This window comes from Lepus europaeus, chromosome 9, assembly GCF_033115175.1.
Source record: "Lepus europaeus isolate LE1 chromosome 9, mLepTim1.pri, whole genome shotgun sequence".
In the NCBI taxonomy this organism is placed as follows: Eukaryota; Metazoa; Chordata; class Mammalia; order Lagomorpha; family Leporidae; genus Lepus; species Lepus europaeus.
This window is the reverse complement of record NC_084835.1, coordinates 71,330,712-71,398,964: the sequence shown is the minus strand read 5'-3', so window position 1 is coordinate 71,398,964 and position 68,253 is coordinate 71,330,712. Positions and strand designations below refer to the sequence as shown.

General features: G+C 57.5%; 5 protein-coding genes across 5 annotated transcripts; 2 read left to right on the top strand and 3 right to left on the bottom strand.

Moving 5' to 3' along the window:
* Positions 1-6,952: 6,952 nt before the first annotated feature.
* On the bottom strand, positions 6,953-15,474 carry LOC133766301 (ral-GDS-related protein-like). Its single transcript, XM_062199990.1, has 14 exons — positions 15,460-15,474; positions 15,206-15,268; positions 14,106-14,159; positions 13,711-13,904; positions 12,308-12,501; positions 11,902-12,170; positions 11,044-11,259; positions 10,609-10,712; positions 10,094-10,163; positions 8,761-8,835; positions 8,277-8,351; positions 7,714-7,746; positions 7,238-7,359; positions 6,953-7,016 (listed from the first exon to the last, which is right to left on the bottom strand). The coding sequence occupies exons 1-14, from the start codon at positions 15,472-15,474 to the stop codon at positions 6,953-6,955; spliced, it is 1,548 nt and encodes a 515-aa protein (XP_062055974.1).
* Positions 15,475-15,824: 350 nt separating this feature from the next.
* LOC133766299 (olfactory receptor 2L3-like) lies at positions 15,825-20,884 on the top strand. The gene is given in 4 exon segments (XM_062199989.1): positions 15,825-15,869; positions 15,915-15,930; positions 19,952-20,712; positions 20,714-20,884. Coding segments are annotated over 4 exon segments (993 nt in total).
* Positions 20,885-33,142: 12,258 nt separating this feature from the next.
* Positions 33,143-41,434, bottom strand: LOC133766298 (ral-GDS-related protein-like). Its single transcript, XM_062199988.1, has 14 exons — positions 41,427-41,434; positions 41,190-41,218; positions 40,297-40,376; positions 39,902-40,095; positions 38,500-38,693; positions 38,093-38,361; positions 37,235-37,450; positions 36,799-36,902; positions 36,284-36,353; positions 34,951-35,025; positions 34,467-34,541; positions 33,904-33,936; positions 33,428-33,549; positions 33,143-33,206 (listed from the first exon to the last, which is right to left on the bottom strand). Exons 1-14 carry the CDS (start codon positions 41,432-41,434, stop codon positions 33,143-33,145), a joined length of 1,533 nt encoding a protein of 510 aa, XP_062055972.1.
* A 628-nt stretch (positions 41,435-42,062) lies between these two features.
* Positions 42,063-47,163, top strand: LOC133766297 (olfactory receptor 2L3-like). Its single transcript, XM_062199987.1, is given in 4 exon segments — positions 42,063-42,068; positions 42,138-42,153; positions 46,231-46,991; positions 46,993-47,163. Coding segments are annotated over 4 exon segments (954 nt in total).
* Positions 47,164-57,689: 10,526 nt separating this feature from the next.
* LOC133766296 (ral-GDS-related protein-like) lies at positions 57,690-66,428 on the bottom strand. Its single transcript, XM_062199986.1, has 15 exons — positions 66,391-66,428; positions 66,200-66,302; positions 65,946-66,008; positions 64,845-64,946; positions 64,451-64,644; positions 63,047-63,240; positions 62,640-62,908; positions 61,782-61,997; positions 61,346-61,449; positions 60,831-60,900; positions 59,498-59,572; positions 59,014-59,088; positions 58,451-58,483; positions 57,975-58,096; positions 57,690-57,753 (listed from the first exon to the last, which is right to left on the bottom strand). Exons 1-15 carry the CDS (start codon positions 66,426-66,428, stop codon positions 57,690-57,692), a joined length of 1,722 nt encoding a protein of 573 aa, XP_062055970.1.
* Positions 66,429-68,253: the final 1,825 nt, after the last annotated feature.

The following is a 68,253-nucleotide window of genomic DNA, read 5'->3' as shown; positions in this document are numbered from 1 at the left end:
CACACAGGAGAGAGGGATCTGTGACAGACGGCTGTCACACAGGAGAGAGGGAGCTGTGACAGACGGCTGTCACACAGGAGAGAGGGAGCTGTGACAGACGGCTGTCACACGGGAGAGAGGGAGCTGTGACAGAAGGCTGTCACACGGGAGAGAGGGAGCTGTGACAGACGGCTGTCACACGGGAGAGAGGGAGCTGTGACAGACAGCTGTCACACAGCAGAGAGGGAGCTGTGACAGACGGCTGTCACACAGCAGAGAGGGAGCTGTGACAGACGGCTGTCACACAGCAGAGAGGGAGCTGTGACAGACGGCTGTCACACGGGAGAGAGGGAGCTGTGGACAGACGGCTGTCACACGGGAGAGAGGGAGCTGTGACAGACAGCTGTCACACAGCAGAGAGGGAGCTGTGACAGACGGCTGTCACACAGCAGAGAGGGAGCTGTGACAGACGGCTGTCACACAGCAGAGAGGGATCTGTGACAGACGGCTGTCACACGGGAGAGAGGGAGCTGTGGACAGACGGCTGTCACACGGGAGAGAGGGAGCTGTGACAGACAGCTGTCACACAGCAGAGAGGGAGCTGTGACAGACGGCTGTCACACAGCAGAGAGGGAGCTGTGACAGACGGCTGTCACACAGCAGAGAGGGAGCTGTGACAGACGGCTGTCACACAGCAGAGAGGGAGCTGTGACAGACGGCTGTCACACACGAGAGAGGGAGCTGTGACAGACGGCTGTCACACACGAGAGAGGGAGCTGTGACAGACGGCTGTCACACAGGAGAGAGGGAGCTGTGAGACAGATGGCTGTCACACAGGAGAGAGGGATCTGTGACAGACGGCTGTCACACAGGAGAGAGGGACCTGGAGACAGATAGCTGTCACACAGGGGAGAGGGAGCTGTGACAGACGGCTGTCACACACGAGAGAGGGAGCTGTGACAGACGGCTGTCACACAGCAGAGAGGGAGCTGTGACAGACGGCTGTCACACACGAGAGAGGGAGCTGTGACAGACGGCTGTCACACACGAGAGAGGGAGCTGTGACAGACGGTTGTCACACGGGAGAGAGGGAGCTGTGACAGACGGCTGTCACACGGGAGAGAGGGAGCTGTGACAGACGGCTGTCACACACGATAGAGGGCGCTGTGACAGACAGCTGTCACACAGGAGAGAGGGAGCTGTGGACAGACGGCTGTCACACACGAGAGAGGGAGCTGTGACAGACGGCTCTCACACACGAGAGAGGGAGCTGTGACAGACGGCTGTCACACACGAGAGAGGGAGCTGTGACAGACGGCTGTCACACACGAGAGAGGGAGCTGTGACAGACGGCTGTCACACGGGAGAGAGGGAGCTGTGACAGACGGCTGTCACACACGAGAGAGGAAGCTGTGACAGACGGCTGTCACACAGGAGAGAGGGTTCTGTGACAGACGGCTGTCACACGGGAGAGAGGGAGCTGTGACAGACGGCTGTCACACACGAGAGAGGAAGCTGTGACAGACGGCTGTCACACGGGAGAGAGGGAGCTGTGACAGATGGCTGTCACACGGGAGAGAGGGAGCTGTGACAGACGGCTGTCACACGGGAGAGAGGGAGCTGTGACAGACGGCTGTCACACGGGAGAGAGGGAGCTGTGACAGACGGCTGTCACACACGAGAGAGGGACCTGGAGACAGATGGCTGTCACACAGGAGCCTCTGCGAACGTCTGGGAGCTGGAACAGAGAGCCGTGCTCCATCAGACAATGTGGCGGGGGCTGGCACCCAGGACGCCCGCACCCCGTCTGGTGCTGGTTCCTCTCCCAGCTGCTGCACTTCTGATCTAGCTCCATGCCAGTGGCCTGGGAAACAGCAGAAGATGGCTCAAGTGCTGTGCACCCATATGGGAGGCCTGGAAGTAGCTCCTGGCTCCTGGCTTCAGCCTGGCCCAACCCTGGCCATTGTGGCCATCTAGAGAGTGAGCCAGTAGATGGAAGACCTCTATCCCTGTCTCTCCCTCTCTCTCTGTAACTCTTTCAATTAAGTATTTTTAAAAATTTTAAAAAATGGAATGAGGTGAAAGCATGTGCCCCATCTCCTGGGGAGGAGACATAGACTCCTCCTGCCTCTGATAGGGACCCCAGGGCCCTGGGTAGGAAAGGAAGACCCCGCCTGACTTGGCCATCCAGGAACTCTGAGGGATGGAGGGTGGGACACAGGTTCAACGTCACCTCCAGATGTGGTTCCATCTGCTGAACGGTGCTGCCTGTCGTGGACCTGTTTGAACACACTTCCCACTTCCACATGTAGCGTGAGCTCCATGACTGGTTCATGGTCAAGCCAATCATACTCAGGCTCTGGTGGCTCCCTGATTGGTTTATATATACTACCTCATTATCTTCAACTTGACCAATCAGGTGAACTTGAACCTTTGGAATTGATAAAAATCCCAGCCAGGCAGTTTTTTTTTTTTTTAAGATTCATTTATTTTAAAGTCAGAGTTACAGGGAGGGAGAGAGGGGGAGAGGAGGAGAGGGAGAGAAAGAGAGAGAGAGAGAGAACTTCCTTCAGCTGGTTTCCTCCTCAGTTGGCAGAATGGCGGGGGCTGAGCCAGGCTGAAGCCAGAGCCAGGAGCTTCATCTGGGTCTCCCATGTGGTGGCAGGGGCCAAAGCCCCCAGGCCATCTTCTGCCACTCTCCCCAGGCACATTGGCAGGGAGCTGGACAAGAAGTGGAGCAGCTGGGACTCAAACCAGCTCCCAGGTGGAATGCCAGTGACATAGGCGGTACCTTCCCCAGCCACTTGGGGAGCAGCCCTGTGGCTACGGGGAGGGGGGGCTTTCTCTGCCTCCTTCTTAAACCTTCGCTTTGCTCACTCCCTCCTTGTCCTAGTGCCTCACTCGTCCCAGACAAGGATCCGGCAGACAGCAGGAGCTGTGGCACCAAAGACTGCCGCACTCCTCAGAGAATCTGGCAGAGAAGAACAGTTGTAGCCCAGGAGACCACGATGCTCAGGGAGCAAAGGGGAGAGAAGCTGTGACCCGGTGGAAGAGGAGAGGCAGTGGTCCACAGAGCGGTAACATCAGAACTGTAACAGCAAGAGCTGCGACACAGACGCGGTGTCACTTCCGAGGGATTCGGTAAAAGGAAGCAGCCGGCACCCCTCGTGGGGAAGAGACACAGACCTGAGTGGCTGGAGCGGCAGATGCGGCCACTGCTCTCTCACGCCTCCCACATGCCAACCCCAGAACTCCTGCGACAACAGGACCCGACACGTAGCGTCCACTTGGCCAAGTGTTTGTTGACTGAGACTTGTATGTCCAAAGTGACTCTCTAGGTTCTGGGGCTGGGGAAATTAACAGAGTTCCGTTTTCACGAAATCTAGACTGTCCAGTCTTCCCCAGAAACGAGGGAAACTATTCCCACAAGCGCCGTGGAAGAAGAGCACCCGTGCCCAGCCCGTCAGCACTGGGCTCCATTTCTCTCCTTCCACTGGGATGGGCCAGGTTGGGGCGCGCTAACAACCCATCAGGGGCGTGAGCCAGCAAGGCTCATCTCTTCTCAGGAGACTTGTCCTTGGCAGGGGATCCGTGGCTCTGTTCCTCATCTTCCCCGTGCACGACCCTCAGCGACAGAGCTGCACATACAGCTTCCTCGCCACGGCGGCAGGGCTCAGGAGGGCTTCCCAGCAGCAGCCAGTGCTGAAGTAAGCGTGGGGACTCGGGGGGCCCAGGTGACCCTGGCTACGACACCCCACTGTCCTGCCGGGATCTCTGTCCCTCACACCAGCCTTCCCTCGCCTGACTCCCACGCGTGGTCATCTCAGCACCTGCCACTTCCATGGGGTCATTCCCGTTATTGGGGCTATATCTATGTGTGGCCCCAGGTCCGGTCCTTGCTAGGTGCAACCCGGGTGGGGGAGAGGCCGCCGCTCCCTGGGGGGTGCAGTTTCCGGGAACACATGCTTGTGCATGCTGGGCTCAGTGCCTGGGTGGGATGACCAGGCACGGACCACACCGATGTGGACAGGCGCTGGCCTCGGGGAGCCTCAGGGGAGCACACAGAAAACTGCACCCCAAAAATGAAGGAGAGCAAAGCAGCCCCCCCCAGCACAGCTTATGCACACTGTGGTCACGCCACATGCCTGATGAGCAGACTGACGTGCCTATTTATTTAAATGATGTCGAAGTTACAGCTTTAACTTGTTTGTTCTGTTTGCCTAATACTTACATACCTCAGTCAATTCACTAATTTCTGGTCTTGAAGCCCTTTTTGGTGCTTGAATTCCTAAATTGACTGATAACATTATTTTGTATAACATGATGTTTTGAGCATGAATGCACAGAGCAGTCAGGCAATCACATGGGAATGACAGCTCCTCGTTGGCAGGGAGGGGGGCATGCAAGGGAGCTCGTGCTGTGGGTGTGCAATGCTGCAAGCGTTCCAGGAACCCGGCAGTGTCTCCCAGGGTGCAGAGATGCAGCTTCTATGCCGTAGCTCCTCCACTACGTACATACCTGACAGATCTGTGCCGTGTCACCAAAACCTGTGCCACAGTTGAAATACCAGCACTCAGAGCCCCAACCGGAACACCCTGCCATGTGCCTGATGGTGAATACTCACGCAGTGATTCAACGGTGGCAAAGGTGAGACACAGCAAAGTGCAAGAAGACAAGTTCAAGTCAGCCTTGGGAATCGGAAAGGCCAGGTAGAGTCCCTGCCCTCCGACATCATCTACAGCAAGCGTCAGGTGTTGGTTGGCCCCACCGTGTGTCAGCACTGGTGCCCGAGGCCCTGGGACTCCCCTCAGGTGTGCCTAGCTTCTGCAAAGCTGGTGGCTCCGAGGTGTGTCAGGAACGTTCCCTAAGACAACTCTACCTAAGGGGACTTGAAGACAAATGTGCCGTCCACAGGCACAGGTGCTGACCCTGCAGCACTGCTGTCGCCTCAGAGGTTGAAGATGCAAGTTCCAGTGAAAATGCGGAGACATAGAACAGTTAATACAGAGAAGACGGTAAATGAGAAAACAAAGCAACTGTCAGGAAGGGGCACCTGCTGCCAGGAAGCCCAGCCCTTAGTGTGTCCATTATTTCCAGGAACAGACGGCTTGTTCCTGTGAAAAGCAAGCAACACATTCATCTGGATGTCTTAGGGATACTAGCCATTAGTGTGTCCCGTAGTGGTACAGATATCAAAACAAACTTTTGATAAAGCACTATGACATTGTGGTAGTATTTTTACATTCCATCTAATATGCTTTTTATTTTTTTATTTTCTTCTTTTTTTTTTAAATGTGTGTTTTTTGTTTTGTTTTTCTTTTTTGTTTTGTTTTGTTTTGTTTTTTGACAGGCAGAGTGGACAGTAGAGGGAGACAGAGAGAGAAAGGTCTTCCTTTTTGCCGTTGGTTCACCCTCCAATGGCCGCCGCGGTAGGCACGCTGCGGCCAGCGCACCGCGCTGTTCCGATGGCAGGAGCCAGGTGCTTATCCTTGTCTCCCATGGGGTACAGGGCCCAAGAACTTGGGCCATCCTCCACTGCACTCCCTGGCCACAGCAGAGAGCTGGCCTGGAAGAGGGGCAACCGGGACAGGATCGGTGCCCCGACCGGGACTAGAACCCGGTGTGCCAGTGCCGCAAGGCGGAGGATTAGCCTAGTGAGCCGCGGCGCCGGCCTATTTTTTTCTTTATTTTTTAAAGATTTGTTTGTTTGTCATGACTGGAGCCTAGGGAGATTACTGAGACCATAAACAAGAGTGTCAAATTGTTAAGTCAACAACAGGAGTCACTGTGCACTTATTCCTCATGTAGGATCTTGGTCCTTAATGTGCTGTACATTGTGATTTAATGCTACAACTAGTACTCAAACAGTATTTTTCACTTTGTGTTTCTATGTGGCTGCAAATTGTTGAAATCTTCACTTAAAATATACTAAACTGATCTTCTGTATATAAGAGAAATGAAAATGAATCTCGATGTGAATGGAAGGGGAGAAGGAACGAGAAAGGGGAGGGTTGGGCGTGGAAGGGAAGTTATGGGGGGGGGGGGAAGCCATTGTCATCCATAAGCTGTACTTTGCAAATTTATATTCAATAAATAAAAGTTTTAAAAAAAGATTTGTTTGTTTGAAAGCTAGAGGTAGAGGCAGAGAGAGAGAGGTCTTCCATTTGCTGGTGCACTCCCCAAATGGCCACAATGGCTGGAGCTGGGCTGATCAGATGCCAGGAGCCAGAGTTTCTTCTGGGTCTCCTGCGTAGGTGCAGGGGCCCAAGGACTGGGGCCATCCCACACTGTTTTCCCAGGCCATAGCAGAGACTGGATTAGAAGGAGAGCAGCCGGGACTCGAACACACCCCTGATGCCAGCACTGCAGGTGATAGCTTTACCCACCATGCCACAGCACCAGCCCCTCTTTTATTTATTTGGAAGGCAAACACAGAGATAGAGAGACCTTCCATCTGCTGGTTCACCTCCCATATGCCCACCACAGCCAGGCCAGGCCAGGCTGCACCCAACATCCTAAACCCAGGGCAGAAAGTGCAAGAGGAGCCAGGCAGGATTTTTACACCAGGCACCAAGTGATCTGCCAGCGCCTCTTAGGAGAAGAACCTCAGGGAACCTCACCCAGCGAGGTGCAGCTCCAGGAGCCGCAACTAGGAGGGGCCCATGCCCACGGCACATTTGCACGGTGGAACACCGCTCACAACCTCAGTTACGGGGAAGCGATGACGAGGAAGCATGAAACTCATGGTGCAACATATTTACATTAACTTTAATAAAACTCTAACAGGGAGCTACTAACAGTGACTATAGTTCAATGGGGGAAAGGAGAGAACATAAGAGGGGCAATTAAACTGACACAACGCAGGCCTCAGCTTCACAGCAGGGAGGCCACTGTCCCAGGCACCAGGCTCCCAATGAGCTCAGATCTGCCCCTGAGGTCCCAGCACTCGGTCACAAGGGCATCACAATGGTGTTCATGGCCTTGAGGCTGCTGCGGGCCTCTTGGCAGAGGGCTCCAGCTGGCGGGACAGGGCGTAGCTAACGGAGAGAGCACAGCCATGAGTCCACCAAGAGCCTCAGCTCAGGCCTCCCTCCCAGGGCCTGCCCAGGAGCTGCAGTCCTGGGGGCCAGCAGTGCCCATAGGACAGGGCCTGCTGCCACCAGGGGGCCTGGACGGTGCTCCCCCAGCTGCACAGCAGGGAGAGCCCTCCCCACCCCCAACACCCCTGGGCTTCACCCAATTCCTGCCCATCACTCACCTCTCCTTCTCAGTGAGATACTCCACAGACCGGAACCACACGCCAAACTCCTCATCACGCTTAAAATAATAATTGCTCGCTGCCACCTGCAGCAGTTGGATTTCTTGCAGGACTTTAATTTCCTGGGGACAGAGGGGCACACAGGACACGGTCAGCGCCTGGGCTGGGAACGCTGTGGGGACCTGGTAGGGGAGGGGCCGCGGGGTTCTGGGTGTTTCCTCTAAAGAGGCCTCCTCCAATCCAGCCCATGCAGGCCGCACCCTGGCCTTCGACAGGGGTGCCAACAGCACCTCCCCAGGGGCTTCTCCTTGATTCCAGTCCTCTACCCGCACCCACCCTAGGGATGGGTCTCCCCCTCATGTGCACCCAGCCCTCCTAATAGAGCAAAGCTGCAGGGGTGATGCATGGGGGTCCTGAACAGGACCACCTGTGACCCCCAGTGCCCTCCTGCCCTGAGTGAGGCCACAGCTGCTCACCTTATTCAGTTTCTCAAAGCTGAAGTCAGCCTGCTGGAAGGCAGACAGAGTCCATCAGAACTGCCCCCAGCCAGGCCCAGCCCCGACCCTCCCCTTCATGAGGCCGTCAAGGGGATGCGGGTGGGAAAGGACAAGGATCTGGGTGAGCTCTGGAGAGGGGACCTGGCAGCTGAGGCTCAGGCACCTGCTGTTCTCACCCTGCCTGGTGACAGGAGGGAAACAGAGGCTGGGATGGGCGAGGGTGCTTGGCCATGTCAGTGCTTCCTGACCTTGCTGGGCCCAATTTCTCTCCTGCCCATGGAGCCTACCCAAGGGGGAGGCCAAGGAGGCTCAGCCAAGACCTTGTGTAGCTTTGTCCCTCCAGGAGAGGGAGGGGCACCCAGTTGGAGGCCCCGACACTCACAGGGCAGAGGCAGTGAAGCCCCAGCCCCAGGGACGGCTGTGAGGTTCAGGAGAAGGGCTGGCAGCGCAGAAGGCTAAGAATGCAGTACAGGCTCTCCCCGCACCTCCCCCCGCCAGCCTCAGGGACCCGGGCCCACCCCACCTGCCCCAGGATCACTCACATGCACAGAGTCCCCCATCACAGTGTCCAACATCACCAGGTATTTCAGGTAAGTGCCAAGAAAGGGGACGACTCCCTGTGCCGCAGGGGGTGGTGATGAGCACCTGCTCTCAGGTGCCACCCAAGCCCTGCCCCAGAGACCCCTCCACCCCAGCTCCTGGACCCTGGCTCATGTCTCCCCCCGGGAGCCCTCCAGGACCTTGGCAGCCTCCCCCATTCTCCATCCTCCCAGCTACTCCCAGGACAGCAGGCACCCCTAGGACTCCTGCTGGGATGTCCAAGGGCACACAGGCCCTGTTTCGACCAGCGCCACCTCAGCCCCAAGTGCACTGAGAGCCCAGCTGCCCCAGGCCCTGGCTCTGGTCTCTCCGGTGGAGGCCACTGAGGCAGTGTGGGGACCGCAGGGAGGGCTGGAGGTGTTAGCCCTGCTCCTGTGGCTCGGGCCCCGGTGTGACGGAGGAGTCCCCTCGCCCGGGCACACGCACCTTCTGTTGTTTCCGCAGCCTCATCTGGGCTCTCTGTGGATTCTGCTCCCGGGCAGCAAGCTTGAAGGCCCCCTTCTGCCAGGATCAAGGTCAGGGTCATAGGGCCTGTCCTTCCCACCCCTGCCCACACCTGGGCCCTCTGCTGGGGCCCTGCATGTCTGAGCCCCTCCCCCAAGTGCACTCTGTCTGGATGCTGTGGCTCCCACCCTCACTGGGGGCACCTTGAGCAAGGGGCCTCCCTGGGTCTGCTCCTTGGCTAGTGAGGGTGCTGGGTGCCCCCCCCCACAGCTGTCCTGACTCAGCATCCTACGCCTGCCCTCCTCCTCCTCACTGTCCCCTGGGAGGAAGGCCAGGCCCTGCACCACACATCACCCTTCCTGGTGCCTCACCGACCCCCGTGAGCTCTGCACAACAGGCTCACCAGCCCCATCCTCTACTTGAGAAATCAGAGGCCATGGGCAGTGACCAGCCCAGGGCCACACAGGAGAGCCTGCCCTGCCCCCAGCTGACTGGCACCCCACTGCTTCACCACAACCCCAGCTGCACCCCTGGCCAGGAGTCCATCAGGGCTCTCTGTGTCCTGGTCCCTGGCCAGGCACAGCCATGGAGGGAGAGGGCCAGGTGGTCTCAGGAGGCCTGGCTGATAGGTGCTGGCCACCCAGCCCCACTGGGTGCTCCCCCAACCCCCAGCAGGGTCAAGGACGAACCACAGCTTCTGCTGCACATCTCCCCTGCCACTCAGGGAGTGGACCCAAGGGATCATCTCTGAGTGACAGGCAGGGACTGCACAGGCTCTGGGTGGCGACACTTTGCTTCCTCCCTTAGGTGGAAGGCATTGAGATGTGGTCAGGACAGAGCCACCAGGCATGTGTGAGCAGGCCTCAGGAGCTTCTCCTCGTCTACCTGCAGATGATGTCATTGCCCTGGGCAGGGTGAGAATCCCAGGACCTCAGGCGATGGGCAGTGGGTCAGGGCAGGACGGGCATCACAGCCACAGGTGCATCTGTTTCTCATGTGCCCACTGCACCTGATGCTCAGAAACCATGGACACGGGCCCTGGGACACCCGTGTTCAGTTCCCCCATCCCCAGTGCAGGCAGGTGGCCTTCCCCATGCAGGTCCTGGGCAGGCAGATCCCAGGCAGGGCCTGGCTTTGTGAGGAACCGAGGTCACCCTGTGGAAGGAGGGAAGTCCTTCCTGCCACTCTGCCACACAGCCCGGGTGGGGTCAGGCGCACAGAGCCTGTCCTGCCGGCCAACACCACCCCTGCCCCAGGCCCTCACTCCACCCCTCACCCTACCCCCAAACACTTACCCCACTTCCCAGCCCCCTACCTTGGTGAGCCGATCCCTGCTCAAGCCATTGTCCTTCTCACACAGGCGCTCAAATTTTTTGCAGCTTTTCCTGTGGAGATGGGAAACCAGGAGGAGCCACTCGGTGTGATGGGAGGGTGGTGAGTGCAGCTCCCTTTGCTCGAGAGCAAGGAGGATGCACACGGCCCAGGTGAGTTTCCACTGAGTTCCCGAAGCCCTGGGGCCCAGGGGACGGGGGAAGCTCAAGTGGTTTTCCTGGGCCCCTCCCCTCCACGGAGCAGCACCATTCTGCCTCACGTTCACCTGCACAGGGAGCTCCGGTGCTGCCCAGGAGCACTATTCAAGAACTGGTGCCTGACAGCAAAGCAAATAGCATCCTGAGGCAAACATGAGGCAGAAGGTCTAGAGGTCTCGAAGGTGACGTTCCCCATGCCTCCCCTTAGAGTCCACGTCTGGCCCCTCTCAGATTATGGGGTTAGTGCTGAGTCCTAGGGTCCCAGGTACACCCTGGTGCTCCTGTGGGAGAAGGCACCCACCTGGAGACTTCTCCCCACGTCTCTTGCAGGCGACAAATTGGGGAGGTCTGTAGAGCAGTGAGGATGGCATGGGCCGAGGAAACGTTCCTGAGGGTCTGGCACTCCTGGAGAGCAGAGCGGATGAGGGAGAAGTCACCTGGATCCCCTGGGCTGACGTCCCCCTCCTGCATCAGATGCCCACGGAGCCACAGGAACGCACGAGGGAACCATGGCCACCCCACAGGGAGAGGATTGGGTTCAACCCACACGGAGGTTCAGGTGGCAGGTGAGCATGCACCCCTGGGGGAAGTGAGTCAGGTCAGGCCCCTCCCTGCCAGGAAGGGCCCAGGGTCTGTGCAGGGTCTTCAGCCACAGGTTGTATTCCCAAGGGCTGATAGAGCAAAGTGGCCATTCCCAGAGTGCAGGGAGCAAGGGCCCTGGCCGCCCGCAGCTGACCTTGGCCACCTTGATCCAGTGCTCCACCACACGGGCCCTGTCCGTGGCCTTCCTGCTGGGGTCCCCCAAGCATGTGGTTACTACACAATTTGTCACGCAGTTGAACTGCTGGACGGTGGCATGGACAGTGGAGGCCAGGTGTTCCTTGCCTCTCTTGCTGCTCTTGGTCCAGACGGAGCCCAGGCAGTGGAAGGGCACGACCTTCTGGAACAGCTCCTGGGGAGGAGAGTGACCCATGGGCACAGCCACCCCCACTCAGAGTGCACCGGTGCCCACACTCCCAGGATGCTGTGCATGGGGCTCACAGCAGTGGGAGCAGCAGCCCACTGAGGGTGCCCAGAGCCCCATGGCCCAGAGCCCATTCTTGGAGAGAAGACACAGAGGTGTTTTCTCCCGGGCGTCCTGGCCAACTCCCCATCCCTCAGCCCATCACCATCAGCCCTATGCTCCTTGTCCCATCCCAGCGCACCTCCCTGTGGCAGCTACACCAAGGGGCTCTGTTTGTGTGTCTGCTCTGGGACCCCGTCCAACTCTGAAGCCTAATCAGTGCTGAGACAGGTAAGGCATTCTGGGCAGACTGGCAGGGACAGGGGCCTGGCTGCACCACAGTGAGTGCCCTCCACCACCTCCGGGCCACACCGTGCCCAGCTTTCTGTCTGCCGCTCTGAGCACCTGGCATGAGTGTGCCCCATCTCTGCTGTCCACAGGGGACAGGTGGGTTAGGACATGAGAAACGAGCCCAGGTCACACTGGGGCTGACATGGAGCCTGGGCTGACTCTGGCCAGGGCTTGTGTGGGACGCCAGCTGCCACAGGGACGCCGTGGTCCTGGCCCTGCCCAGCAGAGCCGGCTGCTCACCGCATCCAGAAGCGTGAGCTGTTCTGCCATCGTCCTGGGGGAGAAGGCGGTGATGTCAACCATCTCCGCCCCAGGCAGCTCCTCTGCAGGCCCAGCCCATCCAGAGGAGGCCTGTGGAGCTGGCCCTGGTGCTGACTGTGCGCATGGGGGCAGGCCCCGTGGGGAAGCTGGCCCTGGCTCTGGAGCAGGTCCTGGCTGAGCCAGCGGTGCTGCAGCTGGCTCGAGAGCCAGTGCGCGGAAGGGTGGTGGCCCTGCATGCAGAGCGGGAGCTGGAAGAAGAGAAAGGGTCGCCAACGTGAATCACCTTCCAGTGGCCTCTGCAAACCCCGAGGGGTCGCACCGCCTGGAAGGGGAGTCCAGCCCCAAACACCACCCTGAGAGACCTGCAGACTGCGCTGCCCCTCACCGTCTGCTGTGGCCTCAGGGCGCTGGGCGTGTCCGGGCAGGGCATACAGAAAATACACCTGGGTCCCCAGGTCTCCTCCAGGCAGGCTGACAGGCTTGCAGCCCACCTTCATCTTCAGCAGTGGAAGGCTGGTGTGGCCATGGAGCTCTGCCTCGTACAGGTCTCTGCAGCATCCCAGGAAGGAAGCCATGTTGCTGGGGACGCAAGCGAGGGCAGCGGGGTCAGAGGCTGGCCTTGGCCACCACACTGCACTGCCAGGGGCCCCTCTGTGGCTCTGGGGCCCTGGGCATGCCTCAGCCTGTCCAGAGCATGACCCACCCTCCAAGCCCTCCTGGGCTGTCCTGGCCGTGGCAGACCTGGTCAACAGGGCTGGTGCACACCCGTGGTGACAGCCTCCCAGGGACCTTCTTTCCTGAGGGGAGGGCCCCTGGTGCTCAGCACAGAGGCTCCAGGCAGACTTAGGAGCAGGTATCTAGGACCTCTGTAGTCTTGGCATCCTGGGGAGGGGGCCGGGAGCATGGGTGGAGCTGGGAAGCACCTGTCCTGGCTATGGACCCCTGGCTGCTCTGCGCCCTAGCATCCTCTCTCCTTTGCAGGTCTGGGACCCCCTTCCCAGCTCTGTTCTCCTTTCCTTCGCGGGGAGTCCCCGGGCCTCAGTGCTCTAAGAGGAGTCACAGGAAGTGGGAGATCCACACCCTGTCTGTCCCTCCCCAGCCACAGCCCACATTTTGCTCCCACAGTTGGCAGGGACAGAAGGCCTCCGACTGGACCCACAGTCCGTGACGTCCTAGTGGGGCCTGGGCTCTGACATCCTGGCAAGACCATGGGAGGACGATCCTCTCCCCTCTGACCCTGTGGACAGGACCCGGGCAGGCGTTCAGCTGGGAGAGTCTGGTCCTCCCAGGTCATGAGGCCCCGGGAATGCTGTCTGCTTTGCTCGCTGAGCTGTGACACGTGTCTGCAAAGTGACTGCCCAGAGTGTTTAACATTCACGTGCTGTGGGGATGAACCCCACATGGACCCTTGCCAGAGAGCTGAGGGGCCTGGGCTCAACACCCAGTGCCCGGGCCCTGCTCTGTCTGTATCCGGGACTGGGGCTGGGAGGCCTCCTTTACAGACGGGAAGGCAGGGCTGCTCTCTGTGGGGTTTTCCAAACCTCGAGTGCCGTGGGCTATTGAGTCCCGAGGGTGCAGAGGCCAGAAGAAGAGGGATGAGCGCAGCGCCAGCAGCCCTGGCCACGGAGCAGGCACCAGGCCCCTGCCATGTCTGCAGTCACATGGTCCCTGTACAACTCCTGAGGCTCACACCCACACCACCCCCCTTCTCAGAGGAGCACACAGGCACAGAGAGCCATGGCTAGGGGGCAGCAGAGGCCCCTGTGCCTGGAGGGCACAGACGCTCACCTGTGGAATATCTGGTCCAGGAAATACGGAACAGTGCTGAAGTCGCCATATGAGCACAGCAGAGTGGACAGGGAAGCGATGGTTCTTCCTGGGGAGGCCGGGACCAGGGACTCCTCCAGCTTCGCCTTGGTGCCTGGCTGCAGGCTCCGCAGGGGGCAGACCTCTGCCAGGTGCAGTGTGGACACACCTCCAAACTAGGGAGGACCAGCAGGGACAGGAGTCAGAGGAGGCTCCAGGGACCCCCAACCACGGGAGTCTGGGCTGGGAGAAGACCCCCTCACAGAGGGCAACCAGCTGCAGCAGGTGACCCCTCACATCCCTGGGGGGTTGGGCATGGAAGGCCCAGAGTGACTTTGTTGGCCACGTACAGAGCAGCTTGGGAGAGTGGGGAGAGCAGAGTATCCCCCCAGGGAGGCCAGCAGCTGGGAGCAGCAGTGCAGAGATGGCAGCTGGCGGTGTCCCGGCCACAGCCCTTCTGCACGGTGATTTGACCATGGCTGCTCCAGGAGGACACCTCAGCCCCTCTCCCAGAATGTGCTGTCTGGGCCTCTGTCTCAGCAGGGCATTAGCTCCTGTGAGAGTGACGGTGATGCTCTGACACCTGGGTCCCTGAGTGTGGCTGCATGTGCACATGTACTCCTGAAGAGGTGATGGACGTTAGGTCAGGCCATGGAGTGGGCCCCAGGACTGCCGTGCTGATAAGGAGAGGGGACAAGGACACAGAGAAGCACAGGAGAACACGAGAACACGGGAACGGAGATGCACATGTACAAGCAGGAGACACAGGGACATCCAGCCCCCAGCACTGTGTGCAAATTCCTGTGTGAGGGCCGCCCTCGTGTGGGGCCCTGGGCTGTGACTGCCCAGCAGACCAGGCTTCCAGGGGCGCTCTCTGAGGCCGTGACCTGCAGCTGGGCAGCTGGGGACGAGCACCGGAATCCCAGCTGAGCCGCAGGACAAATGTCCTTTCTCATGGAACAGGATGGAGACGGGTGGGGGCTCCAGGGCTGAGACCGAGAGACACACTGCTGACACGTGCATGGAGTAGTCTCTCTCTCACGAGTGTAAGCCTCACCCCTGTGTGTGGGGTTTGGGTTCTCCGTCGTAGGTTGTGGGGAGGTATGGACGCACAGCAGAGCTGACCCCTGCCCGGGATTCCTGGGCTGGGGGGGAAACAGTGCTGTCCCACATGCGGACGCTCTTGACTTCGTATCCAGGAAACCAGTAGTACACTGTCCCCTGAACATCCCACCAGGACCCAACATGGGGTTGCCATAACCCAGCTGTCTGTGGGCAACAGAGGGGCGAGATCTCTTAGGAACGAGACTGGGGTCAATCACTCGGGTGGGAAACACCAGGACAGGGCCCAGAGGTGCTTATATCCAGGCTCTGGTCCCTGGCCCAGCCTGGTCATCCTGAGTCCCCACCTGTGTATCTCCCTAGGCCCCTCCCTCAGCCCAGCCCAGCGCTGTCCACGGCTGTTGGCCTGACGCACCTGTCCATTGCCTGAGAAGATGAGTTCCTCATGGGAATCATTGCTGATCTCCAGCGTGGAGCCCTGCAAACAGAGTGCCCGGAGCCAGGCCAGAAGGCGTCAGTGTCCCACAGGAGACACCCCCGTGAGTATTTCCACTCCCCAGGTCACATACGTAGGGACATCTGGGTATACCCCCAGCCAGGAGGACTCCAGGTGACACAGGAGAACTCACGTGGAACCCCTGAGTAGACAAAATGGCCCCCAGCACCCACTTTCCCATCCGCCATCCCTGGAATGGGTACGGACAACACCACAACTCTCGTCCAACGCCTGAATCCTGGTGCTGTGCAGGAAGGGCCCCTCCTTTTGTCCCCTTCATGGGGACTGGAGGACAGCCCACGCGGGGTCACCAGAGACTCTGGGCCTGGCCGGGATTTCCCGGGGCTGCTAAACCCTGTTACCTGTGGCTGCCTCCTGCCCCGTGGCCACAGGCGTCCATAGTGAGAGCTCAGCCAGCGTGTTACACGCTGGAAGAGACCTTCATTCTGGGCTTTGGCTTGGCCAGAGCCTCGCCTTGAAGGGCAGCAGCAAGGGAACATAGTTCTCCCTGCAACGCTTCCTATCAAGTGAGCTGGCAATGGCTACCACTAGAATCTGGGTGCCTGGTTACCAGAGTTCCATGGTCTGTTGTGGCCCATCACCAAGGAAGTGAGGTCACTTCCTCCAGGTCCAGGACATGGACCCTTCCAGCAGGAAGAGCTCCCAAGGCCCTCTGGGCTGCTGACTGTTCCTCTCCTGCCCCGATGCCATCCCCTTGACTGTGCACAATTCTGCAAACACAGCCCCATCCCTCAGTGCCTGGGAGACCTGGATGGGGTCAGGATCCCAGGCTGAAGGGCACTCAGCTGGAGTCTAAACCTCCTTTTCCTATCATTTCCAAAGACAGTAGCCTGCTTCTTAGGAAGACCCCTAAAATCCAAGCTAAGGTCAGTGAGGAAAGCCAAGGGCAGTGTCTTAGGCGCACCCTAAGTTCTTAGGCCATCTTCTGCTGCTTTCCCAGGCGCATTAGCAGGGGGCTGAATCAGAAGTGGCACAGCTGAGCCACAAAGCGGCACCCCTATGGGATGCTGGCACAGCAGGCGGTGGCTTCACCTGCTAGAGCACAGCACCAGCTCCTGTGTGAGCTTTTATTTAGAATGCTGAGAGTGAATGGTGGAACTGGTGGCAAGGTCATGGCATCACCTGGAGTCTGAGTGACTCGTGGAAGCCCAGCCTGGGCCAGGGTCTTCTCCACTCCACAAGGGTGGCCCTCCACCCTGAATCGGGTCTGGTCCTGGTTGTTCCATGCTCAGACGCTGCCCCCCAGTCAAAATCTCTAAGCTGGAACCAGTGTTTGCTCTCTGTCCTGCTGTAAGGACAGAGCTGCCTTCCCACGTCTCAGACACCCCCAAGCCTTCAAACACGAGTGTCAGCTTCAGCGGGCTCCTGAGCACCACACGGGTCCTCTCCCAGGACCTTCAGCCCCATGCTGCAAAGTCTGGCTTGCTTGCCACGGAGCCCCGCTGCTCTCCAGACCCTGACCCCGCCAACGGCAGTGTGTCGGAGCCATCGGAAACCTGTAGCCATCAGGGGTCTTTCCACAATTCTTTCCACCAATCTTTTTTCTTTTTTTTTAAGATTTATGTATTTATTTGAAGGCAGAGTTACAGAGAGGCAGAGGTAGAGACAGAGAGGTCTTCCATCTGCTGGTTCACTCCAAATGGCCGCAACAGCTGGAGCTGCTCCAATCTGACCAGGAGCCAGGAGCTTCTTCTGGGTCTTCCACATGGGTGCAGGGGCCCAAGGACTTGGGCCATCTTCTATTGCCTTCCCAGGCCATAGAGCAGTAGCGGAAGTAGATAGCCGGGACTTGAACCAGTGTCCAAATGGGATCCTGGCACTGCAGTAGTCTTACGTTTCCTGCTCTGTCTCCTACTGAACTGGTCACATTCTGTTTTTACTGAAACTTCTATTTTTTATTTGCTTTATACGTTTTATTGAAAACAGTTGCAGGTAAAGTAATTCATATTTTCCAGATCCTATTTCCCTTTCTCCTCAGAGATATTCAGTTACATTTGCATATTTATTGCCTTAAAATATATATTTAAGTATCTCAGTGCATTATTTTATTTTTTAAAGATTAATTTCATTAATTTATGTGAAAAGCAGAGTAACAGAGAGAGACAGAGATTGTTCATCTGCTGGTTCACCCTATACAATGCGTGCAACACAGCGCTGGGCCAGGCCTGTGTTAGGCTCAGCCTGCTCAGAGTCCGCGTGGAGGGGAAGTCTGCCTGGAATCGGTATTTCTGTTTGGGCTCTGTGTGAAAGATCCAGACGCAAGGTGTGCAGACATATGATCCCATTCTGTCAGCTCTCTCCTCCCGCTTCACTTTCCCGGGCTGTACAGAAGCTGCTTGGCTTTATGCACTCCCATTTGTCTACTTTTGCCTTTATTGCTGGGACTTGGGGAGTCTGATCCAAAAAGCCACTGCCTGTGCCGATGTCTTGGAGTCCTTGCCCTGTGTTTTCCTCCAGTGGTTTTACGGTTTCTCGTCTTATGTTTAAATCCCTGATCCATTTTGAGCTGTTTTTTGTCGAGGGTATAAGGCAGGGGTTGTGGTGTGATCGGTACTCTTGTCTGACCAAACCCAGTAGAACACGGGGCACCATCATGTGCCCAAACTCAGTCAGCAGGTAGGACAACCCGTTGAACTTATCCTGTGGCTTGTGGTGGTTTGCTTCCTGAGCTATGGCCGTTTGCTGACTTTGTCGATGTCTGCACTGTCTGTGCCCTCACAGCCCAACCTCGAGCACGCTAACAAGAGGGGCCCGGAGCCCGGAAGGTCGTCAGGACCTGGGAGACTGCAGTGCAGCCTACAGGCTAACGCACACAGCATCGCACTCTTCCCTCCCACAGCTCAGCCTTCTTGTTTACAAAGCAAGTAACAGAAACATGTGCAGAGCTGACCCCAAAAAGGCTTAGTCAGCTGAAATCATTTAATGGCGCAATAGGCTTTATTGTATGAAGTGATGCAGAGTTCTTTGCTGTGATGTTTGCATTTCTACTCAAAGAACACTGTCAGGGTCTGGTTTCAGTCCCCACAGAGTTAATGTGTATTTATAAGATACAAAGTAAAAGTTTGATGTCGTTAAGTTAAAGTGGGAGTGAGCTAGACACATTTGAATGTTTCTTTGCTCCAGCTTTTAGTGTTTGAACATTAGTTGGCTGTGTCTAAACTTGACAGTTGCATTCTCTGAGTTGTAAGCCCACAGCCTTATGACGGACAGGTGGCGTCTGGAGAGGGGAGGATTACAGAACAGGGCAGTTAAAGGTGCTGACGGCCACTGTCAAGGGGCACCGCAGGGGCTGGTGCTGGGCAGTGCTGCACACTGGCCTCTGATCTGCTTAGGCCCTGTCCCGGGTCACTGCTGCCCTCGTGAGCGCTCAGCAAGTGTGCTATGATAGTGAGTGGACCACGCAGGCTGCACACGCACTCGTTGCTGGCACTCCCTGAACTGATGTGAGTGTGGTGTGCAGCAAATTTGTGCTCATGGTCGCTGACCGGCAAGGTCAGCCAGTCCCGCCGCATTTGTAGTTCACTGGACTGACGGCTCAAATCCAAGCAGTGGTTTTTCTTCTGAACTGATCTTTTGTCCAAAATGCACACAGTACTGTGAATACAGACGGCCAGCTGAACAGCCAGTGTAAGCCCGAGGGGGGCATGGCTTTACATTAGTGGTCTCTGGCTGCAGTAACAGACTGGACTTCAGGGAGTTTTGACCCGTGCTGAGCAGAGCCCCTCTGTTCAGGAGGCTGAGCATCTGGAAACTTCTGCCTGGCAGCACTGTCTCTCCAGGCTGGGGTGGGGCGGCCACCTTTCTGTGAGCTGACTTGCCAGGGAAAGGCCTGGCTCTCGCCAGAACTTCATTGCATGCAGGTGCCTGTGCAAGTGTGGGCGGCTGCGCTCCTGGAGCTGCTCAACCTGCAGAGAGCAGAGGTGCAGCGGCGCGTGCAGCAGGGCCAGGGGCCGCGGAGACCACTGGGCAGAGCTCCAGGTCTGTGTCTCAGACACAGGACAGACGTGTCATCAGTCACTGTAGATGTCAGATTCTCTGTTAAATCCCAGAGCTTTCCTCGGTCAGTAATTCAGAACACTGATGGTTGGCAGTTCTGTGCGTCTAGCAATTTCTGTCACCCTGTGTATAACATAAGGACAATTACCAAACAAGAGGAAAGCAAACAGTAGGATATTTCATTAGGATGTAACCAAGTAATTGATTTATAATTTATAAAGCCAAATTGAAAGAACTGATTAGAATTTCCTTCATTTGTGCTCCAATGCACAAAAGTTCTTAACTAGGGCCCACAGCTAACATAAACAGTGTGTAGCAGTTTAAGCCTGTATTTCTAGAAATGGGTGTTTGTATTTACAGGATTCTCCAACTTAGAAAGAAGAAAGAAAGAAGAAAATCGGAAGAACTCAGCTCAGCAGAGGCCGGTTAGTGCTGGCGTGGGTCGTGTGTCCAGTATTCTGTATTTACCAAGTCAGGTGATTGTTCAAGAGACACGGGAAAGTGCTCTCCCTGAGATGCGGGCAAAGGCTATGTGAGAACCCGGAGCTGGGGGGAAGGTTCTCGAACGCTGGCCCCCAGACTGACACGAGTCTGTCACGCGTGGTGGTGGCACTTGTGGTCTCCCTTGTGCCTGCAGCGGCATGGTGGGTGGGAACGCCTCTTCGGCCACGGACTTCCTCCTGGCCGGGCTCTTCCCTGGGTCCCGGCACTCCCTGCTCCTCAATGCCGCCGTGGTCCTCGTCTACGTCCTGGCCTTCCTGGGAAACGCTCTTCTGATCGTCCTGATCCTGGGGGACGCCCGGCTGCACACGCCCATGTACGTCCTGCTCAGCCAGCTCTCCCTCATCGACCTGACACTGACCTCCACCATCATCCCCAAGATGGCCACCAACTTCTTCACAGGGGAGAGGGGCATCTCCTGGGTTGGCTGCGGGACACAGAGCTTCTTCTTCCTGTTGCTGGGGATGTCTGAGTGCCTCATCCTGACCCTCATGGCGTACGGCCGCTACGTGGCTGTGTGCAACCCACTGCGCTACCCCGCCATCATGAGCCCCAGGTTCTGCCTGCACATGGTGGCTGGGTGTTGGGTTGGAGGCTCGGCCAGCTCCTTAGTTCACACAGTTTACCCTCTGCACTTCCCCATCTGTGGGTCCCGGGAGATCCAGCACTTCTTCTGCGAGGTCCCTGTCCTCATCAAGCTGTCCTGCGAGGACACGTCCGTGTATCAGTCCGTGGTGGTGGTGACCAGCGTGGTGCTGCTGGTCGTCCCCTTCGGTCTCATCACAGCCTCCTACATGCTCATCTTCCTCGCTGTGCTCCGCATGAGCTCCGTCAAGGGCAGGCGGAAGGTCCTGGCCACCTGCTCCTCCCACCTCACGGTGGTGAGTCTCTTCTTCCGCCCGCCCAAACATCTTCATTTACATGAGCTTCACCTCTTCCCACAGCCCAGAGCAGGACCAGGCGCTGTCTGTGTTCAGCAACGTGCTCACCCCGATGCTGAACCCCCTCATCTACAGCCTGAGGAACAAGGAGGTGCTGGCTGCACTCCGGAAGCTGGCGGGGAGGTGTGGGGCTTCCTAGGGAGCGGAGACAGCGACAGGCTGTGGGGGTGAGCAGAGCAGAGGCCGGGCTGGGGGAGCGGGCTGTGCTCGCGGCTTCAGGAGACCATGATGAGAGTTCTTTCTGAATGAAGTTTTGGCTGTGAGTCCCAGACCTCTGCAGGAGGCTGCTTTGCTTTTGTTGTAAATATCCCTGGAGCCTTATCAAGTCAGGAACCTATTACAATTCTTTCATGTTTTCATTAAATCGGCTCTGAAATCTCTAAAGTTCCTGCAAATACATTAGGAACCCATGCTGGGGTCACAAAATGGGTTCACCTTTGCCAAGTGTGTCTGGTATTTAGCAGAGCAAATCATTTTAATTCCAAAGTCCAATCTGCACCCTGATGGCATCTCCTGTAGTGCAAGATGCTCATGAAAGGGGCTTATTGAGCCCCAGGTGTGGGGTGCACCTACCGGGGTTCACGTTCGAGGCGTGAGCGCGCACTCTCAGGGCAGCATAATGTGAGTATGCCTTTGCCTCACACGATGAGCTGCCATGATCTCCACAGCTAAACATGCACATTCCAGGCTCCAGCTTCCCTGCCTTGCAGGGGAAGGGTCGGACTCTGGGTCAGTGCACTGCACACCCCGGGGCCACTGTGTCCCTGGACAGCCACGTGGGCTTCTCTCCCTGTTCACTCTCTTCCCGTGAGGCCCTCCCTGACACCTCAGAGGGTCTCTTCCCAGACTTGCACCCCTCCCCGAGCAATCTGTCCACACGCAGCCGCACAGTTCTGTGCGTGAACCTTTCTTGTGGCAGCTGCCTGCTAGCTCGTGGGAAGTGTGGCAGTTGGAGCAATCTAGGAGCACCTCAGAGTAGAGATGTGCGGCCTGGACACGCTCGCCATCGCCCTGCCGGCTGCTCACTCCGTGAATCTGAGTCTGCTTCCATCAGTGGGTTCTGGCCCTGAGTGTTGTGTAGGGATGGAGAACAAAGTGTGCAACTGGGACTCTAGACTGGACAACAGCTTTAGTCTCCACCTCTGATGTTGGCCTTGGGGGTTGCTTGGCTAAGAGCAAGCTGCTTGTGCGTCTGTTTGCTCCTGAGATTGCAGTTGGCCGTCTGCCCACTCCCCACATGCTGGTCCCTCCAAGCTCCTAGTTCACCTGCATTTAGTCATTGCTGCCACCAGCCTCTGTGGCTTCGGGACACAAGCTTCGTGTCCAGCTCTCTCACCTCAGTGCTGACTGTGAGCTTCTTAGTGATCCTGGGGTCTCCATCATGGATGCAGTGACTGGATGGCCTTGGGATGATGTGTCCCTGGGGAGTGACGTGTCCTTGGGGAATGAGGTGTCCCTGGGGAGTGACGTGTCCTCTGGGGAGTGACCTTGCGGCCCCCGTTTCACTGTCTGCCTCCTCAGTGTCCCTCCTCTGTGCCCCGTCAGCCTCCTGGGACACTCATTCTTCTCAGCCTCGAGTGCCTGGTTCACCCCTCTTTCCATGCATCCTCATGCAATGATCTTCTGGTGAGAGCCAGGCCTTTCCCTGGCAAGTCCGCTCACCGAATAGCGGCCGCCACACCCCAGCCGGGAGAGACAGTGCTGCGAGGCACCCAGCAGTGACTTTGACATTGGATCCTTGAGTGGTTCTTCTGTCCTTGCTTCTGAGGAAGTGTTCAGTGTTACAAGAACTCCTACAAAAGTTCATGGAAACTGCAACAAAAACATCCATTTCTATTAATACAAACAGCTTTGAGATCTATGCATGGTTTTTTCACAATTCATAACTTTTTGAAGACCTCTTATATGCATGGATTTCCAGTCTTTTTTCAAAAAAACATTTATTTATTTGTTTGAAAGGCAAAGAGAGTGAAAGAGACAGGGAGGGAAGGAGGCAGGGAGGGGGAGAGGGAGAGAGAGAGAGAGAGAAAGAGACAGGGGTGGAGAGAGAGAGAGAGAGAGAGAGAGAGAGAGAGAGAGAGAGAGAGAGGAGAGAGAGAGAGAGAGAATCTCTTCCATTTGCTGGTTCATTCCCCAGAGGGCAGCAGTGTGCAGGGCTGGGCCAGGCCAAATCAGGAGCCAGGAGCTTCTTCCAGGTCTCCCACATGGCTGCAGGGGCCCAATCACTTGGGCCATCCTTTGCTGCTTTCACAGGTGGATTAGCAGGGAGCTGGACCAAAAGTGGAGCTTCCAGGGCTCCAGCCATGCAGGATGCTGGCTTTGCAGGGTGGCTTTGCCCGCTATGCCACTGCACTGGCCCTGCCAAGTAGCGTCTTAGGAATTCTGATTTTAACACTGGGCCAGCTGCCCACTACTCTGCCTTGTGCCCCGTGAGAGATGCAGCTTTCTCTGTAAGCCCCTCAGAGCCTCTCCAGCCTCCACGTTTGCCAATTAGCCATTCAGCAACAGCCCTCGGTCCCTCACCATCCCTTTGCGGTGTGTGGGTACAGGTGGGCAGCAGCAGCCAACCCTCTGCTCGCAGTCGCCCCAGGTTATTTGGGCGTCTGGATCATTGCATTGTGCACGGTATCTGTCTTCTGGGACATTTTCCCAAAGCCTCCTACCTTGCGCCGGGCACCATCCATTCCCCAGCCAGCCAGCGTGGCTGCTTCTTCATCTACCAGTGGTGAGCAGCCAGCGCCAGCCCCCCATCTTCCCACCTTCTCAGCACTGGCTGTTTAAACACAGTCCCGTTTGAAGCAGACACCAACATGCGAGTACCCGTGCAGCAGTGTGTCCAGGGAAAGATCTGGATGAGTCCTGGCAGTCGGCAGCCCACGTTGCAGACCCAGTGATGACAAGGGAGCGGCAGGCCGAGGTGCGACGGGGTTCAGCTCCAGCAAGGCCTGACCAGGCATACTCCAGAGCCGGCTCACTTCTCAGATTCCAGCCCATGGAGTAGGCGTGTCTCAGAATCCCTGCCCCAAGCTTGGTAGAGCCGCCCCCGAAGCACTGTCTCGGGTGAGCGCGCTGGTGGGTTCACGAGCAGGTCGGGTGCCCGTGATGCCCCAGGGCCCCGGCCCCACTGGTGCATCTTCATGGCAGCCATGGTTTCCTGGTTTGGGTCCTGTGTGGAGTCGCCCTAGAGCATGGCACGTGGGGGACTTAGAAGGCAGAGCAGCAGCAACAGCCTACACTCTCGCGAGCCGGCCATGCAGGTGCAAAGACAAAGCGAGGTCTGGCTTGTCCTTGCTTCTCTCTGGATACCCCAAATCCAGCCCTCTTGACTGCTGACCTACCACTAGCAGTGGCCCTGGGCTTCCAGATGCTGAATGGACCCGTGGGATGGACCAAACAGGCCTGGGGACCACTTTTCTAACCTCTCAAGCACCGTGTGCTGCAGGCCTGCCGTTGTCCACATGTGTGGTCCACAGGGGTCTGAACTTCCTGACCTTCTTCTGCTGATGGTCACAGGGGCCCTCTCTCGACTGTCTGGCGACTGGGAACTGTGATCGTGAGGTTCCGATATGCAGAAATCGAGGACCTGGGGGGATTTCTCTGTCGTGAGGGCCAGCTTCCACCTGTCCCCAGGGGCTGCTGCTAACCCCCAACTACTCTGCCTACTTTTCGGGCTTCGTTTGGCCTGCCTTGGTGAAAGGGTGGGTTCCATCATACGTGTTATTTCTGTTTTCTCTGCATTCTCAGGGAAGTCTGGTCAGCGGACGTGTTCCTTTCTGTGGCTGATGCTGCTCCTAGCGTGGGTCTGTCAGCCTCTCTCACGTGGCGTTCACTTTGTGTGCATTTTCTCTGCTACCAAGCAACAATGCTGCCATAAGTGTGCTCAGAGGTGATGTCTTAACATTTTATTTATGTATTTATGTATTTATTTATTTATTTATTTTGACAGGCAGAGCGGACAGTGAGAGAGAGAGACAGAGAGAAAAGAAAGGTCTTCCTTTTCCATTGGTTCACTCACTCATGGCCACTGCAGCCAGAGCACTGCGCTGATGCAAAGCCAGGAGCCAGGTGCTTCTCCTGGTCTCCCATGGGGTGCAGGGCCCAAGCACCTGGGCCATTCTCCACTGCACTGTTGGGCCACAGCAGAGAGCTGGCCTGGAAGAAGAGCAACCGGGACAGAATCCAGCGCCCCAACCGGGACTAGAACCCAGTGTGCCAGCGCCGCTGGTGGAGGGTTAGCATATTGAGCCGCGGCGCCGGCCAACACTTTTATTTTTAACTCTTCAAGGGCAAATTTAATGAAGCGCCGGCTCAGAAGGTCCATGTGTTATCTTGAAAATTAAGGTAGTGACGCAGCGGCCCCTGGAGGGCAGGCACCCACCTGAGTAGCCCAGGACATTGCTGTTGGGTGACCTTACTGAGTCCTGGGGCTGCCGGCCCCTCCTGGCTTTGCTGATTGGTTCCTGCTTCTCACCAGGCCCCGCCCACCATGGGCCCCTGTGGGCTTAGGCCTAACTTCCCTCTGATGATTGGTTCAGGGCCAAGCCAATCACAGTCAGGCTCAGCAGCTTGCCTGATAGGTTCTCATAGACTACCTCATTAGCATATGCCTTGACCAATCAGGCAAACGTCCTCCTTTAGAAACACATACAAATTAGAGCCAGGCGGTGCTGCCCAGCCCCTCTCTTGGGGCCGCAGGTGGTTGCAGGGTATTTTCTTTTTCCTTTCAGTAAACTTCCTTACTCGGCTCCCCTTCCTGTCTGTGGCCTCATTCTTTGTGGTCAGGAGACAAAGCACTGGGCAGAGAAGCTACAGCATAGAAGCCTGAGAAACTACTCAACCCACACCTGCTGAGAGGAAGCTGTGAGGCAGACGGCTGTCACACAGGGGAGAGGGAGCTGTGACAGACGGCTGTCACACAGCAGAGAGGGAGCTGTGGACAGATGGCTGTCACACGGGAGAGAGGGAGCTGTGACAGACGGCTGTCACACTGCAGAGAGGGAGCTGTGACAGACGGCTGTTACACGGGAGAGAGGGAGCTGTGACAGACGGCTGTCACACAGGGGAGAGGGAGCTGTGACAGACGGCTGTCACACGGGAGAGAGGGAGCTGTGACAGACAGCTGTCACACGGGAGAGAGGGAGCTGTGACAGACGGCTGTCACACACGAGAGAGGGAGCTGTGACAGACGGCTGTCACACAGCAGAGAGGGAGCTGTGACAGACGGCTGTCACACGGGAGAGAGGGAGCTGTGGACAGATGGCTGTCACAGAGCAGAGAGGGAGCTGTGACAGACGGCTGTCACACAGCAGAGAGGGAGCTGTGACAGACGGCTGTCACACAGCAGAGAGGGATCTGTGACAGACGGCTGTCACACACGAGAGAGGGATCTGTGACAGAAGGCTGTCACACAGGAGAGAGGGAGCTGTGACAGACGGCTGTCATACGGGAGAGAGGGAGCTGTGACAGACGGCTGTCACACATGAGAGGGAGCTGTGGACAGATGGCTGTCACACGGGAGAGAGGGAGCTGTGACAGACGGCTGTCACACTGCAGAGAGGGAGCTGTGACAGACGGCTGTCACACGGGAGAGAGGGAGCTGTGACAGACGGCTGTCACATGGGAGAGAGGGAGCTGTGACAGACGGCTGTCACACAGCAGAGAGGGAGCTGTGACAGACGGCTGTCACACAGCAGAGAGGGAGCTGTGACAGACGGCTGTCACACAGCAGAGAGGGAGCTGTGACAGACGGCTGTCACACAGCAGAGAGGGAGCTGTGACAGACGGCTGTCACACAGGGGAGAGGGATCTGTGACAGACGGCTGTCACACAGGAGAGAGGAAGCTGTGACAGACGGCTGTCACACGGGAGAGAGGGAGCTGTGACAGACGGCTGTCAAACTGGAGATAGGGAGTTGTGACAGACGGCTGTCACACGGGAGAGAGGGAGCTGTGACAGACGGCTGTCACACGGGAGAGAGGGAGCTGTGACAGACGGCTGTCACACACGAGAGAGGGAGCTGTGGACAGACGGCTGTCACACGGGAGAGAGGGAGCTGTGACAGACGGCTGTCACACAGCAGAGAGGGAGCTGTGAGACAGATGGCTGTCACACTGGAGAGAGGGAGCTGTGACAGACGGCTGTCACACAGCAGAGAGGGAGCTGAGAGACAGATGGCTGTCACAGTGGAGAGAGGGAGCTGTGACAGACGGCTGTCACACAGGGGAGAGGGAGCTGTGACAGACGGCTGTCACACACGAGAGAGGGAGCTGTGACAGACGGCTGTCACACGGGAGAGAGGGAGCTGTGACAGACGGCTGTCACATGGGAGAGAGGGAGCTGTGACAGACGGCTGTCACACAGCAGAGAGGGAGCTGTGACAGATGGCTGTCACACACGAGAGAGGGAGCTGTGACAGACGGCTGTCACACAGCAGAGAGGGATCTGTGACAGACGGCTGTCACACACGAGAGAGGGAGCTGTGACAGACGGCTGTCACACGGGAGAGAGGGAGCTGTGACAGACGGCTGTCACACGGGAGAGAGGGAGCTGTGACTGACGGCTGTCACACAGCAGAGAGGGAGCTGTGACAGACGGCTGTCACACGGGAGAGAGGGAGCTGTGACAGACGGCTGTCACACGGGAGAGAGGGAGCTGTGACAGACAGCTGTCACACACGAGAGAGGGAGCTGTGACAGACGGCTGTCACACACGAGAGAGGGAGCTGTGACAGACGGCTGTCACACACGAGAGAGGGACCTGGAGACAGATGGCTGTCACTAGGAGCCTCTGCGAACGTCAGGGAGCTGGAACAGAGAGCCGTGCTCCATCAGACAATGTGGCGGGGGCTGGCACCCAGGACGCCCGCACCCCGTCTGGTGCTGGTTCCTCTCCCAGCTGCTGCACTTCTGATCTAGCTCCATGCCAGTGGCCTGGGAAACAGCAGAAGATGGCTCAAGTGCTGTGCACCCATATGGGAGGCCTGGAAGTAGCTCCTGGCTCCTGGCTTCAGCCTGGCCCAACCCTGGCCATTGTGGCCATCTAGAGAGTGAGCCAGTAGATGGAAGACCTCTATCCCTGTCTCTCCCTCTCTCTCTGTAACTCTTTCAATTAAGTATTTTTAAAAATTTTAAAAAATGGAATGAGGTGAAAGCATGTGCCCCATCTCCTGGGGAGGAGACATAGACTCCTCCTGCCTCTGATAGGGACCCCAGGGCCCTGGGTAGGAAAGGAAGACCCCGCCTGACTTGGCCATCCAGGAACTCTGAGGGATGGAGGGTGGGACACAGGTTCAACGTCACCTCCAGATGTGGTTCCATCTGCTGAACGGTGCCGCCTGTCGTGGACCTGTTTGAACACACTTCCCACTTCCACGTGTAGCGTGAGCTCCGTGACTGGTTCCTGGTCAAGCCAATCATACTCAGGCTCTGGTGGCTCCCTGATTGGTTTATATATACTACCTCATTATCTTCAACTTGACCAATCAGGTGAACTTGAACCTTTGGAATTGATAAAAATCCCAGCCAGGCAGTTTTTTTTTTTTTTTTTAAGATTCATTTATTTTAAAGTCAGAGTTACAGGGAGGGAGAGAGGGGGAGAGGAGGAGAGGGAGAGAAAGAGAGAGAGAGAGAGAACTTCCTTCAGCTGGTTTCCTCCTCAGTTGGCAGAATGGCGGGGGCTGAGCCAGGCTGAAGCCAGAGCCAGGAGCTTCATCTGGGTCTCCCATGTGGTGGCAGGGGCCAAAGCCCCCAGGCCATCTTCTGCCACTCTCCCCAGGCACATTGGCAGGGAGCTGGACAAGAAGTGGAGCAGCTGGGACTCAAACCAGCTCCCAGGTGGAATGCCAGTGACATAGGCGGTACCTTCCCCAGCCACTTGGGGAGCAGCCCTGTGGCTACGGGGAGGGGGGGCTTTCTCTGCCTCCTTAAACCTTCGCTTTGCTCACTCCCTCCTTGTCCCAGTGCCTCACTCGTCCCAGACAAGGATCCGGCAGACAGCAGGAGCTGTGGCACCAAAGACTGCCGCACTCCTCAGAGAATCTGGCAGAGAAGAACAGTTGTAGCCCAGGAGACCACGATGCTCAGGGAGCAAAGGGGAGAGAAGCTGTGACCCGGTGGAAGAGGAGAGGCAGTGGTCCACAGAGCGGTAACATCAGAACTGTAACAGCAAGAGCTGCGACACAGACGCGGTGTCACTTCCGAGGGATTCGGTAAAAGGAAGCAGCCGGCACCCCTCGTGGGGAAGAGACACAGACCTGAGTGGTTGGAGTGGCAGATGCGGCCACTGCTCTCTCACGCCTCCCACATGCCAACCCCAGAACTCCTGCGACAACAGGACCCGACACGTAGCGTCCACTTGGCCAAGTGTTTGTTGACTGAGACTTGTATGTCCAAAGTGACTCTCTAGGTTCTGGGGCTGGGGAAATTAACAGAGTTCCATTTTCACGAAATCTAGACTGTCCAGTCTTCCCCAGAAACGAGGGAAACTATTCCCACAAGCGCCGTGGAAGAAGAGCACCCGTGCCCAGCCCGTCAGCACTGGGCTCCATTTCTCTCCTTCCACTGGGATGGGCCAGGTTGGGGCGCGCTAACAACCCATCAGGGGCGTGAGCCAGCAAGGCTCATCTCTTCTCAGGAGACTTGTCCTTGGCAGGGGATCCGTGGCTCTGTTCCTCATCTTCCCCGTGCACGACCCTCAGCGACAGAGCTGCACATACAGCTTCCTCGCCACGGCGGCAGGGCTCAGGAGGGCTTCCCAGCAGCAGCCAGTGCTGAAGTAAGCGTGGGGACTCGGGGGGCCCAGGTGACCCTGGCTACGACACCCCACTGTCCTGCCGGGATCTCTGTCCCTCACACCAGCCTTCCCTCGCCTGACTCCCACGCGTGGTCATCTCAGCACCTGCCACTTCCATGGGGTCATTCCCGTTATTGGGGCTATATCTATGTGTGGCCCCAGGTCCGGTCCTTGCTAGGTGCAACCCGGGTGGGGGAGAGGCCGCCGCTCCCTGGGGGGTGCAGTTTCCGGGAACACGTGCTTGTGGATGCTGGGCTCAGTGCCTGGGTGGGATGACCAGGCATGGAGCACACCTATGTGGACAGGCGCTGGCCTCGGGGAGCCTCAGGGGAGCACACAGAAAACTGCACCCCAAAAATGAAGGAGAGCAAAGCAGCCCCCCCCAGCACAGCTTATGCACACTGTGGTCACGCCACATGCCTGATGAGCAGACTGACGTGCATATTTATTTAAATGATGTCGAAGTTACAGCTTTTTTTTTTTTTTTTTTTTTTTTTTGACAGGCAGAGTGGACAGTGAGAGAGAGACAGAGAGGAAGGTCTTCCTTTTGCCGTTGGTTCACCCTCCAATGGCCGCCGCGGTAGCGCGCTGCGGCCAGCACACCGCGCTGTTCCGATGGCAGGAGCCAGGTGCTTCTCCTGGTCTCCCATGGGGTGCAGAGCCCAAACACTTGAGCCATCCTCCACTGCACTCCCTGGCCACAGCAGAGAGCTGGCCTGGAAGAGGGGCAACCGGGACAGGATTGGTGCCCCGACCGGGACTAGAACCCGGTGTGCCGGCGCCGCAAGGCGGAGGATTAGCCTGTTGAGCCACGGCGCCGGCCGAAGTTACAGCTTTAACTTGTTTGTTCTGTTTGCCTAATACTTACATACCTCAGTCAATTCACTAATTTCTGGTCTTGAAGCCCTTTTTGGTGCTTGAATTCCTAAATTGACTGATAACATTATTTTGTATAACATGATGTTTTGAGCATGAATGCACAGAGCAGTCAGGCAATCACAATGGGAATGACAGCTCCTCGTTGGCAGGGAGGGGGGCATGCAAGGGAGCTCGTGCTGTGGGTGTGCAATGCTGCAAGCATTCCAGGAACCCGGCAGTGTCTCCCAGGGTGCAGAGATGCAGCTTCTACGCCATAGCTCCTCCACTACGTACATACCTGACAGATCTGTGCCGTGTCACCAAAACCTGTGCCACAGTTGAAATACCAGCACTCAGAGCCCCAACCGGAACACCCTGCCATGTGCCTGATGGTGAATACTCACGCAGTGATTCAACGGTGGCAAAGGTGAGACACAGCAAAGTGCAAGAAGACAAGTTCAAGTCAGCCTTGGGAATTGGAAAGGCCAGGTAGAGCCCCTGCCCTCCGACATCATCTACAGCAAGCGTCAGGTGTTGGTTGGCCCCACCGTGTGTCAGCACTGGTGCCCGAGGCCCTGGGACTCCCCTCAGGTGTGCCTAGCTTCTGCAAAGCTGGTGGCTCCGAGGTGTGTCAGGAACGTTCCCTAAGACAACTCTACCTAAGGGGACTTGAAGACAAATGTGCCGTCCACAGGCACAGGTGCTGACCCTGCAGCACTGCTGTCGCCTCAGAGGTTGAAGATGCAAGTTCCAGTGAAAATGCGGAGACATAGAACAGTTAATACAGAGAAGAGGGATAATGAGAAAACAAAGCAACTGTCAGGAAGGGGCACCTGCTGCCAGGAAGCCCAGCCCTTAGTGTGTCCATTATTTCCAGGAACAGACGGCTCGTTCCTGTGAAAAAAGGCAACACATTCATCTGGATGTCTTAGGGATACTAGCCATTAGTGTGTCCCGTAGTGGTACAGATATCAAAACAAACTTTTGATAAAGCATTATGACATTGTGGTAGTATTTTTACATTCCGTCTAATATGCTTTTTATTTTTTTATTTTCTTCTTTTTTTTTAAATGTGTGTTTTTTGTTTTGTTTTTCTGTTTTGTTTTGTTTTGTTTTGTTTTTTGACAGGCAGAGTGGACAGTAGAGGGAGACAGAGAGAGAAAGGTCTTCCTTTTTGCCGTTGGTTCACCCTCCAATGGCTCCCGCGGTAGGCGCGCTGCGGCCAGCGCACCACGCTGTTCCGATGGCAGGAGCCAGGTGCTTATCCTTGTCTCCCATGGGGTACAGGGCCCAAGAACTTGGGCCATCCTCCACTGCACTCCCTGGCCACAACAGAGAGCTGGCCTGGAAGAGGGGCAACCGGGACAGGATCGCTGCCCCGACCGGGACTAGAACCCGGGGTGCCAGCGCCGCAAGGCGGAGGATTAGCCTAGTGAGCCGCGGCGCCGGCCTATTTTTTTCTTTATTTTTTAAAGAATTGTTTGTTTGTCATGACTGGAGCCTAGGGAGATTACTGAGACCATAAACAAGAGTGTCAAATTGTTAAGTCAACAACAGGAGTCACTGTGCACTTATTCCTCATGTAGGATCTTGGTCCTTAATGTGCTGTACATTGTGATTTAATGCTACAACTAGTACTCAAACAGTATTTTTCACTTTGTGTTTCTATGTGGCTGCAAATTGTTGAAATCTTCACTTAAAATATACTAAACTGATCTTCTGTATATAAGAGAAATGAAAATGAATCTCTATGTGAATGGAAGGGGAGAAGGAGCGAGAAAGGGGAGGGTTGGGGGTGGGAGGGAAGTTATGGGGGGGGGGAAGCCATTGTCATCCATAAGCTGTACTTTGCAAATTTATATTCAATAAATAAAAGTTTTAAAAAAAGATTTGTTTGTTTGAAAGCTAGAGGTAGAGGCAGAGAGAGAGAGGTCTTCCATTTGCTGGTGCACTCCCCAAATGGCCACAATGGCTGGAGCTGGGCTGATCAGATGCCAGGAGCCAGAGTTTCTTCTGGGTCTCCTGCGTAGGTGCAGGGGCCCAAGGACTGGGGCCATCCCATACTGTTTTCCCAGGCCATAGCAGAGACTGGATTAGAAGGAGAGCAGCCGGGACTCGAACACACCCCTGATGCCAGCACTGCAGGTGATAGCTTTACCCACCATGCCACAGCACCAGCCCCTCTTTTATTTATTTGGAAGGCAAACACAGAGATAGAGAGACCTTCCATCTGCTGGTTCACCTCCCATATGCCCACCACAGCCAGGCCAGGCCAGGCTGCACCCAACATCCTAAACCCAGGGCAGAAAGTGCAAGAGGAGCCAGGCAGGATTTTTACACCAGGCACCAAGTGATCTGCCAGCGCCTCTTAGGAGAAGAACCTCAGGGAACCTCACCCAGCGAGGTGCAGCTCCAGGAGCTGCAACTAGGAGGGGCCCATGCCCACGGCGCATTTGCACGGTGGAACACCGCTCACAACCTCAGTTACGGGGAAGCGATGACGAGGAAGCATGAAACTCATGGTGCAACATATTTACATTAACTTTAATAAAACTCTAACAGGGAGCTACTAACAGTGACTATAGTTCAATGGGGGAAAGGAGAGAACATAAGAGGGGCAATTAAACTGACACAACGCAGGCCTCAGCTTCACAGCAGGGAGGCCACTGTCCCAGGCACCAGGCTCCCAATGAGCTCAGATCTGCCCCTGAGGTCCCAGCACTCGGTCACAAGGGCATCACAATGGTGTTCATGGCCTTGAGGCTGCTGCGGGCCTCTTGGCAGAGGGCTCCAGCTGGCGGGACAGGGCGTAGCTAACGGAGAGAGCACAGCCATGAGTCCACCAAGAGCCTCAGCTCAGGCCTCCCTCCCAGGGCCTGCCCAGGAGCTGCAGTCCTGGGGGCCAGCAGTGCCCATAGGACAGGGCCTGCTGCCACCAGGGGGCCTGGACGGTGCTCCCCCAGCTGCACAGCAGGGAGAGCCCTCCCCACCCCCAACACCCCTGGGCTTCACCCAATTCCTGCCCATCACTCACCTCTCCTTCTCAGTGAGATACTCCACAGACCGGAACCACACGCCAAACTCCTCATCACGCTTAAAATAATAATTGCTCGCTGCCACCTGCAGCAGTTGGATTTCTTGCAGGACTTTAATTTCCTGGGGACAGAGGGGCACACAGGACACGGTCAGCGCCTGGGCTGGGAACGCTGTGGGGACCTGGTAGGGGAGGGGCCGCGGGGTTCTGGGTGTTTCCTCTAAAGAGGCCTCCTCCAATCCAGCCCATGCAGGCCGCACCCTGGCCTTCGACAGGGGTGCCAACAGCCCCTCCCCAGGGGCATCTCCTTGATTCCAGTCCTCTACCCGCACCCACCCTAGGGATGGGTCTCCCCCTCATGTGCACCCAGCCCTCCTAATAGAGCAAAGCTGCAGGGGTGATGCATGGGGGTCCTGAACAGGACCACCTGTGACCCCCAGTGCCCTCCTGCCCTGAGTGAGGCCACAGCTGCTCACCTTATTCAGTTTCTCGAAGCTGAAGTCAGCCTGCTGGAAGGCAGACAGAGTCCATCAGAACTGCCCCCAGCCAGGCCCAGCCCCGACCCTCCCCTTCATGAGGCCGTCAAGGGGATGCGGGTGGGAAAGGACAAGGATCTGGGTGAGCTCTGGAGAGGGGACCTGGCAGCTGAGGCTCAGGCACCTGCTGTTCTCACCCTGCCTGGTGACAGGAGGGAAACAGAGGCTGGGATGGGCGAGGGTGCTTGGCCATGTCAGTGCTTCCTGACCTTGCTGGGCCCAATTTCTCTCCTGCCCATGGAGCCTACCCAAGGGGGAGGCCAAGGAGGCTCAGCCAAGACCTTGTGTAGCTTTGTCCCTCCAGGAGAGGGAGGGGCACCCAGTTGGAGGCCCCGACACTCACAGGGCAGAGGCAGTGAAGCCCCAGCCCCAGGGACGGCTGGGAGGTTCAGGAGAAGGGCTGGCAGCGCAGAAGGCTAAGAATGCAGTACAGGCTCTCCCCGCACCTCCCCCCGCCAGCCTCAGGGACCCGGGCCCACCCCACCTGCCCCAGGATCACTCACATGCACAGAGTCCCCCATCACAGTGTCCAACATCACCAGGTATTTCAGGTAAGTGCCAAGAAAGGGGACGACTCCCTGTGCCGCAGGGGGTGGTGATGAGCACCTGCTCTCAGGTGCCACCCAAGCCCTGCCCCAGAGACCCCTCCACCCCAGCTCCTGGACCCTGGCTCATGTCTCCCCCCGGGAGCCCTCCAGGACCTTGGCAGCCTCCCCCATTCTCCATCCTCCCAGCTACTCCCAGGACAGCAGGCACCCCTAGGACTCCTGCTGGGATGTCCAAGGGCACACAGGCCCTGTTTCGACCAGCGCCACCTCAGCCCCAAGTGCACTGAGAGCCCAGCTGCCCCAGGCCCTGGCTCTGGTCTCTCCGGTGGAGGCCACTGAGGCAGTGTGGGGACCGCAGGGAGGGCTGGAGGTGTTAGCCCTGCTCCTGTGGCTCGGGCCCCGGTGTGACGGAGGAGTCCCCTCGCCCGGGCACACGCACCTTCTGTTGTTTCCGCAGCCTCATCTGGGCTCTCTGTGGATTCTGCTCCCGGGCAGCAAGCTTGAAGGCCCCCTTCTGCCAGGATCAAGGTCAGGGTCATAGGGCCTGTCCTTCCCACCCCTGCCCACACCTGGGCCCTCTGCTGGGGCCCTGCATGTCTGAGCCCCTCCCCCAAGTGCACTCTGTCTGGATGCTGTGGCTCCCACCCTCACTGGGGGCACCTTGAGCAAGGGGCCTCCTTGGGTCTGCTCCTTGGCTAGTGAGGGTGCTGGGTGCCCCCCCCACAGCTGTCCTGACTCAGCATCCTACCTCTGCCCTCCTCCTCCTCACTGTCCCCTGGGAGGAAGGCCAGGCCCTGCACCACACATCACCCTTCCTGGTGCCTCACCGACCCCCGTGAGCTCTGCACAACAGGCTCACCAGCCCCATCCTCTACTTGAGAAATCAGAGGCCATGGGCAGTGACCAGCCCAGGGCCACACAGGAGAGCCTGCCCTGCCCCCAGCCGACTGGCACCCCACTGCTTCACCACAACCCCAGCTGCACCCCTGGCCAGGAGTCCATCAGGGCTCTCTGTGTCCTGGTCCCTGGCCAGGCACAGCCATGGAGGGAGAGGGCCAGGTGGTCTCAGGAGGCCTGGCTGATAGGTGCTGGCCACCCAGCCCCACTGGGTGCTCCCCCCACCCCCAGCAGGGTCAAGGACGAACCACAGCTTCTGCTGCACATCTCCCCTACCACTCAGGGCGTGGCCCCCAGGGATCATCTCTGAGTGACAGGCAGGGCCTGCACAGGCTCTGGGTGGCGACACTTTGCTTCCTCCCTTAGGTGGAAGGCATTGAGATGTGGTCAGGACAGAGCCACCAGGCGTGTGTGAGGAGGCCTCAGGAGCTTCTCATCGTCTACCTGCAGATGATGTCATTGCCCTGGGCAGGGTGAGAATCCCAGGACCTCAGGCGATGGGCAGTGGGTCAGGGCAGGATGGGCATCACAGCCACAGGTGCATCTGTTTCTCATGTGCCCACTGCACCTGATGCTCGGAAACCATGGACCACGGGCCCTGGGACACCCGTGTTCAGTTCCCCCCTCCCCAGTGCAGGCAGGTGGCCTTCCCCATGCAGGTCCTGGGCAGGCAGATCCCAGGCAGGGCCTGGCTTTGTGAGGAACCGAGGTCACCCTGTGGAAGGAGGGAAGTCCTTCCTGCCACTCTGCCACACAGCCCGGGTGGGGTCAGGCGCACAGAGCCTGTCCTGCCGGCCAACACCACCCCTGCCCCAGGCCCTCACTCCACCCCTCACCCTACCCCCAAACACTTACCCCACTTCCCAGCCCCCTACCTTGGTGAGCCGATCCCTGCTCAAGCCATTGTCCTTCTCACACAGGCGCTCAAATTTTTTGCAGCTTCTCCTGTGGAGATGGGAAACCAGGAGGAGCCACTCGGTGTGATGGGAGGGTGGTGAGTGCAGCTCCCTTTGCTCGAGAGCAAGGAGGATGCACACGGCCCAGGTGAGTTTCCACTGAGTTCCCGAAGCCCTGGGGCCCAGGGGACGGGGGAAGCTCAAGTGGTTCTCCTGGGCCCCTCCCCTCCACGGAGCAGCACCGTTCCGCCTCACGTTCACCTGCACAGGGAGCTCCGGTGCTGCCCAGGAGCACTATTCAAGAACTGGTGCCTGACAGCAAAGCAAATAGCATCCTGAGGCAAACATGAGGCAGAAGGTCTAGGGGTCTCGAAGGTGACGTTCCCCATGCCTCCCCTTAGAGTCCACGTCTGGCCCCTCCCAGATCATGGGGTTAGTGCTGAGTCCTAGGGTCCCAGGTACACCCTGGTGCTCCTGTGGGAGAAGGCACCCACCTGGAGACTTCTCCCCACGTCTCTTGCAGGCGACAAATTGGGGAGGTCTGTAGAGCAGTGAGGATGGCATGGGCCGAGGAAACGTTCCTGAGGGTCTGGCACTCCTGGAGAGCAGAGTGGATGAGGGAGAAGTCACCTGGATCCCCTGGGCTGACGTCCCCCTCCTGCATCAGATGCCCACGGAGCCACAGGAAGGCACAAGGGAACCATGGCCACCCTCACAGGGAGAGGATTGGGTTCAACCCACACGGAGGTTCAGGTGGCAGGTGAGCATGCACCCCTGGGGGAAGTGAGTCAGGTCAGGCCCCTCCCTGCCAGGAAGGGCCCAGGGTCTGTGCAGGGTCTTCAGCCACAGGTTGTATTCCCATGGGCTGATAGAGCAAAGTGGCCATTCCCAGAGTGCAGGGAGCAAGGGCCCTGGTTGCCCGCAGCTGACCTTGGCCACCTTGATCCAGTGCTCCACCACACGGGCCCTGTCCGTGGCCTTCCTGCTGGGGTCCCCCAAGCATGTGGTTACTACACAATTTGTCACGCAGTTGAACTGCTGGACGGTGGCATGGACAGTGGAGGCCAGGTGTTCCTTGCCTCTCTTGCTGCTCTTGGTCCAGACGGAGCCCAGGCAGTGGAAGGGCACGACCTTCTGGAACAGCTCCTGGGGAGGAGAGTGACCCATGGGCACAGCCACCCCCACTCAGAGTGCACCGGTGCCCACACTCCCAGGATGCTGTGCATGGGGCTCACAGCAGTGGGAGCAGCAGCCCACTGAGGGTGCCCAGAGCCCCATGGCCCAGAGCCCATTCTTGGAGAGAAGACACAGAGGTGTTTTCTCCCGGGCATCCTGGCCAACTCCCCATCCCTCAGCCCATCACCATCAGCCCTATGCTCCTTGTCCCATCCCAGCGCACCTCCCTGTGGCAGCTACACCAAGGGGCTCTGTTTGTGTGTCTGCTCTGGGACCCCGTCCAACTCTGAAGCCTAATCAGTGCTGAGACAGGTAAGGCATTCTGGGCAGACTGGCAGGGACAGGGGCCTGGCTGCACCACAGTGAGTGCCCTCCACCACCTCCGGGCCACACCGTGCCCAGCTTTCTGTCTGCCGCTCTGAGCACCTGGCATGAGTGTGCCCCATCTCTGCTGTCCACAGGGGACAGGTGGGTTAGGACATGAGAAACGAGCCCAGGTCACACTGGGGCTGACATGGAGCCTGGGCTGACTCTGGCCAGGGCTTGTGTGGGACGCCAGCTGCCACAGGGACGCCGTGGTCCTGGCCCTGCCCAGCAGAGCCGGCTGCTCACCGCATCCAGAAGCGTGAGCTGTTCTGCCATCGTCCTGGGGGAGAAGGCGGTGATGTCAACCATCTCCGCCCCAGGCAGCTCCTCTGCAGGCCCAGCCCATCCAGAGGAGGCCTGTGGAGCTGGCCCTGGTGCTGACTGTGCGCATGGGGGCAGGCCCCGTGGGGAAGCTGGCCCTGGCTCTGGAGCAGGTCCTGGCTGAGCCAGCGGTGCTGCAGCTGGCTCGAGAGCCAGTGCGCGGAAGGGTGGTGGCCCTGCACGCAGAGCGGGAGCTGGAAGAAGAGAAAGGGTCGCCAACGTGAATCACCTTCCAGTGGCCTCTGCAAACCCCGAGGGGTCGCACCGCCTGGAAGGGGAGTCCAGCCCCAAACACCACCCCTGAGAGACCTGCAGACTGCGCTGCCCCTCACCGTCTGCTGTGGCCTCAGGGCGCTGGGCGTGTCCGGGCAGGGCATACAGAAAATACACCTGGGTCCCCAGGTCTCCTCCAGGCAGGCTGACAGGCTTGCAGCCCACCTTCATCTTCAGCAGTGGAAGGCTGGTGTGGCCATGGAGCTCTGCCTCGTACAGGTCTCTGCAGCGTCCCAGGAAGGAAGCCATGTTGCTGGGGACGCAAGCGAGGGCAGCGGGGTCAGAGGCTGGCCTTGGCCACCACACTGCACTGCCAGGGGCCCTTCTGTGGCTCTGGGGCCCTGGGCATGCCTCAGCCTGTCCAGAGCATGACCCACCCCCCAAGCCCTCCTGGGCTGTCCTGGCCGTGGCAGACCTGGTCAACAGGGCTGGTGCACACCCGTGGTGACAGCCTCCCAGGGACCTTCTTTCCTGAGGGGAGGGCCCCTGGTGCTCAGCACAGAGGCTCCAGGCAGACTTAGGAGCAGGTATCTAGGACCTCTGTAGTCTTGGCATCCTGGGGAGGGGGCCGGGAGCATGGGTGGAGCTGGGAAGCACCTGTCCTGGCTATGGACCCCTGGCTGCTCTGCGCCCTAGCATCCTCTCTCCTTTGCAGGTCTGGGACCCCCTTCCCAGCTCTGTTCTCCTTTCCTTCGTGGGGAGTCCCCGGGCCTCGGTGCTCTAAGAGGAGTCACAGGAAGTGGGAGATCCACATCCTGTCTGTCCCTCCCCAGCCACAGCCCACATTTTGCTCCCACAGTTGGCAGGGACAGAAGGCCTCCGACTGGACCCACAGTCCGTGACGTCCTAGTGGGGCCTGGGCTCTGACATCCTGGCAAGACCATGGGAGGACGATCCTCTCCCCTCTGACCCTGTGGACAGGACCCGGGCAGGCGTTCAGCTGGGAGAGTCTGGTCCTCCCAGGTCATGAGGCCCCGGGAATGCTGTCTGCTTTGCTCGCTGAGCTGTGACACGTGTCTGCAAAGTGACTGCCCAGAGTGTTTAATATTCACGTGCTGTGGGGATGAACCCCACACGGATCCTTGCCAGAGAGCTGAGGGGCCTGGGCCCAACACCCAGTGCCCGGGCCCTGCTCTGTCTGTATCAGGGACTGGGGCTGGGAGGCCTCCTTTACAGATGGGAAGGCAGGGCTGCTCTCTGTGGGGTTTTCCAAACCTCGAGTGCCGTGGGCTATTGAGTCCCGAGGGTGCAGAGACCAGAAGAAGAGGGATGAGCGCAGTGCCAGCAGCCCTGGCCACGGAGCAGGCACCAGGCCCCTGCCATGTCTGCAGTCACATGGTCCCTGTACATCCCCTGAGGCTCACACCCACACCACCCCCTTCTCAGAGGAGCACGCAGGCACAGAGAGCCACGGCTAGGGGGCAGCAGAGGCCCCTGTGCCTGGAGGGCACAGACGCTCACCTGTGGAATATCTGGTCCAGGAAATACGGAACAGTGCTGAAGTCACCATATGAGCACAGCAAAGTGGACAGGTAAGCGATGGTTCTTCCTGGGGAGGCCGGGACCAGGGACTCCTCCAGCTTCGCCTTGGTGCCTGGCTGCAGGCTCCGCAGGGGGCAGACCTCTGCCAGGTGCAGTGTGGACACACCTCCAAACTAGGGAGGACCAGCAGGGACAGGAGTCAGAGGAGGCTCCAGGGACCCCCAACCACGGGAGTCTGGGCTGGGAGAAGACCCCCTCACAGAGGGCAACCAGCTGCAGCAGGTGACCGCTCACATCCCTGGGGGGTTGGGCATGAAAGGCCCAGAGTGACTTTGTTGGCCACATACAGAGCAGTGTGGGAGAGTGGGGAGAGCAGAGTATCCCCCCAGGGAGGCCAGCAGCTGGGAGCAGCAGTGCAGAGATGGCAGCTGGCAGTGTCCCGGCCACAGCCCTTCTGCACGGTGATTTGACCATGGCTGCTCCAGGAGGACACCTCAGCCCCTCTCCCAGAATGTGCTGTCTGGGCCTCTGTCTCAGCAGGGCATTAGCTCCTGTGAGAGTGACGGTGATGCTCTGACACCTGGGTCCCTGAGTGTGGTTGCATGTGCCATGCACTCCTGAGGAGTTGATGGACGTTAGGCCAGGCCATGGAGTGGGCCCCAGGACTGCCGTGCTGATAAGGAGAGGGGACAAGGACACAGAGAAGCACAGGAGAACACGAGAACACGGGAACGGAGATGGACATGCACAAGCAGGAGACAGGGACATCCAGCCCCCAGCACTGTGTGCAAACTCCTGTGTGAGGGCCGCCCTCGTGTGGGGCCCTGGGCTGTGACTGTCCAGCAGACCAGGCTCCAGGGGCGCTCTCTGAGGCCGTGACCTGCAGCAGGGCAGCTGGGGACAAGCACTGGAATCCCCTCTGAGCCACAGGACAAATGTCCTTTCTCATGGAACAGGATGAAGATGGGTGGGGGCTCCAGGGCTGAGACCCAGGGACATGCTGCTGACACATGCATGGAGTAGTCTCTCTCTCTCTCTCTCTCTCTCTCTCTCTCTCTCTCTCTCTCTCTCGTGTAAGCCTCACCCTGTGTGTGGGGTTTGGGTTCTCTGTCGTGGGTTGTGGGGAGGTCATGAAGCACAGTGGAGCTGACCCCTGCCCGGGATTCATGGGCTGGGGGGGAACCCATTGCTGTCACACACGTGGACGCTCTTGACTTTGTATCCAGGGTACCAGTAGTAACCTGTCCCCTGAACATCCCACCAGTACCCAACATGGGGTTGCCATAACCCAGCTGTCTGTGGGCAGCAAAGGAGTGAGATCTCTTAGGAACGAGACTGGGGTCAGTCACTCGGGTGGGAAACACCAGGACAGGGCCCAGAGGTGCCTATATCCAGGCTCTGGTCCTCGGCCCAGCCTGGTCATCTTGAGTCCCCACCTGTGTATCTCCCTAGGCCCCTCCCTCAGCCCAGCCCAGCACTGTCCACGGCTGTTGGCCTGACGCACCTGTCCATTGCCTGAGAAGATGAGTTCCTCATGGGAATCATTGCTGATCTCCAGCGTGGAGCCCTGCAAACAGAGTGCCCGGAGCCAGGCCAGAAGGCGTCAGTGTCCCACAGGAGACACCCCTGTGAGTATTTCCACTCCCCAGGTCACATACGGAGGGACATCTGGGTATACCCCCAGCCAGGAGGACTCCAGGTGACACAGGAGAACTCACGTGGAACCCCTGAGTAGACAAAATGGCCCCCAACACCCAATTTCCCATCCGCTCCATCCCTGGAATGGGTACGGACAACACCACAACCCTCGTCCAATGCCTGAATCCTGGTGCTGTGCAGGAAGGGCCCCTCCTCTTGTCCCCTTCATGGGGTTGGGAGGACAGCCCACGCGGGGTCACCAGAGACTCTGGGCCTGGATAGAACTTCCAGGGGATGCTAAACCCTGTTACCTGTGGCTGCCTCCTCCCCCGTGGCCACAGGCGTCCATAGTGAGAGCTCAGCCAGCGTGTTACACGCTGGAAGAGACCTTCATTCTGGGCTTTGGCTCGGCCAGAGCCTCGCCTTGAAGGGCAGCAGCAAGGGAACATAGTTCTCCCTGCAACGCTTCCTATCAAGTGAGCTGGCAATGGCTACCACTACAATGTGGGTGCCTGGTTACCAGAGTTCCATGTTCTGTTGTGGCCCGTCACCAAGGAAGTGAGGTCACTTCCTCCAGGTCCAGGACATGGACCCTTCCAGCAGGAAGAGCTCCCAAGGCCCTCTGGGCTGCTGACTGTTCCTCTCCTGCCCCGATGCCATCCCCTTGACTGTGCACAATTAGGCAAACACAGCCCCATCCCTCAGTGCCTGGGAGACCTGGATGGGGTCAGGATCCCAGGCTGAAGGGCACTCAGCTGGAGTCTAAACCTCCTTTTCCTATCATTTCCCAAAGACAGTAGCCTGCTTCTTAGGAAGACCCCTAAAATCCAAGCTAAGGTCAGTGAGGAAAGCCAAGGGCAGTGTCTTAGGCGCACCCTAAGTTCTTAGGCCATCTTCTGCTGCTTTCCCAGGCGCATTAGCAGGGAGCTGAATCAGAATTGGCACAGCTGAGCCACAAAGCAGCACCACTATGGGGATGCTGGCACAGCAGGCGGTGGCTTCACCTGCTAGAGCACAGCACCAGCTCCTGTGTGAGCTTTTATTTAGAATGCTGAGAGTGAATGGTGGAACTGGTGGCAAGGTCATGGCATCACCTGGAGTCTGAGTGACTCGTGGAAGCCCAGCCTGGGCCAGGGTCTTCTCCACTCCACAAGGGTGGCCCTCCATCCTGAGTCGGGTCTGGTCCTGGTTGTTCCTATGCTCAGACGCTGCCCCCCAGTCAAAATCTCTAAGCTGGAACCAGTGTTTGCTCTCTGTCCTGCTGTAAGGACAGAGCTGCCTTCCCACGTCTCAGACACCCCCAAGCCTTCAAACACGAGTGTCAGCTTCAGCGGGCTCCTGAGCACCACACGGGTCCTCTCCCAGGACCTTCAGCCCCACGCTGCAAAGTCTGGCCTGCTTGCCACGGAGCCCCACTGCTCTCCAGACCCTGACCCCGCCAACGGCAGTGTGTCAGAGCCATCGGAAACCTGTAGCCATCAGGGGTCTTTCCACAATTCTTTCCACCAATCTTTTTTCTTTTTTTTTAAGATTTATGTATTTATTTGAAGGCAGAGTTACAGAGAGGCAGAGGTAGAGACAGAGAGGTCTTCCATCTGCTGGTTCACTCCAAATGGCCGCAACAGCTGGAGCTGCTCCAATCTGACCAGGAGCCAGGAGCTTCTTCTGGGTCTTCCACATGGGTGCAGGGGCCCAAGGACTTGGGCCATCTTCTATTGCCTTCCCAGGCCATAGAGCAGTAGCGGAAGTAGATAGCCGGGACTTGAACCAGTGTCCAAATGGGATCCTGGCACTGCAGTAGTCTTACGTTTCCTGCTCTGTCTCCTACTGAACTGGTCACATTCTGTTTTTACTGAAACTTCTATTTTTTATTTGCTTTATACGTTTTATTGAAAACAGTTGCAGGTAAAGTAATTCATATTTTCCAGATCCTATTTCCCTTTCTCCTCAGAGATATTCAGTTACATTTGCATATTTATTGCCTTAAAATATATATTTAAGTATCTCAGTGCATTATTTTATTTTTTAAAGATTAATTTCATTAATTTATGTGAAAAGCAGAGTAACAGAGAGAGACAGAGATTGTTCATCTGCTGGTTCACCCTATACAATGCGTGCAACACAGCGCTGGGCCAGGCCTGTGTTAGGCTCAGCCTGCTCAGAGTCCGCGTGGAGGGGAAGTCTGCCTGGAATCGGTATTTCTGTTTGGGCTCTGTGTGAAAGATCCAGACGCAAGGTGTGCAGACATATGATCCCATTCTGTCAGCTCTCTCCTCCCGCTTCACTTTCCCGGGCTGTACAGAAGCTGCTTGGCTTTATGCACTCCCATTTGTCTACTTTTGCCTTTATTGCTGGGACTTGGGGAGTCTGATCCAAAAAGCCACTGCCTGTGCCGATGTCTTGGAGTCCTTGCCCTGTGTTTTCCTCCAGTGGTTTTACGGTTTCTCGTCTTATGTTTAAATCCCTGATCCATTTTGAGCTGTTTTTTGTCGAGGGTATAAGGCAGGGGTTGTGGTGTGATCGGTACTCTTGTCTGACCAAACCCAGTAGAACACGGGGCACCATCATGTGCCCAAACTCAGTCAGCAGGTAGGACAACCCGTTGAACTTATCCTGTGGCTTGTGGTGGTTTGCTTCCTGAGCTATGGCCGTTTGCTGACTTTGTCGATGTCTGCACTGTCTGTGCCCTCACAGCCCAACCTCGAGCACGCTAACAAGAGGGGCCCGGAGCCCGGAAGGTCGTCAGGACCTGGGAGACTGCAGTGCAGCCTACAGGCTAACGCACACAGCATCGCACTCTTCCCTCCCACAGCTCAGCCTTCTTGTTTACAAAGCAAGTAACAGAAACATGTGCAGAGCTGACCCCAAAAAGGCTTAGTCAGCTGAAATCATTTAATGGCGCAATAGGCTTTATTGTATGAAGTGATGCAGAGTTCTTTGCTGTGATGTTTGCATTTCTACTCAAAGAACACTGTCAGGGTCTGGTTTCAGTCCCCACAGAGTTTCCTTCCTAAAAGGCACCCCCTCTTGATTCAGGTGGTTGGCTGCTAGTTAATGTGTATTTACAAGATACAAAGTAAAAGTTTGATGTCCTTAAGTTAAAGTGGGAGTGAGCTAGACACATTTGAATGTTTCTTTGCTCCAGCTTTTAGTGTTTGAACATTAGTTGGCTGTGTCTAAACTTGACAGTTGCATTCTCTGAGTTGTAAGCCCACAGCCTTATGACGGACAGGTGGCGTCTGGAGAGGGGAGGATTACAGAACAGGGCAGTTAAAGGTGCTGACGGCCACTGTCAAGGGGCACCGCAGGGGCTGGTGCTGGGCAGTGCTGCACACTGGCCTCTGATCTGCTTAGGCCCTGTCCCGGGTCACTGCTGCCCTCGTGAGCGCTCAGCAAGTGTGCTATGATAGTGAGTGGACCACGCAGGCTGCACACGCACTCGTTGCTGGCACTCCCTGAACTGATGTGAGTGTGGTGTGCAGCAAATTTGTGCTCATGGTCGCTGACCGGCAAGGTCAGCCAGTCCCGCCGCATTTGTAGTTCACTGGACTGACGGCTCAAATCCAAGCAGTGGTTTTTCTTCTGAACTGATCTTTTGTCCAAAACGCACACAGTACTGTGAATACAGACGGCCAGCTGAACAGCCAGTGTAAGACCGAGGGGGGCATGGCTTTACATTAGTGGTCTCTGGCTGCAGTAACAGACTGGACTTCAGGGAGTTTTGACCCGTGCTGAGCAGAGCCCCTCTGTTCGGGAGGCTGAGCATCTGGAAACTTCTGCCTGGCAGCACTGTCTCTCCAGGCTGGGGTGGGGCGGCCACCTTTCTGTGAGCTGACTTGCCAGGGAAAGGCCTGGCTCTCGCCAGAAGTTCATTGCATGCAGGTGCCTGTGCAAGTGTGGGCGGCTGCGCTCCTGGAGCTGCTCAACCTGCAGAGAGCAGAGGTGCAGCGGCGCGTGCAGCAGGGCCAGGGGCCGCGGAGACCACTGGGCAGAGCTCCAGGTCTGTGTCTGAGACACAGGACAGACGTGTCATCAGTCACTGTAGATGTCAGATTCTCTGTTAAATCCCAGAGCTTTCCTCGGTCAGTAATTCAGAACACTGATGGTTGGCAGTTCTGTGCGTCTAGCAATTTCTGTCACCCTGTGTATAACATAAGGACAATTACCAAACAAGAGGAAAGCAAACAGTAGGCTATTTCATTAGGATGTAACCAAGTAATTGATTTATAATTTATAAAGCCAAATTGAAAGAACTGATTAGAATTTCCTTCATTTGTGCTCCAATGCACAAAAGTTCTTAGCTAGGGCCCACGGCTAACATAAACAGTGTGTAGCAGTTTAAGCCTGTATTTCTAGAAATGGGTGTTCGTATTTACAGGATTCTCCAACTTAGAAAGAAGAAAGAAAGAAAGAAGAAAATCGGAAGAACTCAGCTCAGCAGAGGCCGGTTAGTGCTGGCGTGGGTCGTGTGTCCAGTATTCTGTATTTACCAAGTCAGGTGATTGTTCAAGAGACACGGGAAAGTGCTCTCCCTGAGATGCGGGCAAAGGCTATGTGAGAACCCGGAGCTGGGGGGAAGGTTCTCGAACGCTGGCCCCCAGACTGACACGAGTCTGTCACGCGTGGTGGTGGCACTTGTGGTCTCCCTTGTGCCTGCAGCGGCATGGTGGGTGGGAACGCCTCTTCGGCCACGGACTTCCTCCTGGCCGGGCTCTTCCCTGGGTCCCGGCACTCCCTGCTCCTCAATGCCGCCGTGGTCCTCGTCTACGTCCTGGCCTTCCTGGGAAACGCTCTTCTGATCGTCCTGATCCTGGGGGACGCCCGGCTGCACACGCCCATGTACGTCCTGCTCAGCCAGCTCTCCCTCATCGACCTGACACTGACCTCCACCATCGTCCCCAAGATGGCCACCAACTTCTTCACAGGGGAGAGGGGCATCTCCTGGGTTGGCTGCGGGACACAGAGCTTCTTCTTCCTGTTGCTGGGGATGTCTGAGTGCCTCATCCTGACCCTCATGGCGTATGACCGCTACGTGGCTGTGTGCAACCCACTGCGCTACCCCGCCATCATGAGCCCCAGGTTCTGCCTGCACATGGTGGCTGGGTGTTGGGTTGGAGGCTCGGCCAGCTCCTTGGTTCACACAGTTTACCCTCTGCACTTCCCCATCTGTGGGTCCCGGGAGATCCAGCACTTCTTCTGCGAGGTCCCTGTCCTCATCAAGCTGTCCTGCGAGGACACGTCCGTGTATCAGTCCGTGGTGGTGGTGACCAGCGTGGTGCTGCTGGTCGTCCCCTTCGGTCTCATCACAGCCTCCTACATGCTCATCTTCCTCGCTGTGGTCCGCATGAGCTCCGTCAAGGGCAGGCGGAAGGTCCTGGCCACCTGCTCCTCCCACCTCACGGTGGTGAGTCTCTTCTTCCGCCCGCCCAAACATCTTCATTTACATGAGCTTCACCTCTTCCCACAGCCCAGAGCAGGACCGGGCGCTGTCTGTGTTCAGCAACGTGCTCACCCCGATGCTGAACCCCCTCATCTACAGCCTGAGGAACAAGGAGGTGCTGGCTGCACTCCGGAAGCTGGCGGGGAGGTGTGGGGCTTCCTAGGGAGCGGAGACAGCGACAGGCTGTGGGGGTGAGCAGAGCAGAGGCCGGGCTGGGGGAGCGGGCTGTGCTCGCGGCTTCAGGAGACCATGATGAGAGTTCTTTCTGAATGAAGTTTTGGCTGTGAGTCCCAGACCTCTGCAGGAGGCTGCTTTGCTTTTGTTGTAAATATCCCTGGAGCCTTATCAAGTCAGGAACCTATTACAATTCTTTCATGTTTTCATTAAATCGGCTCTGAAATCTCTAAAGTTCCTGCAAATACATTAGGAACCCATGCTGGGGTCACAAAATGGGTTCACCTTTGCCAAGTGTGTCTGGTATTTAGCAGAGCAAATCATTTTAATTCCAAAGTCCAATCTGCACCCTGATGGCATCTCCTGTAGTGCAAGATGCTCATGAAAGGGGCTTATTGAGCCCCAGGTGTGGGGTGCACCTACCGGGGTTCACGTTCGAGGCGTGAGCGCGCACTCTCAGGGCAGCGTCATGTGAGTATGCCTTTGCCTCACACGATGAGCTGCCATGATCTCCACAGCTAAACATGCACATTCCAGGCTCCAGCTTCCCTGCCTTGCAGGGGAAGGGTCGGACTCTGGGTCAGTGCACTGCACACCCCGGGGCCACTGTGTCCCTGGACAGCCACGTGGGCTTCTCTCCCTGTTCACTCTCTTCCCGTGAGGCCCTCCCTGACACCTCAGAGGGTCTCTTCCCAGACTTGCACCCCTCCCCGAGCAATCTGTCCACACGCAGCCACACAGTTCTGTGCGTGAACCTTTCTTGTGGCAGCTGCCTGCTAGCTCGTGGGAAGTGTGGCAGTTGGAGCAATCTAGGAGCACCTCAGAGTAGAGATGTGCGGCCTGGACACGCTCGCCATCGCCCTGCCGGCTGCTCACTCCGTGAATCTGAGTCTGCTTCCATCAGTGGGTTCTGGCCCTGAGTGTTGTGTAGGGATGGAGAACAAAGTGTGCAACTGGGACTCTAGACTGGACAACAGCTTTAGTCTCCACCTCTGATGTTGGCCTTGGGGGTTGCTTGGCTAAGAGCAAGCTGCTTGTGCGTCTGTTTGCTCCTGAGATTGCAGTTGGCCGTCTGCCCACTCCCCACATGCTGGTCCCTCCAAGCTCCTAGTTCACATGCATTTAGTCATTGCTGCCACCAGCCTCTGTGGCTTCGGGACACAAGCTTCGTGTCCAGCTCTCTCACCTCAGTGCTGACTGTGAGCTTCTTAGTGATCCTGGGGTCTCCATCATGGATGCAGTGACTGGAAGGCCTTGGGATGATGTGTCCTTGGGGAATGATGTGTTCTTGGGAATGAGGTGTTCCTGGGGAGTGACGTGTCCCTGGGTGGTGACGTGTCCTCTGGGGAGTGACCTTGCAGCCCCCGTTTCACTGTCTGCCTCCTCAGTGTCCCTCCTCTGTGCCCCGTCAGCCCCTGGGACACTCATTCTTCTCAGCCTCGAGTGCCTGGTTCACCCCTCTTTCCATGCATCCTCATGCAATGATCTTCTGGTGAGAGCCAGGCCTTTCCCTGGCAAGTCCGCTCACCAAATAGCGGCTGCCACACCCCAGCCGGGAGAGACAATGCTGCGAGGCACCCAGCAGTGACTTTGACATTGGCTCCTTGAGTGGTTCTTTTGTCCTTGCTTCTGAGGAAGTGTTCAGTGTTACAAGAACTCCTACAAAAGTTCATGGAAACTGCAACAAAAACATCCATTTCTATTAATACAAACAGCTTTGAGATCTATGCATGGTTTTTTCACAATTCATAACTTTTTGAAGACCTCTTATATGCATGGATTTCCAGTCTTTTTTCAAAAAAACATTTATTTATTTGTTTGAAAGGCAAAGAGAGTGAAAGAGACAGGGAGGGAAGGAGGCAGGGAGGGGGAGAGGGAGAGAGAGAGAGAGAGAAAGAGACAGGGGTGGAGAGAGAGAGAGAGAGAGAGAGGGAGAGAGGGAGAGAGAGAGAGAGAGAATCTCTTCCATTTGCTGGTTCATTCCCCAGAGGGCAGCAGTGTGCAGGGCTGGGCCAGGCCAAATCAGGAGCCAGGAGCTTCTTCCGGGTCTCCCACATGGCTGCAGGGGCCCAATCACTTGGGCCATCCTTTGCTGCTTTCACAGGTGGATTAGCAGGGAGCTGGACCAAAAGTGGAGCTTCCAGGGCTCCAGCCATGCAGGATGCTGGCTTTGCAGGGTGGCTTTGCCCGCTATGCCACTGCACTGGCCCTGCCAAGTAGCGTCTTAGGAATTCTGATTTTAACACTGGGCCAGCTGCCCACTACTCTGCCTTGTGCCCCGTGAGAGATGCAGCTTTCTCTGTAAGCCCCTCAGAGCCTCTCCAGCCTCCACGTTTGCCAATTAGCCATTCAGCAACAGCCCTCGGTCCCTCACCATCCCTTTGCGGTGTGTTGGTACAGGTGGGCAGCAGCAGCCAACCCTCTGCTCGCGGTTGCCCCAGGTTATTTGGGCGTCTGGATCATTGCATTGTGCACGGTATCTGTCTTCTGGGACATTTTCCCAAAGCCTCCTACCTTGCGCTGGGCACCATCCATTCCCCAGCCAGCCAGCGTGGCTGCTTCTTCATCTACCAGTGGTGAGCAGCCAGTGCCAGCCCCCCATCTTCCCACCTTCTCAGCACTGGCTGTTTAAACACAGTCCCGTTTGAAGCAGACACCAACATGCGAGTACCCGTGCAGCAGTGTGTCCAGGGAAAGATCTGGATGAGTCCTGGCAGTCGGCAGCCCACGTTGCAGACCCAGTGATGACAAGGGAGCGGCAGGCCGAGGTGCGACGGGGTTCAGCTCCAGCAAGGCCTGACCAGGCATACTCCAGAGCCGGCTCACTTCTCAGATTCCAGCCCATGGAGTAGGCGTGTCTCAGAATCCCTGCCCCAAGCTTGGTAGAGCCGCCCCCGAAGCACTGTCTCGGGTGAGCGCGCTGGTGGGTTCACGAGCAGGCCGGGTGCCCGTGATGCCCCAGGGCCCCGGCCCCACTGGTGCATCTTCATGGCAGCCATGGTTTCCTGGTTTGGGTCCTGTGTGGAGTCGCCCTAGAGCATGGCACGTGGGGGACTTAGAAGGCAGAGCAGCAGCAACAGCCTACACTCTCGCGAGCCGGCCATGCAGGTGCAAAGACAAAGCGAGGTCTGGCTTGTCCTTGCTTCTCTCTGGATACCCCAAATCCAGCCCTCTTGACTGCTGACCTACCACTAGCAGTGGCCCTGGGCTTCCAGATGCTGAATGGACCCGTGGGATGGACCAAACAGGCCTGGGGACCACTTTTCTAACCTCTCAAGCACCGTGTGCTGCAGGCCTGCCGTTGTCCACATGTGTGGTCCACAGGGGTCTGAACTTCCTGACCTTCTTCTGCTGATGGTCACAGGGGCCCTCTCTCGACTGTCTGGCGACTGGGAACTGTGATCGTGAGGTTCCGATATGCAGAAATCGAGGACCTGGGGGGATTTCTCTGTCGTGAGGGCCAGCTTCCACCTGTCCCCAGGGGCTGCTGCTAACCCCCAACTACTCTGCCTACTTTTCGGGCTTCGTTTGGCCTGCCTTGGTGAAAGGGTGGGTTCCATCATACGTGTTATTTCTGTTTTCTCTGCATTCTCAGGGAAGTCTGGTCAGCGGACGTGTTCCTTTCTGTGGCTGATGCTGCTCCTAGCGTGGGTCTGTCAGCCTCTCTCACGTGGCGTTCACTTTGTGTGCATTTTCTCTGCTACCAAGCAACGATGCTGCCATAAGTGTGCTCAGAGGTGATGTCTTAACATTTTATTTATGTATTTATGTATTTATGTATTTATTTATTTTGACAGGCAGAGTGGACAGTGAGAGAGAGAGACAGAGAGAAAAGAAAGGTCTTCCTTTTCCATTGGTTCACTCACTCATGGCCACTGCAGCCAGAGCACTGCGCTGATGCAAAGCCAGGAGCCAGGTGCTTCTCCCGGTCTCCCATGGGGTGCAGGGCCCAAGCACCTGGGCCATTCTCCACTGCACTGCTGGGCCACAGCAGAGAGCTGGCCTGGAAGAGGAGCAACCGGGACAGAATCCAGCGCCCCAACCGGGACTAGAACCCAGTGTGCCAGCGCCGCTGGTGGAGGGTTAGCATATTGAGCCGCGGCGCCGGCCAACACTTTTATTTTTAACTCTTCAAGGGCAAATTTAATGAAGCGCCGGCTCAGAAGGTCCATGTGTTATCTTGAAAATTAAGGTAGTGACGCAGCGGCCCCTGGAGGGCAGGCACCCACCTGAGTAGCCCAGGACATTGCTGTTGGGTGACCTTACTGAGTCCTGGGGCTGCCGGCCCCTCCTGGCTTTGCTGATTGGTTCCTGCTTCTCACCAGGCCCCGCCCACCATGGGCCCCTGTGGGCTTAGGCCTAACTTCCCTCTGATGATTGGTTCAGGGCCAAGCCAATCACAGTCAGGCTCAGCAGCTTGCCTGATAGGTTCTCATAGACTACCTCATTAGCATATGCCTTGACCAATCAGGCAAACGTCCTCCTTTAGAAACACATACAAATTAGAGCCAGGCAGTGCTGACAACCCCTCTCTTGGGGCCGCAGGTGGTTGCGGGGTGTTTTCTCTTTCCTTTCAGTAAACTTCCTTACTCGGCTCCCCTTCCTGTCTGTGGCCTCATTCTTTGTGGTCAGGAGACAAAGCACTGGGCAGAGAAGCTACAGCATAGAAGCCTGAGAAGCTACTCAACCCACACCTGCTGAGAGGAAGCTGTGAGACAGACGGCTGTCACACAGGGGAGAGGGAGCTGTGACAGACGGCTGTCACACACGAGAGAGGGAGCTGTGACAGACGGCTGTCACACAGGAGAGAGGGAGCTGTGACAGACGGCTGTCACACAGGAGAGAGGGAGCTGTGGACAGACGGCTGTCACACGGGAGAGAGGGAGCTGTGACAGACGGCTGTCACACACGAGAGAGGGAGCTGTGACAGACGGCTGTCACACAGGAGAGAGGGAGCTGTGACAGACGGCTGTCACACAGCAGAGAGGGATCTGTGACAGACGACTGTCACACAGGAGAGAGGGAGCTGTGGACAGACGGCTGTCACACGGGAGAGAGGGAGCTGTGACAGACGGCTGTCACACGGGAGAGAGGGAGCTGTGACAGACGGCTGTCACACGGGAGAGAGGGAGCTGTGACAGACGGCTGTCACACGGGAGAGAGGGAGCTGTGACAGACGGCTGTCACAAACGAGAGAGGGAGCTGTGACAGACGGCTGTCACACACGAGAGAGGGACCTGGAGACAGATGGCTGTCACACAGGAGCCTCTGCGAATGTCAGGGAGCTGGAACAGAGAGCCGTGCTCCATCAGACAATGTGGCGGGGGCTGGCACCCAGGACGCCCGCACCCCGTCTGGTGCTGGTTCCTCTCCCAGCTGCTGCACTTCTGATCTAGCTCCATGCCAGTGGCCTGGGAAACAGCAGAAGATGGCTCAAGTGCTGTGCACCCATATGGGAGGCCTGGAAGTAGCTCCTGGCTCCTGGCTTCAGCCTGGCCCAACCCTGGCCATTGTGGCCATCTAGAGAGTGAGCCAGTAGATGGAAGACCTCTATCCCTGTCTCTCCCTCTCTCTCTGTAACTCTTTCAATTAAGTATTTTTAAAAATTTTAAAAAATGGAATGAGGTGAAAGCATGTGCCCCATCTCCTGGGGAGGAGACATAGACTCCTCCTGCCTCTGATAGGGACCCCAGGGCCCTGGGTAGGAAAGGAAGACCCCGCCTGACTTGGCCATCCAGGAACTCTGAGGGATGGAGGGTGGGACACAGGTTCAACGTCACCTCCAGATGTGGTTCCATCTGCTGAACGGTGCCGCCTGTCGTGGACCTGTTTGAACACACTTCCCACTTCCACGTGTAGCGTGAGCTCCGTGACTGGTTCCTGGTCAAGCCAATCATACTCAGGCTCTGGTGGCTCCCTGATTGGTTTATATATACTACCTCATTATCTTCAACTTGACCAATCAGGTGAACTTGAACCTTTGGAATTGATAAAAATCCCAGCCAGGCAGTTTTTTTTTTTTTTTTGATTCATTTATTTTAAAGTCAGAGTTACAGGGAGGGAGAGAGGGGGAGAGGAGGAGAGGGAGAGAAAGAGAGAGAGAGAGAGAACTTCCTTCAGCTGGTTTACTCCTCAGTTGGCAGAATGGCGGGGGCTGAGCCAGGCTGAAGCCAGAGCCAGGAGCTTCATCTGGGTCTCCCATGTGGTGGCAGGGGCCAAAGCCCCCAGGCCATCTTCTGCCGCTCTCCCCAGGCACATTGGCAGGGAGCTGGACAAGAAGTGGAGCAGCTGGCACTCAAACCAGCTCCCAGGTGGAATGCCAGTGACATAGGCGGTACCTTCCCCAGGCACTTGGGGAGCAGCCCTGTGGCTACGGGGAGGGGGGGGCTTTCTCTGCCTCCTTCTTAAACCTTCGCTTTGCTCACTCCCTCCTTGTCCCAGTGCCTCACTCGTCCCAGACAAGGATCCGGCAGACAGCAGGAGCTGTGGCACCAAAGACTGCCGCACTCCTCAGAGAATCTGGCAGAGAAGAACAGTTGTAGCCCAGGAGACCACGATGCTCAGGGAGCAAAGGGGAGAGAAGCTGTGACCCGGTGGAAGAGGAGAGGCAGTGGTCCACAGAGCGGTAACATCAGAACTGTAACAGCAAGAGCTGCGACACAGACGCGGTGTCACTTCCGAGGGATTCGGTAAAAGGAAGCAGCCGGCACCCCTCGTGGGGAAGAGACACAGACCTGAGTGGTTGGAGCGGCAGATGTGGCCACTGCTCTCTCACGCCTCCCACATGCCAACCCAGAACTCCTGCGACAACAGGACCCGACACGTAGCGTCCACTTGGCCAAGTGTTTGTTGACTGAGACTTGTATGTCCAAAGTGACTCTCTAGGTTCTGGGGCTGGGGAAATTAACAGAGTTCCGTTTTCACGAAATCTAGACTGTCCAGTCTTCCCCAGAAACGAGGGAAACTATTCCCACAAGCGCCGTGGAAGAAGAGCACCCGTGCCCAGCCCGTCAGCACTGGGCTCCATTTCTCTCCTTCCACTGGGATGGGCCAGGTTGGGGCATGCTAACAACCCATCAGGGGCGTGAGCCAGCAAGGCTCATCTCTTCTCAGGAGACTTGTCCTTGGCAGGGGATCCGTGGCTCTGTTCCTCATCTTCCCCGTGCACGACCCTCAGCGACAGAGCTGCACATACAGCTTCCTCGCCACGGCGGCAGGGCTCAGGAGGGCTTCCCAGCAGCAGCCAGTGCTGAAGTAAGCGTGGGGACTCGGGGGGCCCAGGTGACCCTGGCTACGACACCCCACTGTCCTGCCGGGATCTCTGTCCCTCACACCAGCCTTCCCTCGCCTGACTCCCACGCGTGGTCATCTCAGCACCTGCCACTTCCATGGGGTCATTCCCGTTATTGGGGCTATATCTATGTGTGGCCCCAGGTCCGGTCCTTGCTAGGTGCAACCCGGGTGGGGGAGAGGCCGCCGCTCCCTGGGGGGTGCAGTTTCCGGGAACACGTGCTTGTGGATGCTGGGCTCAGTGCCTGGGTGGGATGACCAGGCACGGACCACACCGATGTGGACAGGCGCTGGCCTCGGGGAGCCTCAGGGGAGCACACAGAAAACTGCACCCCAAAAATGAAGGAGAGCAAAGCAGCCCCCCCCAGCACAGCTTATGCACACTGTGGTCACGCCACATGCCTGATGAGCAGACTGACGTGCCTATTTATTTAAATGATGTCGAAGTTACAGCTTTAACTTGTTTGTTCTGTTTGCCTAATACTTACATACCTCAGTCAATTCACTAATTTCTGGTCTTGAAGCCCTTTTTGGTGCTTGAATTCCTAAATTGACTGATAACATTATTTTGTATAACATGATGTTTTGAGCATGAATGCACAGAGCAGTCAGGCAATCACATGGGAATGACAGCTCCTCGTTGGCAGGGAGGGGGGCATGCAAGGGAGCTCGTGCTGTGGGTGTGCAATGCTGCAAGCGTTCCAGGAACCCGGCAGTGTCTCCCAGGGTGCAGAGATGCAGCTTCTATGCCGTAGCTCCTCCACTACATACATACCTGACAGATCTGTGCCGTGTCACCAAAACCTGTGCCACAGTTGAAATACCAGCACTCAGAGCCCCAACCGGAACACCCTGCCATGTGCCTGATGGTGAATACTCACGCAGTGATTCAACGGTGGCAAAGGTGAGACACAGCAAAGTGCAAGAAGACAAGTTCAAGTCAGCCTTGGGAATTGGAAAGGCCAGGTAGAGTCCCTGCCCTCCGACATCATCTACAGCAAGCGTCAGGTGTTGGTTGGCCCCACCGTGTGTCAGCACTGGTGCCCGAGGCCCTGGGACTCCCCTCAGGTGTGCCTAGCTTCTGCAAAGCTGGTGACTCCGAGGTGTGTCAGGAACGTTCCCTAAGACAACTCTACCTAAGGGGACTTGAAGACAAATGTGCCGTCCACAGGCACAGGTGCTGACCCTGCAGCACTGCTGTCGCCTCAGAGGTTGAAGATGCAAGTTCCAGTGAAAATGTGGAGACATAGAACAGTTAATACAGAGAAGACGGAAAATGAGAAAACAAAGCAACTGTCAGGAAGGGGCACCTGCTGCCAGGAAGCCCAGCCCTTAGTGTGTCCATTATTTCCAGGAACAGACGGCTTGTTCCTGTGAAAAGCAGGCAACACATTCATCTGGATGTCTTAGGGATACTAGCCATTAGTGTGTCCCGTAGTGGTACAGATATCAAAACAAACTTTTGATAAAGCACTATGACATTGTGGTAGTATTTTTACATTCCATCTAATATGCTTTTTTTTTTATTTTCTTCTTTTTTTTTAAATGTGTGTTTTTTGTTTTGTTTTTCTGTTTTGTTTTGTTTTGTTTTGTTTTTTGACAGGCAGAGTGGACAGTAGAGGGAGACAGAGAGAGAAAGGTTTTCCTTTTTGCCGTTGGTTCACCCTCCAATGGCTGCCGCGGTAGGCGCGCTGCGGCCAGCGCACCGCGCTGTTCCGATGGCAGGAGCCAGGTGCTTATCCTTGTCTCCCATGGGGTACAGGGCCCAAGAACTTGGGCCATCCTCCACTGCACTCCCTGGCCACAGCAGAGAGCTGGCCTGGAAGAGGGGCAACCGGGACAGGATCGGTGCCCCGACCGGGACTAGAACCCGGTGTGCCAGCGCCGCAAGGTGGAGGATTAGCCTAGTGAGCCGCGGCGCCGGCCTATTTTTTTCTTTATTTTTTAAAGATTTGTTTGTTTGTCATGACTGGAGCCTAGGGAGATTACTGAGACCATAAACAAGAGTGTCAAATTGTTAAGTCAACAACAGGAGTCACTGTGCACTTATTCCTCATGTAGGATCTTGGTCCTTAATGTGCTGTACATTGTGATTTAATGCTACAACTAGTACTCAAACAGTATTTTTCACTTTGTGTTTCTATGTGGCTGCAAATTGTTGAAATCTTCACTTAAAATATACTAAACTGATCTTCTGTATATAAGAGAAATTAAAATGAATCTCGATGTGAATGGAAGGGGAGAAGGAGCGAGAAAGGGGAGGGTTGGGCGTGGGAGGGAAGTTATAGGGGGGGGGAAGCCATTGTCATCCATAAGCTGTACTTTGCAAATTTATATTCAATAAATAAAAGTTTTAAAAAAAAGATTTGTTTGTTTGAAAGCTAGAGGTAGAGGCAGAGAGAGAGAGGTCTTCCATTTGCTGGTTCACTCCCCAAATGGCCACAATGGCTGGAGCTGGGCTGATCAGATGCCAGGAGCCAGAGTTTCTTCTGGGTCTCCTGCGTAGGTGCAGGGGCCCAAGGACTGGGGCCATCCCACACTGTTTTCCCAGGCCATAGCAGAGACTGGATTAGAAGGAGAGCAGCCGGGACTCGAACACACCCCTGATGCCAGCACTGCAGGTGATAGCTTTACCCACCATGCCACAGCACCAGCCCCTCTTTTATTTATTTGGAAGGCAAACACAGAGATAGAGAGACCTTCCATCTGCTGGTTCACCTCCCATATGCCCACCACAGCCAGGCCAGGCCAGGCTGGACCCAACATCCTAAACCCAGGGCAGAAAGTGCAAGAGGAGCCAGGCAGGATTTTTACACCAGGCACCAAGTGATCTGCCAGCGCCTCTTAGGAGAAGAACCTCAGGGAACCTCACCCAGCGAGGTGCAGCTCCAGGAGCTGCAACTAGGAGGGGCCCATGCCCACGGCGCATTTGCACGGTGGAACACCGCTCACAACCTCAGTTACGGGGAAGCGATGACGAGGAAGCATGAAACTCATGGTGCAACATATTTACATTAACTTTAATAAAACTCTAACAGGGAGCTACTAACAGTGACTATAGTTCAATGGGGGAAAGGAGAGAACGTAAGAGGGGCAATTAAACTGACACAACGCAGGCCTCAGCTTCACAGCAGGGAGGCCACTGTCCCAGGCACCAGGCTCCCAATGAGCTCAGATCTGCCCCTGAGGTCCCAGGACTCAGTCACGAGGGCATCATGATGGTGTTCATGGCCTTGAGGCTGCTGCGGGCCTCTTGGCAGAGGGCTCCAGCTGGCGGGACAGGGCATAGCTAACGGAGAGAGCACAGCCATGAGTCCACCAAGAGCCTCAGCTCATGCCTCCCTCCCAGGGCCTGCCCAGGAGCTGCAGTCCTGGGGGCCAGCAGTGCCCATAGGACAGGGCCTGCTGCCACCAGGGGGCCTGGACGGTGCTCCCCCAGCTGCACAGCAGGGAGAGCCCTCCCCACCCCCAACACCCCTGGGCTTCACCCAATTCCTGCCCATCACTCACCTCTCCTTCTCAGTGAGATACTCCACAGACCGGAACCACACGCCAAACTCCTCATCACGCTTAAAATAATAATTGCTCGCTGCCACCTGCAGCAGTTGGATTTCTTGCAGGACTTTAATTTCCTGGGGACAGAGGGGCACACAGGACACGGTCAGCGCCTGGGCTGGGAACGCTGTGGGGACCTGGTAGGGGAGGGGCCGCGGGGTTCTGGGTGTTTCCTCTAAAGAGGCCTCCTCCAATCCAGCCCATGCAGGCCGCACCCTGGCCTTCGACAGGGGTGCCAACAGCCCCTCCCCAGGGGCTTCTCCTTGATTCCAGTCCTCTACCCGCACCCACCCTAGGGATGGGTCTCCCCCTCATGTGCACCCAGCCCTCCTAATAGAGCAAAGCTGCAGGGATGATGCATGGGGGTCCTGAACAGGACCACCTGTGACCCCCAGTGCCCTCCTGCCCTGAGTGAGGCCACAGCTGCTCACCTTATTCAGTTTCTCGAAGCTGAAGTCAGCCTGCTGGAAGGCAGACAGAGTCCATCAGAACTGCCCCCAGCCAGGCCCAGCCCCGACCCTCCCCTTCATGAGGCCGTCAAGGGGATGCGGGTGGGAAAGGACAAGGATCTGGGTGAGCTCTGGAGAGGGGACCTGGCAGCTGAGGCTCAGGCACCTGCTGTTCTCACCCTGCCTGGTGACAGGAGGGAAACAGAGGCTGGGATGGGCGAGGGTGCTTGGCCATGTCAGTGCTTCCTGACCTTGCTGGGCCCAATTTCTCTCCTGCCCATGGAGCCTACCCAAGGGGGAGGCCAAGGAGGCTCAGCCAAGACCTTGTGTAGCTTTGTCCCTCCAGGAGAGGGAGGGGCACCCAGTTGGAGGCCCCGACACTCACAGGGCAGAGGCAGTGAAGCCCCAGCCCCAGGGACGGCTGGGAGGTTCAGGAGAAGGGCTGGCAGCGCAGAAGGCTAAGAATGCAGTACAGGCTCTCCCCGCACCTGCCCCCGCCAGCCTCAGGGACCCGGGCCCACCCCACCTGCCCCAGGATCACTCACATGCACAGAGTCCCCCATCACAGTGTCCAACATCACCAGGTATTTCAGGTAAGTGCCAAGAAAGGGGACGACTCCCTGTGCCGCAGGGGGTGGTGATGAGCACCTGCTCTCAGGTGCCACCCAAGCCCTGCCCCAGAGACCCCTCCACCCCAGCTCCTGGACCCTGGCTCATGTCTCCCCCCGGGAGCCCTCCAGGACCTTGGCAGCCTCCCCCATTCTCCATCCTCCCAGCTACTCCCAGGACAGCAGGCACCCCTAGGACTCCTGCTGGGATGTCCAAGGGCACACAGGCCCTGTTTCGACCAGCGCCACCTCAGCCCCAAGTGCACTGAGAGCCCAGCTGCCCCAGGCCCTGGCTCTGGTCTCTCCGGTGGAGGCCACTGAGGCAGTGTGGGGACCGCAGGGAGGGCTGGAGGTGTTAGCCCTGCTCCTGTGGCTCGGGCCCCGGTGTGACGGAGGAGTCCCCTCGCCCGGGCACACGCACCTTCTGTTGTTTCCGCAGCCTCATCTGGGCTCTCTGTGGATTCTGCTCCCGGGCAGCAAGCTTGAAGGCCCCCTTCTGCCAGGATCAAGGTCAGGGTCATAGGGCCTGTCCTTCCCACCCCTGCCCACACCTGGGCCCTCTGCTGGGGCCCTGCATGTCTGAGCCCCTCCCCCAAGTGCACTCTGTCTGGATGCTGTGGCTCCCACCCTCACTGGGGGCACCTTGAGCAAGGGGCCTCCCTGGGTCTGCTCCTTGGCTAGTGAGGGTGCTGGGTGCCCCCCCCACAGCTGTCCTGACTCAGCATCCTACCTCTGCCCTCCTCCTCCTCACTGTCCCCTGGGAGGAAGGCCAGGCCCTGCACCACACATCACCCTTCCTGGTGCCTCACCGACCCCCGTGAGCTCTGCACAACAGGCTCACCAGCCCCATCCTCTACTTGAGAAATCAGAGGCCATGGGCAGTGACCAGCCCAGGGCCACACAGGAGAGCCTGCCCTGCCCCCAGCTGACTGGCACCCCACTGCTTCACCACAACCCCAGCTGCACCCCTGGCCAGGAGTCCATCAGGGCTCTCTGTGTCCTGGTCCCTGGCCAGGCGCAGCCATGGAGGGAGAGGGCCAGGTGGTCTCAGGAGGCCTGGCTGATAGGTGCTGGCCACCCAGCCCCACTGGGTGCTCCCCCCACCCCCAGCAGGGTCAAGGACGAACCACAGCTTCTGCTGCACATCTCCCCTGCCACTCAGGGCGTGGCCCCCAGGGATCATCTCTGAGTGACAGGCAGGGCCTGCACAGGCTCTGGGTGGCGACACTTTGCTTCCTCCCTTAGGTGGAAGGCATTGAGATGTGGTCAGGACAGAGCCACCAGGCATGTGTGAGGAGGCCTCAGGAGCTTCTCCTCGTCTACCTGCAGATGATGTCATTGCCCTGGGCAGGGTGAGAATCCCAGGACCTCAGGCGATGGGCAGTGGGTCAGGGCAGGACGGGCATCACAGCCACAGGTGCATCTGTTTCTCATGTGCCCACTGCACCTGATGCTCGGAAACCATGGACCACGGGCCCTGGGACACCCGTGTTCAGTTCCCCCCTCCCCAGTGCAGGCGGGTGGCCTTCCCCATGCAGGTCCTGGGCAGGCAGATCCCAGGCAGGGCCTGGCTTTGTGAGGAACCGAGGTCACCCTGTGGAAGGAGGGAAGTCCTTCCTGCCACTCTGCCACACAGCCCGGGTGGGGTCAGGCGCACAGAGCCTGTCCTGCCGGCCAACACCACCCCTGCCCCAGGCCCTCACTCCACCCCTCACCCTACCCCCAAACACTTACCCCACTTCCCAGCCCCCTACCTTGGTGAGCCGATCCCTGCTCAAGCCATTGTCCTTCTCACACAGGCGCTCAAATTTTTTGCAGCTTTTCCTGTGGAGATGGGAAACCAGGAGGAGCCACTCGGTGTGATGGGAGGGTGGTGAGTGCAGCTCCCTTTGCTCGAGAGCAAGGAGGATGCACACGGCCCAGGTGAGTTTCCACTGAGTTCCCGAAGCCCTGGGGCCCAGGGGACGGGGGAAGCTCAAGTGGTTCTCCTGGGCCCCTCCCCTCCACGGAGCAGCACCGTTCTGCCTCACGTTCACCTGCACAGGGAGCTCCGGTGCTGCCCAGGAGCACTATTCAAGAACTGGTGCCTGACAGCAAAGCAAATAGCATCCTGAGGCAAACATGAGGCAGAAGGTCTAGGGGTCTCGAAGGTGACGTTCCCCATGCCTCCCCTTAGAGTCCACGTCTGGTCCCTCCCAGATCATGGGGTTAGTGCTGAGTCCTAGGGTCCCAGGTACACCCTGGTGCTCCTGTGGGAGAAGGCACCCACCTGGAGACTTCTCCCCACGTCTCTTGCAGGCGACAAATTGGGGAGGTCTGTAGAGCAGTGAGGATGGCATGGGCCGAGGAAACGTTCCTGAGGGTCTGGCACTCCTGGAGAGCAGAGCGGATGAGGGAGAAGTCACCTGGATCCCCTGGGCTGACGTCCCCCTCCTGCATCAGATGCCCACGGAGCCACAGGAAGGCACGAGGGAACCATGGCCACCCTCACAGGGAGAGGATTGGGTTCAACCCACACGGAGGTTCAGGTGGCAGGTGAGCATGCACCCCTGGAGGAAGTGAGTCAGGTCAGGCCCCTCCCTGCATGGAAGGGCCCAGGGTCTGTGCAGGGTCTTCAGCCACAGGTTGTACTCCCGAGGGCTGATAGAGCAAAGTGGCCATTCCCAGAGTGCAGGGAGCAAGGGCCCTGGCCGCCCGCAGCTGACCTTGGCCACCTTGATCCAGTGCTCCACCACACGGGCCCTGTCCGTGGCCTTCCTGCTGGGGTCCCCCAAGCATGTGGTTACTACACAATTTGTCACGCAGTTGAACTGCTGGACGGTGGCATGGACAGTGGAGGCCAGGTGTTCCTTGCCTCTCTTGCTGCTCTTGGTCCAGACGGAGCCCAGGCAGTGGAAGGGCACGACCTTCTGGAACAGCTCCTGGGGAGGAGAGTGACCCATGGGCACAGCCACCCCCACTCAGAGTGCACCGGTGCCCACACTCCCAGGATGCTGTGCATGGGGCTCACAGCAGTGGGAGCAGCAGCCCACTGTGGGTGCCCAGAGCCCCATGGCCCAGAGCCCATTCTTGGAGAGAAGACACAGAGGTGTTTTCTCCCGGGCGTCCTGGCCAACTCCCCATCCCTCAGCCCATCGCCATCAGCCCTATGCTCCTTGTCCCATCCCAGCGCACCTCCCTGTGGCAGCTACACCAAGGGGCTCTGTTTGTGTGTCTGCTCTGGGACCCCGTCCAACTCTGAAGCCTAATCAGTGCTGAGACAGGTAAGGCATTCTGGGCAGACTGGCAGGGACAGGGGCCTGGCTGCACCACAGTGAGTGCCCTCCACCACCTCCGGGCCACACCGTGCCCAGCTTTCTGTCTGCCGCTCTGAGCACCTGGCATGAGTGTGTCCCATCTCTGCTGTCCACAGGGGACAGGTGGGTTAGGACATGAGAAACGAGCCCAGGTCACACTGGGGCTGACATGGAGCCTGGGCTGACTCTGGCCAGGGCTTGTGTGGGACGCCAGCTGCCACAGGGACGCCGTGGTCCTGGCCCTGCCCAGCAGAGCCGGCTGCTCACCGCATCCAGAAGCGTGAGCTGTTCTGCCATCGTCCTGGGGGAGAAGGCGGTGATGTCAACCATCTCCGCCCCAGGCAGCTCCTCTGCAGGCCCAGCCCATCCAGAGGAGGCCTGTGGAGCTGGCCCTGGTGCTGACTGTGCGCATGGGGGCAGGCCCCGTGGGGAAGCTGGCCCTGGCTCTGGAGCAGGTCCTGGCTGAGCCAGCGGTGCTGCAGCTGGCTCGAGAGCCAGTGCGCGGAAGGGTGGTGGCCCTGCACGCAGAGCGGGAGCTGGAAGAAGAGAAAGGGTCGCCAACGTGAATCACCTTCCAGTGGCCTCTGCAAACCCCGAGGGGTCGCACCGCCTGGAAGGGGAGTCCAGCCCCAAACACCACCCCTGAGAGACCTGCAGACTGCGCTGCCCCTCACCGTCTGCTGTGGCCTCAGGGCGCTGGGCGTGTCCGGGCAGGGCATACAGAAAATACACCTGGGTCCCCAGGTCTCCTCCAGGCAGGCTGACAGGCTTGCAGCCCACCTTCATCTTCAGCAGTGGAAGGCTGGTGTGGCCATGGAGCTCTGCCTCGTACAGGTCTCTGCAGCGTCCCAGGAAGGAAGCCATGTTGCTGGGGACGCAAGCGAGGGCAGCGGGGTCAGAGGCTGGCCTTGGCCACCACACTGCACTGCCAGGGGCCCTTCTGTGGCTCTGGGGCCCTGGGCATGCCTCAGCCTGTCCAGAGCATGACCCACCCCCCAAGCCCTCCTGGGCTGTCCTGGCCGTGGCAGACCTGGTCAACAGGGCTGGTGCACACCCGTGGTGACAGCCTCCCAGGGACCTTCTTTCCTGAGGGGAGGGCCCCTGGTGCTCAGCACAGAGGCTCCAGGCAGACTTAGGAGCAGGTATCTAGGACCTCTGTAGTCTTGGCATCCTGGGGAGGGGGCCGGGAGCATGGGTGGAGCTGGGAAGCACCTGTCCTGGCTATGGACCCCTGGCTGCTCTGCGCCCTAGCATCCTCTCTCCTTTGCAGGTCTGGGACCCCCCTTCCCAGCTCTGTTCTCCTTTCCTTCGCGGGGAGTCCCCGGGCCTCAGTGCTCTAAGAGGAGTCACAGGAAGTGGGAGATCCACACCCTGTCTGTCCCTCCCCAGCCACAGCCCACATTTTGCTCCCACAGTTGGCAGGGACAGAAGGCCTCCGACTGGACCCACAGTCTGTGACGTCTTAGTGGGGCCTGGGCTCTGACATCCTGGCAAGACCATGGGAAGACGATCCTCTCCCCTCTGACCCTGTGGACAGGATCCGGGCAGGCATTCAGCTGGGAGAGTCTGGTCCTCCCAGGTCATGAGGCCCCGGGAATGCTGTCTGCTTTGCTCGCTGAGCTGTGACACGTGTCTGCAAAGTGACTGCCCAGAGTGCTTAACATTCACGTGCTGTGGGGATGAACCCCACACGGATCCTTGCCAGAGAGCTGAGGGGCCTGGGCCCAATACCCAGTGCCCGGGCCCTGCTCTGTCTGTATCAGGGACTGGGGCTGGGAGGCCTCCTTTACAGATGGGAAGGCAGGGCTGCTCTCTGTGGGGTTTTCCAAACCTCGAGTGCCGTGGGCTATTGAGTCCCGAGGGTGCAGAGGCCAGAAGAAGAGGGATGAGCGCAGTGCCAGCAGCCCTGGCCACGGAGCAGGCACCAGGCTCCTGCCATGTCTGCAGTCACATGGTGCCTGTACAACTCCTGAGGCTCACACCCACACCACCCCCCTTCTCAGAGGAGCACGCAGGCACAGAGAGCCATTTCTAGGGGGCAGCAGAGGCCCCTGTGCCTGGAGGGCACAGACGCTCACCTGTGGAATATCTGGTCCAGGAAATACGGAACAGTGCTGAAGTCGCCATATGAGCACAGCAAAGTGGACATGTAAGCGATGGTTCTTCCTGGGGAGGCCGGGACCAGGGACTCCTCCAGTTTCGCCTTGGTGCCTGGCTGCAGGCTCCGCAGGGGGCAGACCTCTGCCAGGTGCAGTGTGGACACACCTCCAAACTAGGGAGGACCAGCAGGGACAGGAGTCAGAGGAGGCTCCAGGGACCCCCAACCACGGGAGTCTGGGCTGGAAGAAGACCCCCTCACAGAGGGCAACCAGCTGCAGCAGGTGACCCCTCACATCCCTGGGGGGTTGGGCATGGAAGGCCCAGAGTGACTTTGTTGGCCACATACAGAGCAGTTGGGAGAGTGGGGAGAGCAGAGTATCCCCCCAGGGAGGCCAGCAGCTGGGAGCAGCAGTGCAGAGATGGCAGCTGGCGGTGTCCCGGCCACAGCCCTTCTGCACAGTGATCTGACCGTGGCTGCTCCAGGGGGACACCTCAGCCCCTCTCCCAGAATGTGCTGTCTGGGCCTCTGTCTCAGCAGGGCATTAGCTCCTGTGAGAGTGACGGTGATGCTCTGACACCTGGGTCCCCGAGTGTGGCTGCATGTGCACATGCGCTCCTGAAGAGGTGATGGACGTTAGGTCAGGCCATGGAGTGGGCCCCAGGTCTGCCGTGCTGATAAGGAGAGGGGACAAGGACACAGAGAAGCACAGGAGAACACGAGAACACGGGAACGGAGATGCACATGTACAAGCAGGAGACAGGGACATCCAGCCCCCAGCACTGTGTGCAAACTCCTGTGTGAGAGCCGCCCTCGTGTGGGGCCCTGGGCTGTGACTGTCCAGCAGACCAGGCTCCAGGGGCGCTCTCTGAGGCCGTGACCTGCAGCAGGGCAGCTGGGGACAAGCACTGGAATCCCAGCTGAGCCGCAGGACAAATGTCCTTTCTCATGGAACAGGATGAAGATGGGTGGGGGCTCCAGGGCTGAGACCCAGGGACATGCTGCTGACACATGCATGGAGTAGTCTCTCTCTCTCTCTCGTGTAAGCCTCACCCTGTGTGTGGGGTTTGGGTTCTCTGTGTCGTGGGTTGTGGGGAGGTCATGAAGCACAGTGGAGCTGACCCCTGCCCGGGATTCATGGGCTGGGGGGGAACCCATTGCTGTCCCACATGCGGACGCTCTTGACTTTGTATCCAGGGTACCAGTAGTAACCTGTCCCCTGAACATCCCACCAGTACCCAACATGGGGTTGCCATAACCCAGCTGTCTGTGGGCAGCAAAGGAGTGAGATCTCTTAGGAACGAGACTGGGGTCAGTCACTCGGGTGGGAAACACCAGGACGGGGCCCAGAGGTGCCTATATCCAGGCTCTGGTCCTCGGCCCAGCCTGGTCATCTTGAGTCCCCACCTGTGTATCTCCCTAGGCCCCTCCCTCAGCCCAGCCCAGCGCTGTCCACGGCTGTTGGCCTGACGCACCTGTCCATTGCCTGAGAAGATGAGTTCCTCATGGGAATCATTGCTGATCTCCAGCGTGGAGCCCTGCAAACAGAGTGCCCGGAGCCAGGCCAGAAGGCGTCAGTGTCCCACAGGAGACACCCCTGTGAGTATTTCCACTCCCCAGGTCACATACGGAGGGACATCTGGGTATACCCCCAGCCAGGAGGACTCCAGGTGACACAGGAGAACTCACGTGGAACCCCTGAGTAGACAAAATGGCCCCCAACACCCACTTTCCCATCCGCTCCATCCCTGGAATGGGTACGGACAACACCACAACTCTCGTCCAACGCCTGAATCCTGGTGCTGTGCAGGAAGGGCCCCTCCTCTTGTCCCCTTCATGGGGATGGGAGGACAGCCCACGCAGGGTCACCAGAGACTCTGGGCCTGGCCGGGACTTCCCAGGGCTCCTAAACCGTGTTACCTGTGGCTGCCTCCTCCCCCGTGGCCACAGGCGTCCATAGTGAGAGCTCAGCCAGCGTGTTACACGCTGGAAGAGACCTTCATTCTGGGCTTTGGCTCGGCCAGAGCCTCGCCTTGAAGGGCAGCAGCAAGGGAACATAGTTCTCCCTGCAACGCTTCCTATCAAGTGAGCTGGCAATGGCTACCACTACAATGTGGGTGCCTGGTTACCAGAGTTCCATGTTCTGTTGTGGCCCGTCACCAAGGAAGTGAGGTCACTTCCTCCAGGTCCAGGACATGGACCCTTCCAGCAGGAAGAGCTCCCAAGGCCCTCTGGGCTGCTGACTGTTCCTCTCCTGCCCCGATGCCATCCCCTTGACTGTGCACAATTCTGCAAACACAGCCCCATCCCTCAGTGCCTGGGAGACCTGGATGGGGTCAGGATCCCAGGCTGAAGGGCACTCAGCTGGAGTCTAAACCTCCTTTTCCTATCATTTCCCAAAGACAGTAGCCTGCTTCTTAGGAAGGCCCCTAAAATCCAAGCTAAGGTCAGTGAGGAAAGCCAAGGGCAGTGTCTTAGGCGCACCCTAAGTTCTTAGGCCATCTTCTGCTGCTTTCCCAGGTGCATTAGCAGGGAGCAGAATCAGAAGTGGCACAGCTGAGCCACAAAGCGGCACCCCTATGGGATGCTGGCACAGCAGGCGGTGGCTTCACCTGCTAGAGCACAGCACCAGCTCCTGTGTGAGCTTTTATTTAGAATGCTGAGAGTGAATGGTGGAACTGGTGGCAAGGTCATGGCATCACCTGGAGTCTGAGTGACTCGTGGAAGCCCAGCCTGGGCCAGGGTCTTCTCCACTCCACAAGGGTGGCCCTCCATCCTGAGTCGGGTCTGGTCCTGGTTGTTCCCATGCTCAGACGCTGCCCCCCAGTCAAAATCTCTGAGCTGGAACCAGTGTTTGCTCTCTGTCCTGCTGTAAGGACAGAGCTGCCTTCCCACGTCTCAGACACCCCCAAGCCTTCAAACACGAGTGTCAGCTTCAGCGGGCTCCTGAGCACCACACGGGTCCTCTCCCAGGACCTTCAGCCCCATGCTGCAAAGTCTGGCCTGCTTGCCACGGAGCCCCACTGCTCTCCAGACCCTGACCCCGCCAACGGCAGTGTGTCAGAGCCATCGGAAACCTGTAGCCATCAGGGGTCTTTCCACAATTCTTTCCACCAATCTTTTTTTTTTTTTTTAAGATTTATGTTATATTTGAAGGCAAGTTACAGAGAGGCATAGGTAGAGACAGAGAGATCTTCCATCTGCTGGTTCACTCCAAATGGCCGCAACAGCTGGAGCTGCTCCAATCTGACCAGGAGCCAGGAGCTTCTTCCGGGTCTTCCACATGGGTGCAGGGGCCCAAGGACTTGGGCCATCTTCTATTGCCTTCCCAGGCCATAGAGCAGTAGCGGAATTAGATAGCCGGGACTTGAACCAGTGTCCAAATGGGATCCTGGCACTGCAGTAGTCTTACGTTTCCTGCTCTGTCTCCTAGTGAACTGGTCACATTCTGTTTTTACTGAAACTTCTATTTTTTATTTGCTTTATACTCTTTATTGAAAACAGTTGCAGACGAAGTAATTCATATTTTCCAGCTCCTATTTCCCTTTCTCTCTCCTCAGGGATATTCAGTTACATTTTCATATTTATTGCCTTAAAATGTACCTTTAAATATCTCAGAGCATTATCTTATTTTTTAAAGATTAATTTCATTAATTTATGTGAAAAGCAGAGTAACAGAGAGAGACAGAGATTGTTATCTGCTGGCTCACCCTATACAATGCGTGCAACACAGGGCTGGGCCAGGCCGAAGCCAGGATCCAGGAGCTCCATCTGGATCTCCCA

Excerpts from the sequence above, each read along its gene's own strand:
- LOC133766298 (XM_062199988.1), bottom strand. Across the intron at positions 38,694-39,901 it reads CTGGACCAGATATTCCACAG|CAACATGGCTTCCTTCCTGG; the intron begins GTGAGCGTCTGT and ends TTGCGTCCCCAG. Across the intron at positions 35,026-36,283 it reads GCAGGGATCGGCTCACCAAG|AAGGGGGCCTTCAAGCTTGC; the intron begins GTAGGGGGCTGG and ends TGATCCTGGCAG.
- LOC133766301 (XM_062199990.1), bottom strand. Across the intron at positions 8,352-8,760 it reads GGCTGCGGAAACAACAGAAG|GGAGTCGTCCCCTTTCTTGG; the intron begins GTGCGTGTGCCC and ends CCTGCGGCACAG. Across the intron at positions 7,017-7,237 it reads TATCTCACTGAGAAGGAGAG|CTACGCCCTGTCCCGCCAGC; the intron begins GTGAGTGATGGG and ends TCTCTCCGTTAG.
- LOC133766296 (XM_062199986.1), bottom strand. The coding sequence starts at position 66,428 with ATGGACGCCTGTGGCCACGGGGGAGGAGGCAGCCACAG. Across the intron at positions 64,645-64,844 it reads CCTCCCTGGGGGGATACTCT|TTTGGAGGTGTGTCCACACT; the intron begins GCTCTCCCCACT and ends GGTCCTCCCTAG. Across the intron at positions 63,241-64,450 it reads CTGGACCAGATATTCCACAG|CAACATGGCTTCCTTCCTGG; the intron begins GTGAGCGTCTGT and ends TTGCGTCCCCAG.